The sequence below is a fragment of the Giraffa tippelskirchi genome, chromosome 7, assembly GCF_054371585.1.
Source record: "Giraffa tippelskirchi isolate mGirTip1 chromosome 7, T2T-mGirTip1v1.2.pri, whole genome shotgun sequence".
Lineage (NCBI taxonomy): Eukaryota > Metazoa > Chordata > Mammalia > Artiodactyla > Giraffidae > Giraffa > Giraffa tippelskirchi.
In genome coordinates this window covers 87578696-87645735 of record NC_137281.1, presented here as the reverse complement: position 1 = coordinate 87645735, position 67040 = coordinate 87578696, and the positions used below count along the sequence as shown (strand labels likewise).

At 54.6% G+C, this 67040-nt stretch overlaps 4 protein-coding genes across 12 annotated transcripts; 1 reads left to right on the top strand and 3 right to left on the bottom strand.

Annotated features, from left to right (window-relative positions):
* Positions 1 to 9010: 9010 nt before the first annotated feature.
* On the bottom strand, positions 9011 to 42371 carry ZFHX2 (zinc finger homeobox 2). Of its 2 annotated transcripts, XM_081506486.1 has the most exons (11): positions 36131 to 36595; positions 23984 to 24390; positions 22301 to 23437; positions 21591 to 22108; positions 20783 to 21026; positions 19270 to 19344; positions 18773 to 18831; positions 17046 to 17246; positions 16553 to 16679; positions 12689 to 16159; positions 9011 to 12442 (listed from the first exon to the last, which is right to left on the bottom strand). In XM_081506486.1, the coding sequence occupies exons 2-11, from the start codon at positions 24339 to 24341 to the stop codon at positions 11466 to 11468; spliced, it is 7167 nt and encodes a 2388-aa protein (XP_081362612.1). In that variant the 5' UTR covers positions 24342 to 24390; positions 36131 to 36595; the 3' UTR covers positions 9011 to 11465. The 2 variants fall into 2 exon arrangements, with proteins under 2 accessions (XP_081362612.1, XP_081362611.1); XM_081506485.1 differs by lacking the exon at positions 36131 to 36595 and adding an exon at positions 41952 to 42371 and having other exon boundaries at positions 21591 to 22018; positions 22301 to 24390.
* A 547-nt stretch (positions 42372 to 42918) lies between these two features.
* THTPA (thiamine triphosphatase) lies at positions 42919 to 47140 on the top strand. 2 transcript variants are annotated; one of them, XM_081506495.1, is made up of 3 exons: positions 42919 to 43200; positions 43590 to 44141; positions 45243 to 47140. In XM_081506495.1, the coding sequence occupies exons 2-3, from the start codon at positions 43595 to 43597 to the stop codon at positions 45353 to 45355; spliced, it is 660 nt and encodes a 219-aa protein (XP_081362621.1). In that variant the 5' UTR covers positions 42919 to 43200; positions 43590 to 43594; the 3' UTR covers positions 45356 to 47140. The 2 variants fall into 2 exon arrangements, with proteins under 2 accessions (XP_081362621.1, XP_081362622.1); XM_081506496.1 differs by lacking the exon at positions 45243 to 47140 and adding an exon at positions 44314 to 44406.
* On the bottom strand, positions 46087 to 54546 carry AP1G2 (adaptor related protein complex 1 subunit gamma 2). Of its 7 annotated transcripts, XM_081506487.1 has the most exons (22): positions 54497 to 54546; positions 53893 to 54097; positions 53357 to 53481; positions 53072 to 53213; positions 52855 to 52951; positions 52609 to 52685; positions 52396 to 52491; positions 51925 to 52005; positions 51543 to 51641; positions 51318 to 51373; positions 51035 to 51148; positions 50726 to 50866; positions 50586 to 50640; positions 50383 to 50505; positions 48843 to 48932; positions 48619 to 48746; positions 48249 to 48353; positions 47830 to 47953; positions 47613 to 47748; positions 46780 to 46943; positions 46461 to 46559; positions 46087 to 46373 (listed from the first exon to the last, which is right to left on the bottom strand). In XM_081506487.1, exons 2-22 carry the CDS (start codon positions 54094 to 54096, stop codon positions 46272 to 46274), a joined length of 2358 nt encoding a protein of 785 aa, XP_081362613.1. In that variant the 5' UTR covers position 54097; positions 54497 to 54546; the 3' UTR covers positions 46087 to 46271. The 7 variants fall into 7 exon arrangements, with proteins under 7 accessions (XP_081362613.1, XP_081362614.1, XP_081362616.1 ...); XM_081506488.1 differs by lacking the exon at positions 53357 to 53481 and having other exon boundaries at positions 53837 to 54097; XM_081506490.1 differs by lacking the exon at positions 52609 to 52685.
* A 303-nt stretch (positions 54547 to 54849) lies between these two features.
* JPH4 (junctophilin 4) lies at positions 54850 to 63775 on the bottom strand. Its single transcript, XM_081506494.1, has 5 exons — positions 63397 to 63775; positions 61887 to 62658; positions 58305 to 58423; positions 57425 to 57957; positions 54850 to 56519 (listed from the first exon to the last, which is right to left on the bottom strand). The coding sequence occupies exons 1-5, from the start codon at positions 63773 to 63775 to the stop codon at positions 56436 to 56438; spliced, it is 1887 nt and encodes a 628-aa protein (XP_081362620.1). The 3' UTR covers positions 54850 to 56435.
* Between the last annotated feature and the right edge of the window lie 3265 nt (positions 63776 to 67040).

Here is a 67040-nt window from a genome sequence, read left to right as displayed (position 1 = left end):
CCTGCAGGTTGAAGACAGCCCATCCTCCTAAGGACTGATGGCAAGGCCAAGCGACCTTGGGGACTGCAGGTGCCAAAATGAGAAGGACAGGAAGAGGGAAAGTTGTTAGGAATATAGCAGGAGGTGTCCTGGAGACATCTGGGATTTCCTGACCAGGATAGGGTGGAGTCTGTGATGGGAGTAGAAGCTTTGGGTCGATACCAGTGATACATAGTGGGGTTGGGGTGTCCTGGAAGGGAGGGCAGAGATGGCTCAGAGCTGATGTTGTGAACCCAGGGTATCAGGAACACTTGGAGAGAGTCTGTAAAATTCGAACTCCTGCTGCCCATCCACACTCCCAAGGGAATACACTCTCTGGAGGCAGGTGGATGCTGTGGGTTCTGGCAAGCGGGCGGGGGCGGGGGGAGGTTTAGAAGAAGGAGTGGTGAGGGCCAAGGCAGGGTGGAAAAGACAGGCCCAGGCCTTAGTCACAGAGGAATAAGAGGGTCTGGGTGAAACTTTTAGATATACGTTTGTGATAAAACCTGTGCTGGCCTTGCCTGAAATTTTAACAGCAGAAAATAGAGGAACAGAGCTAGAGGTCAGAAAATCCCAGTCCTAACATCAATGCTATCAGTGACCTTGGACAGGCTCTGTTACCTTGGACAAATCACTTCACCTCTCTGAGTCTGGTTCCTCTTACTCTAAAGTGAAAGGATTAGGCTTAATGGTTGCTAAGGTGTCTTTCCAGCTCTGAAGATACAGGTCTGTGATTCTAAGAGTGATATCGTTTCTCTGCCGTGAGCTGGTTTGGTACCTTGCTGCACTGCTCTTGGAAGACTGGAGCCTGGGTGCTGTGCTTTCTTTCTGGAATGCCACACCCAGGGCCAGCTTGTCCAGCTGCCAGCTTCCAGGCCAGGACCACCCCTGAGCACTTGATAGAGCTTTCTCCAAAGTGGGACACTGCTTCTATGGAAGTAAATACATTACATTAGAAAAATTTTAAATCAGAGTTCCAGGTCCTAGTGAGTTCGAGAATCGGAGTTAAAAGCATTCAACACTTTCTTTTTTTTTTTTTTTTACAGAATTTCTCAGAGCCTGTAACACACCACTATACATTTTGAATCTCTTAAGAGGAAGAATATAGAGTATTTCCCAAATAATTTGATCGTGAGACCCATTTTTCTGAGGAACATCTCATCAGATTCACATGTCATAGAGCACCCTCAGAAGTTTTGCTATACTGGCATCTCTTTTTCTTTAAAAACAACAACTCAAAATTACCCTTACTCTCTTTTCCCCAAATTCTTGGTCTTCAAGGTGGGTAGGAGTGTCCACTTTTCCTCCTATGGAATCTTAAAGGGACTGTCTTTGTCACAGTCTTCCTAGGGCAGCCTTGCAGGCAGTATCATTTATCTTCAGCGAACTGCCGTTGACTCCTGTGAAATTGACACCCCTCATGGGTCCCCATAAACTGCTGCATGTCTCCCAGCAGCAGAAGCTCACAGGTTGCCCCCCACCTTGACAAGGGGTAGGGAAGGCCAAGTCAAGAAGGCTCCTGTGAGCCCAGAGTCTGGTCTTGGTGACCTAATCTGAGGGTCATTGTGGTTGGATGGACAAGTAGTAGCTGTTGACTGGTTTGGAGTTGGTTTTCTCTAAGAAACAGGAAAAAAGCTGCCAGAGTCTCCCACCCTAGGAATATATACTGATCCTTCTCCAGGCTGGATGGGGACGAGGAATCAGCTGTGTCTCATTTGGGCAGGAAAGCCTGGGGCGCTCTCACTTGGACTCAGTTTTTACGTGCCATTTTCCATGCCCCTGTCTCATCACTCTGTCCTCTTTCTCCTTCCTCCTTCTTTTGGGTTCTTTCCATCTGCCCCCCTGTACTCCTAAGCAGACAAGCTCTCTTTCCTCCTCCCCCATCCCAGTCTCCTCTTCACACCCATTCTGTCCCCCCAGCCTGGCAGCCTGCCCTTTAGGAATGTTAATTAGCATTCATGGTTTAATTAATTCAGTAGCTAATTAATGATTGGGGGCTGGGAGTGGAGAGCTGGGGTGCAGGGGAGTTGGGGGCTGGAGGTGGCAGGGAGGAAAAGCGGAGGCTGCAGAAGGCATCACAGATGGCTGTGTGGTGGCTGGCACGGTGCCCACCGCCATGGATGCAAACACTCACGCGCACACACACGCACACACTCATACACAAAAAAGGAAAGGGTGATCGAGGAATAAAATCAAAAGCAAGGAGAGAAGGGCACAGGGGCCCTGGGAACTGGGGGTGGGGAAGGCTCTAGATCTATTTGAATCTGCTCCGGAAGTGGAAGAGGAGAAAAAAAAAAGAAACCACCACAGGCGCAGAGAGAAGAGAGCTCTCCCGGTACCCCACCCCGCCCCCACCCCACCCCAGCCACCCCTCCTCCCTGGCATGGGATTCATGGGCACCAGCTGAGGACAGGGTTCCCTCCCTCTGTCTGCCATAAACATTGGCACCGAGGACCCAGACTCAGAAGGACACGACATTCCCAAAGAAAATAGTTTGCCTTTTAAGTTGCTTTGTAAAATATACATATGTATCTATTTTTTAAAAACATTGCACCCGTCTTGGTGTGAGGGCGAAGGCGAAGGAAAGAAGGTGACCGAGCCAGAAGGAGACAGCACAGATGGCTTGGTGGTGGTGTAGTGTGGTGAGTTGTGGGAGGACGAGAGGGGTCCGGCAGAGGTTGGGGGTGGGCGGAATGAGGACCCTGTTTTCCTCTCTTCGTTTTGCTGTGGATGAAGGAGAAAGAGAGAGAAAGAGAGAGAAAGGGGGTGGGGGGAGAAGCGAGACAGATGGCAGAGTGGAGAGGCAGCAGCCAGTGCCGGCACTGCCCAGCCTGGGCGGACCCAGCTCCCCCCCTCTGCCAGCCTCCAAATGCCACCCTTCCCCCATCTTCCCTCTCCCCATCCCCCCAGCTTGGCACTGATCTCGGAGAGAGAGGGAGGGAGGCTGGGCAAAGAGCATCTGTTCCCTCCATTCTCCCAGCTCCATCGGCTGCCAACCTAGGGCCATCGCCTGCCTCCATCACCCCTCCGCCCGCCTGCCTGCCCGCCTACCCACCCAAGCCCAAATGGGTGCTGGATCAGGTGCCGAATCTGGCTGCCTCCTCGGGTATACCAGTCACTATGCATTGCTGTGTGTCTGCCACCGCCGCCTGGCACTCAAGGGGCCGTGTGTGTGTGTGTGTGTGCGCGCGCGCGTGTGCGTATGTGTACGCAGAAGTGAGTGTTATATGTGAGCCTCCTGGGCATGGGTGGGGGTTGGCACTGCGGTTGCCAGTCTAGTGTCCCACTCGAAGGACAGAGGGATGGGGTGGAAGGAGGGAAGAGGTTTGGGGCCTGGGCGAACAGAAGCAGGTGCCTGAGTTGCTTCACGCTGCCTGCTTACAGGCATGGCACTGCAGCTGCCACCCTTGTGCCTGTGGAGATGGAAGGAGGCAAATGGGGAGGGGGCGGTGGCGGGAGTCCTGGTGCTCTGGGAGGAAGGCTCGGTACCCAAGAGCCATTGGCATCACATCCGTCAGGCTGGCGCTCTGAGCGGGTGCTGCGGGAATGGGCCCCAGGAGGCAGAGAGGAGGGGCAGGGATGTTTCTGATGTCGCTGTCCGTCTAGAGCTCAGCTCTGGGAACTGGTCGGACCGTGAGGTGGTTAGTCCTCTTCCAGCCTGGGAACGTGAAGTGGTGGAGGGAGAGGCCAGGCCAGTGCCCAGAGAGCTTCTAAGAGCCAAGAGGAGAGGTTGTGCCACCGCTCCCCAGGGAGACTCTTTGGGCTGGCAGGCCGGCCTTTTGTTGGAGCACCGAAGAGGCAAGGGGACCCGGCAGGAGGCGGGCGGGTGCTGGCAATGCCCAGGGAGCCTGGCATAGGCTCTGGTGTTGTGTGGAGTGGGGGAGGGTGGCAGTGCCTCTTGCCAATCTGGTTGAGAGGCTTGTTGTGCCAGGAGTGAGAAGGGAAGAGGAAAGATGTTGGGTGTGAGAGTGTGTGTGTGTGTGTGTGTGTGTGTGTGAGAGAGAGAGAGAGAGAGAGAGAGAGAAAGAGTTGTTTGGGAACATAGACTTTTTTCTGCCAGGACCTCCTTCCCGTTCCCTCCTAGGCATGGGGAGTAGAGCGACAGACGGAGAGAGGCGTGAGGACACAAAGGAGAAAGCACGCCATTGCCAAGACCCCAAGGAAGGAGGATGGAGAGGCTGGCAGTCCTGCCTGGCCCCCAGCCAGTTTCCTGCTAATGATGGCCAGATCCTCTCGCCTGGTCTGTATATGTTATTCTGCGGGCGTGGCGGGGGAGGGAAGGGCTCGCTTGCTAGCTGGGATCTGGAATGAGAAGGGCACCTTTCTGCGGATCCCATTTGGACTCTCCACTCTAACAAGTGAGATGTCTGGTCTTCTCCCTAGTGCCCTCTGCCCCTCCCCCTCCCTCCCTCCACCCCAGCCCTGTTTCATCTCCATCACCACCTGGGTCCTACCGCTTGGCACCCAACCAACTAGATGCCGCCACACTTGGCAGCGCTGCACTGGCACGTGAACGGCATCCCAGACCCTGGCACTGCGGCAAACCCAAAGCTGCTGAACATGCTCACGACCGCCACTTGGCGGCAGGGAGAGGGGCACACACAGGCGTGCCAGGTACTGGGTGGAGCCCTGCTGTGGGGCAGCACAAGGGTGTCCTCCACAGAGGGGCTGAATCCGAGCCCTCTAGTCAGCCCCGGCTCCACCTTTCCCCCAGCCAGAGCCCCCTGCCTTCTACCCCCACCACCTCCAAGAAAAGGATTGAGATGGTGCCACTATCCATATTTGAGCAGAATTCCAAGGGAAGCTAGAGCATGGAGGGACCAGGGCATGTTCAAGAGTCACAGCCAAGGCTCCAGGCTGGTGGACTCCACTGCTGTCTGGGGAGCAAGGACAGAAGAAAAAAAATCCTAAGAGGGCAAAATGAGATCCTAGAGAGAGGTCAGCCAGCTCTGTTGTCACAAAGATGGTGCCAGAAGAGACTTGAAGGGAAAGACAAGAAAGAAGGAGCGGCCCTCAGGCCTTGCTGTTGGATCGTGGGGTGGTGATGCCTGTGTGGATTTCATTCTGCCCTCTGTATGTGATTGGCTGATCTGTAGTTGAGTTGAACTGGTTCTTTCTCCCTTGTGATAAGGCCCATATTCAATAACAGTCCTAGGAAGATGGAGAGGTGATCAAGGCTGAGAGAGGTGGAAAGGTGTAGAGAAGACAAAAGCACCTTGAATTTATCCTTCCAGAAAGACCACTCAGGGAGATTTTGTATTTACAAATTTCTCCTTGGTGGACAGATTTTTCTATTTTTGAAGTCCACTCTTGGAAGAGAGACCACAGATCAGCAATGAGCCCTCCAGGTAGAACAGAAAGCTCTTAGGAGCAGAACTCCAGCATCTGTGGCAACAGACTGTCCCTACACTTCCAGGTGCAGTGCCATCAGCAGTCCTGCTGAATTGGACTGTGGGCCTCCATGTAGCAGGTTGGTCTTTCCTTGCTTCCCAGGTAGTCAGTGACTAGGAAGGTCTTCGAGTAGAAGAACTGGTGGCTCTGGATGATGTCAGGGGAGCTTGGGTGGCTCTGATGAGGGTAGGACCTACCCAGAGGCGAGTAAAGCCATTGCCTGGGCTGGGGGTATTCTGATTTCAGCACTTCTGGAAGTAGACGCAGCTTCAGAAGGTAGTTTCCACAGCAGAGGAGAAAAGAGGGAAGACTCAGCCAAGGGGGTGAGTGGGTGATGCTTGTAACTTTTTTTCCTGTTCAAGAACAGCCACTATGAGCAAAAGACACAGTCAGACTTCCAAATGTCAGGGTAATGAGGAAGACAATCTGAGGTGATGCTAGCCCCCTGTGGCAGCCCTGCGTGTAGCAGGGTTGAAGCCTTGGATGCTGGAGAGTGGTGGCAGATCACAGATGTGTGCGGGGCTGAGCAATCTACATCAGTGGCTCTCAGACTTCAGAAAGCACAGAATCACTTCAAGCCTGCAGAGAGGATATGCTGCAGGCTGATTTAGTTGGTCTGAGGTGTGGTCTAGAAATGTGCAATTTAAGACATGCTCTCAGGTGACTGTGATGCAGATGGACAAAACTCTTGAGAACACTCTCCTAAGAAATGGCAGTCACCTTAGAGGACAGTTAATCAGGTCTGGATTTCCCACGTCTTTTGCGTCTTCCTTCATCCTCCCCAACCGTGTTTGTGTCCTTATGTGGTCATTGTGGTGGGATATACGTATTGTGGGTTGTGGGGATGTGTGTTTTAGGTGGGGGCAGCAGGAGGAAAAGGAGAGATTATGAGGTCAAATCAGGTAGATTTAACTTGTGAGAACTAGGTTTCTCACTGGCAGGCATTATTGCAGAAGAAGCCCTCATGGGACGCTTTCAACCCCCAGGTTTGATGGTTGGCTGCTCTGTTTCTGCAACCTCACCACTGAGAACCCCTTAGTTTAGGAGTGTTGTCGGGAGATGGCTGTCTGCAGCACAGGCAATTGGGTGTGGACCGTGCAGCTCAGTACGGGCTGGGTCCTAGTTATGATTCTTTCTGGAGGCAGGTCAGGGTCCCTGGAAGCGGAAGCAGGGCTCGGCAGAGGCCAGTGCTTAGTGAGTTGCAGCCGGTGCTGCTGTTTGAGCACTTGGCGGGGCTCTCCTGGTTCAAGCACAGTGGAGGGCAAGCTGGCAGAGAGGATATGCTACAGGCTGGAATATCAGGGAGGGACTATGGATGTGGGCAGCGCTGAGCTCCTGCTGATTACTTGTTCCAGGCTTTTAGCCACTGTCTGTATAAGAGCCTGTGTATGGCCAGGGTGGGTATGAGTCAATGCTGGTCACCTTTCCCCCTCACTGTCTTTCTGGTCCACTGATAATCCACCTGCTTCCCTGCTAGCCTCTATCAGACACCTCTCTGCGGCTGGGAGCTGCAGGAAGCATGAGGCTCAGACTGCTGCCGTTGACCCTTTGTCTCTCCTTTGTCTGAAGGCTGTGGGGATTCTCTACACGAAGGAGAATGGTGGGGTGGATCCTCACTCAATTTAATGTTCTTCTCAGAGTTTATGTCTTTCCCTGGGAGGCTTCCCCTGAGGATCACTTCCCATCTTGCTCTAAATTTAATGAGTGGTGGCCTGGGTCTTCTGCAGACATCCTCTCTGGGTTTTCTTTCATTTGATCTTTTCACAGTGTAGCCACACTGTAATGCTCTAACCCCTTGAGGCTGGGCCTCTCGACTTTCTTATTGGAGCCAGAGCTTCATTGGAATCAGGGCATTTCTTCCTTACTCAATCCTCTAGGAATGACATCCTGAGGGCTTACAAGTTTCTTACTAGTTGCTCCCCAATACCTGGCCCTTCCTGTAACACAGGCTCCCAGCCCAGTTTATCCCTGTGTTTTCCCCAGAGTTTCTCTCTGGTTTCTCTTCTACCTCCCTCTCCCCAGCATCACACTGAAGAGGAGTTTAAGGTCCTTTCCATGGATTAATGGTCAACATTTGGTCACCCCTCCTGATACTGGTTACATTTCTCTGTTTATAAGCTTTTCTGAGTTAGTGTTGTGTGAAGAAAATGACTGTGTTTTGGAGGGTGTTTCTACTTAATGGGAGAGCAGTTGATGACTCTGGGGCATGGCCCCTGTGCCTATAAGCCCGTGTAGCCTCTCCTTGCTGGCATCTGTGTGTATCCATGCAGCTCTCTACATGGTTCTGATGCTGTTTCTGAAGGTGTGCTTACTTGTTCTGTTGGTGCAGTTGCATTCGCAGCATGCTGTATTTCAGGTGTGTATATCTATACAGGGGTGAATGATTAGGTGATCGAGTGATCAGAGTGGCCAAGATTTGGGGAATCAGTGATGTGGTCTAAAAGCCCTGAATATGGTGAAGGAACAAATAGAAGGAGTTAAACAGGTGGGTGCCACTGTGCCAGGAGTAACTGGCTTTCTTGGTTCTTGTGTGTGCTTCTGTAAGTCTGTGCCAGGGGCCAGAGGGCCGGGGAAGAACAGGTCTCTTTCTGTGGTCCTCTTGCAGACTTTGACCCATTTGGCCAATAAGTCTTCAGATTTTCTCATATTCTTCTACAGACTTTGATTTTTGCTCCTAGTTGAGAATTGGGTACCTTAAGCCATCCCCACATAGGCTCTAGCTTAGAGCAAAGACAGCTAAGATCACAATAAGTAGGATGGACCAGCATTTGGGTGCTTTAGGGCTTATGTATGTCAAAAACCCTAGGCCTTTGCACCAAGACCAATCTTATGAGCCCTTGATTTAGGCTCACTTTAGAGCTGGAGGGAAGGGCGGGGGTGGGTACTACAAGATGTAGTGGATGAACTATATCCACTACAGGAGTGGATGTACTGCGCACGCAAGTTGGTTTACTGCTTCACAGAAGCTACACATTTTAATCTGGGCAACTTGGTGTTCACCTGTAGCATTCTTCACGGGGCCATGCCGACTCAGCCTCTCTCCACAGACCTACCCACTCATGTAATCTCCAGAGCAGAAGTGCTCTGCTGAGGACTTGTCTCAGGAAGGGGTTGGGGAAGAATGCTTCCTGCCACTGGGAACGCAGAATGGCACCTTCCAGAGAGAAGCATGTTGACTGACTTCAGTCAGCAGTTGGCCAGGCTCTCGTGTCCCCCAGATTACAGGATTCCTGGTAAGGACAGCTCCGTAGTCAGCTCCAGTTCACAACTGTGAATGTACATGGTATCTCCGCACCAGGGAATCTGGGTGTAAGAGATTGTGTTGAAGAGCAAGAGGCTGATGAATCTGTGGCTATATTAACTCCTGGAGAAAATATTCATAGTTCAAACTAAAGCCAACCTACTCTGGCTATAAATCCCTAAAACGCATGATACCACACTTCTAATCATCCCACACCAGGTGTTTGCCAGTGTGTTTTTAAAAATATTGCCTCTTTTCCTCCTGTTTTTTTTTTTCTTCTAATTTTTGTCTGTAACTTTTATACACAAATCACATTCCCAGAAAGCACAGAGTGAAAAAGCTTCTTCCTTATACACATGCTGCTAAGAAAATAATTTTATACACAGAATTTCAACGGGAGAGAGCAAAGGATGGGGGGTGTGCATGAGAGATGCTGCGGTGGGGCAAGGTGGGGGCCGCAAGAGCGAGCCCACGGTTGGGCAGTTTCACGCCTCTTGCCTGCATTTGTAACTGGCGTGTTTAGCATCATCAGGATAACTAATCCACCCCACCCCTGATTTGCTAGAGTTGGAGCTTTTAATTTTAGAAATGAGTGGGCCCGGAAGTGAGATTTACAGAACATATGGGGACTAGGGACCGAGCAGTTTTCCCTCCCCCTCTCCCCTCCTATCTTTTCTGCACATGAGCCACTGCTTCAGCATGAATATGTTTGAGGAGTGACTGACAGACCACGAAATCTCAGTCCCAGGGCTGGCTGGATGAGCGTGTGTGTATGTATGAAATAGCAGAAGCAGCCTGAAAGGAGCATGTGGAAGGAAACCACCTAGAAAGGGGAGGTCTTAGGGGCAAGGGTTGGAGGAGAAGCCATCTGGAGGACTGGAAAGTTTCTGCAGGCTTTTCTCTGCTAAAACACCTGCTTATCCACCCAGTGCCACTGCAGGTAGGCTTTGGGGTTGCCACAGTTACCACTTGATTCTTACAGAAAAATGAGGTTAAAGGTTAAATCCTTCTTATAGCCAATTCCTCATCTGTTGGTTTCCTGGGGGATCTCACCCTATCAAAGATTGACCTTGGGCTTCAGTCATCTCCTTGCCCACCCAGCCCCTTGGATGTCATCAGCTCTAGGCCCTATGAGCCTAATAGGGAGCACCTACTTTGGGGGAGTACCTCCAGAAGCTGCTGGTTCCTGAAGGAGGTAGATGTGGCTGGAGGAAGCTGGAAGCCAGGGCAGAGTATAGGGTTGGGGGGGAAAGAACACAGATGGGGAGGAAGGTCCCCACAAAGGCAAAAAAATTCAAGAAGTGCCAGAAATGTGAAGGGAGCACTAGGAAGGGAACAGAAGAGGTTTGTGCAAGAAGCGAATGAGAGTAAATGGAGGCAACTACACGAAAGATTCAGAAACCAAACTGCCCAGTCCAGTCCACCCCTTTCCTCCTGAGATGGCCAAGCCACTTTTCAGTGACACTGACTTTTCTAACCCACAGCTGAGAATGAGGGGATGTTACCTGTCCTGAGAAAATACTCAGTTCAGGGGGCAAGGATGGGTCTCTCCCAGCCTCCAGGCTCTTCTCCCCATTACCAGATTGTGGCTGGGCACAGCCAGGGCAGGGCTGTACCGCTGGCAGTCTCCAGGACCGCTGTACCCAAGCAAGGACTAACGCCATTGATCTTGCAGAGGGTTCAAAGAAACCCTTAAAATGCGGTGGGGTGGGGAGTGACACAAACAGGAAAAAAAAAAAAAAAACACTTGTTTGATGGGAGAGTTTTCAGGCTTTTTTTTTTTTTTTCTGTGTTTCCCAAGTTTGTCATTAGTTCATTCCTCTGGTCTGGTCACTCCATCTCTCCCACACGAGAGTTCATGCTCTCTCTTTTTTTTTGGTTGTGTGTGTGTTTCAGTTTTTTTTCAAAAGAACTTTGGATTTGCCGTTGGTGGGCAGCGCCGGTCCCGGAGGCTGGACCTGTGGCAGGGCTGGGACAAGGGGCAGGCCCACGGCTGCTGAGAGGATCTCTGTGTTTAAAGCCTTTGAGAATAAGTTAACTGCAGTTCCCAGGGTGTAGGGTGGGGGTTGGCAGAGGGGTTCCTGGTGGCGGCTTCGCCTAGAGTCCAGGCCGCAGGGGCTCCCCTGTCAGGTGAGGAGAGGGAGGAGGAAGGGCTGTGAGGAGAGTAAGCCGGAGCACCTCTCCCTGCCCACCTCCAGTTTGGTTAGTTTCGTGGGCTCCCTGCCCATCCCAGGCTTCAGCCTTAGGAGCCAGCTGAGTATTTGGGAAGAGTTTGTGAGCCGTATGGTACTCTAGCCGAGGGGTTAGGAAGAAGAAGGGGAAGTGGCAAAGTTTATTTTCCTTCCCCCTTCTTTGTCTTGGGTTTTCTTGTTTTCCTTTCTTCCTTTTTTTTTTTTCTTTTGGCGTTTTCTCAGTCAGTGGAACAGCATGAGATAACATGTATTTGCATGGTTATAGGAGTCGGAGGGGTGACTGGGAATTCAGTAGGAAAGAGGCTGTAGAAAGATGAAACTAAGAGATTTTGTGCCTGGTGGGCAGGCAGATGTGAATGGATAATAAAGATGGGAAGATGTATGTGTGCACCCATGGAGACCAAGGGGCAAGAATTTTCAAAGGATCAGTATGTCAGTGGGGGTGGGGGAGGAGGCAGGATTCTGCTAGAGGTGAGGTGTGAAGCCCACCGAGGGTGGGAACTGAGATTCCCGTGAGGTGGGCGGGGCCGAGGGACGTGAAGGATTTGAGCTCCCCACACACCCCTTGGAGTAAGAGAAGGAGACCTAAGGCCCTCCCTTCCCCCACATCTTGGTTTATCTGTTTATAAAGCTAGAAGTGTAGAGGTAGTAGTCGTTTTGGGGTTGGAGTCCGTGTGAGGTAATCTTGCTTCCTCTTTGGCAAAAGCCACCGCAGCCGTGGCGGCAGTGGCAGCGTTGGTGGCCGTGCCAGGTGGGCCCCCCGGGGGCGGCGCCGCCTTGCGCCTGTGGGCCGAGGAGCGCAGGTGCGAGGCTAGGGCCTCTCGCCCACTCAGCAGCACCTCACATGCCAGGCAGTGGTAGGTACAGACGGGCACCCGCAGTGGGGGGGGAACGGAGCCCCCAGAGCCCCGCCCAAAGAAGCAGAAGGATCTCTGGTGAGCAGTGGCCGGGGCCTCCCCGTCAAACGCCATCTTGCACTGGCGGCACAGGTAGCGGTGGGTCACATCCACGGTGGAGATGCCAGGGCTGCCCGTCAGCAGCTCGTCGGCCTCCCCAGCCTCCCCATCCCTGGGAGCAGGCAGTTCAGGTGGCTTCAGAGGCGCTGTGGCTGTGGGCTCGGGGGCCTGGGGCGGTGGCTGGAGGAGGGCGTTGGGGAGCAGTCCGATGAGGGTCTGAGGTATCACCGGGTTCATGGGGAACAGCCCCTTCTTCATGCCATAGAGCTGTTGGAAGTAGGCCCCTGGTAGCTGGGGGCCAAAGACCGCTGGCGGTGTGGCACCCCCTGCAGGAGGCAATGGGAAGGGCAGGAACTGGCCCCCCAACAGGGCTGGGACAGTGGCCTTCAATGCTTTCAGGTTCTTGAGGGCGTCAGCGGAAGAGTTGGTGGGGGCTGCAACCGGCTTTCGCTCACCAGAGACCTTGTCCCCAGAGGGTTCAGGGGGTGGGCCCGGGGCAGAGTCAGTGGTGCCTGCTGGAGAGGGCTTGGTTTGGTCGGGAACTGGTCTCTGAGGTAAAGGGCAGCCTGGGCCAGCAGTCTGGACTACTGTGGTAGCAGGTAGGACCGAAGTGGCGAGGCCAAGGAGGCCTGAGGCTGCAGGGCCTAGGAAGATTAAGAGTGATGATCAGCCACCTCCCAGCGCCACCATCCTGCCTGCTGGAGATGACCTCCTGCACACTCACGCCTCCCACCACCTAGCCTCCATGCTCCCTTCCCTCCTGCACCAGTAAGAAACACAGGGAGGCCCAGGAGGAGATTGGAGGCAGAGGAATCAGGAAGGAAAAGGAAGGACACCCTATTAGAGGGAGATGCCCTCTGAAGCCCAGCTCCTCCCAAGCTCTCACTCACCTGAACTGAAAGGAGCTAGGCTGCCCAGTGGGGGCTGGGCCAGAGCTGGGCCAGACAGGAGGACCGGGGCCAGGCGAGGCAGGGCCGGGGCGGCCCCGAGGGGCACAGAGGCAGGTGTGGTGGTGGGTGGAGCCTTGGGAGCTGGGGGTGCCTCGGGTGCTGGCGCCAGGTCGTAACACTTGCTTTCACTCTTCAGCTGGGCTCGGACTGCCTCCTTGAGCTTGGCCAGGTGCTGGCGGGAAAAGAGATGGCCTCGGCAGGAGACATAGAAGTCATATTTGACATCACAGTAGGGGCAGTCAGTGCGCTGGGCTGCCAAGGGGCCCTCACTGCTGCCCCCAGCCCCACCAACTGCTGCCCCCTGGAGCTTGGCCTTCTTCTCCTTGGCGCGAGCATTCTGGAACCAGACCTGGATGACTCTCTTGGGCAGCCCGATCTCCTCACCCAGCACCTCACACTCCTGCATGGTTGGGGTGCGGTAGGCTTCATAGCAGGCTTTCATGATCTTCAGCTGCAGGCTGCTCATCTGGGTCCTGTAGCGCCGCTGCCCCATCCCATCTGGAACCCCACCCCCACCTCCTGGGCCCCCACTGGTCCCTCCAGCCCCAGGGGACTCTGGTTCGGCCAGACTGGAAGCTGACGAATCACTTAAATCCCCCGCTGATGGACTGCAAGCCTCACTCTCTGGAGAAGCTTTTGACGGCTCCTCTGGGCCCTCGTCCTCAGAGGGTGGAGGGGGAGCTGGGAGAGGTAGAGGTGGCTCTGGTGTCAGAGCGGGGGCCTCTTTCCCAGGTGGCAGGAAAGGCAGGGGCCCGGCAGCTGGGGTGACCGTGGGGTAGGGAAGAGCAGGTGCATCCCTCTTAGGAGCCTCCCTCCCAGCCCCGTCATCTGCCTTGCCCAGCAAGAGGTTGAACTTGGGGAAGGGTGCAGGGCTGGGTGTAACGGGGGGCTTGACTGCCGGACTGGACACTCCCCCAGGGGTGCTTCGAAACTGGCCCTTCCGCTCCCGGGCCCTGGTGTTCTGGAACCAGACCTGCACCACTCGCTTCTTGAGCCCCACCTCCTCGGAGATGCAGTCGAGCATCTTGCGTGTGGGATTGGAGTCCTGCATGTACCAGCGGTACAGGATCTCCAGCTGCTCGGGCAGGATGGTGGTGCGCAGGCGCTTATCCCTGGGAGGCTCGCCTTCCCCACCCACCCCCGCTTCACTGCCCGTGGGGGACAGGCTACCGTCCTCGTGCTTCCGTTTGAGGGGTGGCCCTGGCACTGGCGGAGTGCCTGCCACCAGGGGGTTTCGCTCCCCAAAAACCAGCATTGGCAGGTCTAGGACGTGGGGGGCAGTGCTGGGCTGCACAGGTGGCAGGAAGTGGAGCTGGTGGTGGCTGGTCAGGAGGTCCTGGCTGGGGAAAGACAGGGCACATTGGTCACAGGTGTGGACGGGGGAAGGCGAGGGAGGGGCCCTGCCTTCGGGCTCTTTGCCTTCTGGCTTTGTGGCCTCCGCCTGGCTCAGCTCCTCCCTGTCTGGGGGTTCTGGTGGTGGGTCCTCAGGCCCTGCTGGGGGCTCCGGGCCCTGTTCCTCCTCCGCGTCATCCTCTGCCTCTTCCTCCTCTTCCCCTCTCTCTGCCTCTTCCTCCTCCTCGTCAGCAGGCTGGTCGTCATAGCATTTCTTGAGGTGCCGCACCAAGTCAAAAACACAGGAGAAGGTGGCGTGGCAGCGCCTGCAGCCGGAGGCTCCCCCAGTGCCTCCTCCACTGGGTGCAGGCCCACCATCGCTGGCATTTTTACGAGCTTTCTGGCGGGCGTTCTGGAACCACACCACCACCACACGGCTAGCCAGGCCCAAGAGGCTTGCGAGCCGCTCCACCTCGCCGTCCTTGGGGTAGGCGCTGGTCTCAAAGAAAGACTGCAGGGCTTGGGTCTGAAACTCTGTGAACTTGGTTCTGGAGAAGCGGCGGCCTGCAGGCACCAGAGGAGGAAGATTCCCTCTGGCACTTTCATCCTCCTCTGGGGGCCAGCGTCCTCCTGCCCGACCTCGCTCCTCAGGGGGACGGGCCCCCCCTGCCTCAGGCTCTGGGACCAGGAAAGGTGGGCCCAGTTGGGGAACAGGGGAATCCAGAGGCCCGTCGGGCGGTTTGGGGGACTCTGCAGGGGGCGGGTAGAGGCTATCATAGCTCTTTCGAAACTGAGCAGCGTATCGGCTCAGGGCCTCGAAGGGCAGAAAGCGGCGGTGCACGTGCTCCTCATGTGTCTTGAGGATAAGCATATTGGAGAAGAGTTTCCCACAGGCCCTGCAGGCCAGCTTGTCCCCGCCCCCCAGAGCCTCGGGTGGGGGCGGGGTCGGGGGTGGGGGCACAGCCTGCTTTCCTTCGTTGTACTGGATCACCAGCTCAAACCCGAAGTTTTCTAGAAGGGCTTTCGCTGCAGTGCGGGCTGCCTCGTTGGGCGTTGGGTGCAGGGGTGAGGGGGGCCCTGCCTCACCCCCCTCTTCTGTCGTAGGGAGCCGCTCCCACTCTTGCTCGGCCAGCTCGGCCTTCGGAGGTGGGGGTGGAGGAGGAGGGGCGGCTGCCGGGAGGGGCAGCAGGGGTGCAGGCCCAGCCAGTGCTAGCTTGGGCCCTACCTTGAGGTCGTGGAGGTAGAAGGGCAGGAGCAGCTGCTGCTGCTGGAGCTTAAGCAGTGACTCGGGCATGAGAGGGAAGGGGGGCAGGACTGGGGGGGTGAAGAGCGGGGCTGGGAATCGGTGCAGGTCCAAGGGAGGCGGGGGAGGGGACAGGAAGGGCAGTCCAGATAGGAAGCCGCCGGGCTCGGGGCCTTTCTTCTCAGGGCCTGCCTCCCCATCAGTCTCGCCTTCCTTGGGCTCTTCTGGGCCTCGCTCTGGCCCCTCGGCCTTGGCATCGGTCTTGGCTCCCCTGGAGCGAGTCTGGTGCAGGACGGAGCGCATGTGGATCTCCAGGGTGGAGCTCTGGTTGTAGGAGACCCGGCAGACCGTGCACTTGAAGGGCTTGTCTGTGGCAGCAGCAGTGGCAGGCGTGGTGCCAGCTTCTCGTGCTGGGCCGGAGGGGTCGATAGCGGCCTTCTTCATCTTGTGCAGGTGGGAGACCGAGTTATAATGGACCAGGAGAATGTTCTTCTGCGTGAAGGACTCCTTACACACAGTGCACTTGTAGGGCCGAGCAGGGTCGAGGAACTTGTCCAGGGCGAAGTTGGTGGTCTTCCGATAGGTCAGAGGGTGCCGAGAGTCAGCCGGAGCGGGCTCTGCAGGGCGGGGCTCCCCACCAGCCCCCTCTTCCTCCTCAGCCATGGCAGGTGGAGGCACTGCTTCCTCAGCTTGGGCATCAGGACGAGGGGCTGGAGACTGGGCTGGAGATGGAGGCTGGTCAGGGCTTCCCGTGAGCTTGTCTGGGGCCTCGACTAAGGGTGGGGGAGGCTCAGGAAGAGGATCGGGACTGGCTTCTGGGGTCAGGTGAGGGCCTTCTAGGGGAGAGAGAAGGGAGCGTAGTGAGAAGGGAACCATTTCTGAGTCAGACCCCACCCACTTAACATCTAGGGTAACTCCTCCTGGCTTCGGGCTTCCCAGGCGGCACCAGTGGTAAAGAACTCGCCTGCTGGTGCAGGAGACATAAAGATCCCTGGGTTGGGAAGATCCTCTGGAGGAGGGCATGGCAACCCACTCCAGTATTCTTGCCTGGAGAATTCCCATGGACAGAGGAGCACGGCAGGCTACAGTCCATGGGGTCACAGAGTCGGACACGACTGAAGGGACTTAGCACACATGGTCCTTGCCTCAGTTGTCTTCAGATCTGCTTCGATCACGGAACTCAGGTCCCCTTTCCTGCCACCTTGGGAGGTCTGCCATCTAATCCTTACCTGTGGCTTGGGCTCTGCTGGGCACAGGCTCTGGTGCAGGAGAGGGGGGCTCTGGGCCATCCCCCAGAGGGCTTAGAGCAGGCCCGGGCAGCACTTTGGTCGTCAAGGTCATCTCTACAGTTGTGGCCTGCAATGGAAGAGAGGTCAGTGACTTCCCCGCACTGGCCCTCTACTTCAGACCCTCTGGCTCCACACCTGGTCGTGCCCAGCCTAGCTCCAGGCTCCTCTAACTTCCCACCTCACTCCTGCCTTCCCAACAGGGGAGGGCCTGGCTGCCGCCGCTGCTGTCCTACAGCCTCAGCCGTGTCTGCAGTGGAAGCCAGTTCCTCACACGCCTCAGTGGTGCTTCCTCACCAGCGAGCAGAGGCTGCCGGAGAGGTTCAGCCCCCAGGTTCCCTCCAGCTCTCAAATCCTGTCAGATCCCCACAGAGCCACGTCCTTCAGCACACACTCCCGGCCACACAGCTGCTGGCCGCCGCCCCCCTGGACTCACCACGAGCAGCAGCCTCTCCACACACTCGGGCACCACGTTGTGGAGGTGGCTGAGGTGGAAGTGCAGGGCAGGCCGGCCCACCAGCTGCTCCTGGCATAGCGGGCACCGGAACGTGGGCTGCACCGCGTGCTGGGAGAGCGCGTGAGCCCTCACCTGCTCGGACTCCGGGCTCAGGAAACTGCAGTATGGACAGCAGAATACCTGGGGGCACACGGGCAAGGTGTCAGGGATGGGGGGGACCCACCATCTCTGGGCCCTGGGGTTTGTGGACATGGCCCGGTCCCCCCACTCCTGATGGAGGAGGAGCCCCAGTCCTGAAAGCTGACTCCGCCCTCGCTTCCCTCCGGGAACAAAGGCCCAGGCTGAATTGCCCTCGCCTGCCTGCCTCAGCCTGCCCTCTGCTCGTGTCTCCATCCCCGTCCCTCTCTCTCCCTGTCTCTGCTGCCTACTCAGTTCTCCAGCTGACACAGGGCCCTGTCCCTACCCCTCTGGTTTAGTTTTCTTTTCTTACCTGCTCCCACCCTGCCTGTATCTCCTCTGTGAAATGGCCCCCCTCCCCTCTGGCACTTCCTGGACCCCACAGGCTCCCTGCCCACACTGCCTCTTCAAGGAGCAAGGAGCGGGTGCTCCCTACCTGTCTGCTCAGAAGCCGCCTCATTCTCCCTCAGACTCAGCAGCTCCCACTTTTTCCGCCTGCCTTTTTTTCCCCTTCCCTTTTTAATGTAAACAAACACCACAGCTCCCCCAGTGGCCCAGGAGAATTCTGGCCTGGCTTGGCTGGCACATTCCTGTCCACACCTCCAGAGGGTGGGGCGGGGAGGCCCCTCTGCTTCCGCCTTAGTCACCTGACTGCCTGACCTCCAGCCTGCATTTCTGTCTTCCCGGCTCATTTCCTCCTGTTGCCAGTGCCATTGGTCCAGGACTGCACATCAGGGAGGGAATGGCCAGAAGGGAAGGGTATCCAGATGCTCAGCTTAATGCACTCAGGCCTGGGAGCAGACATCTTGAAGTCAGGACACAGGGGAGCTGAGGACATATGCTGTTACTGCAGTGTCTGCAGTCATAACACACACGGTGTGTGCGGTCCAGTGTGGAAAGCTGGGAGGCAGGGAGTGGCACCTCAAGACCAGAGGCTGGGGATCCCCATAGAGTCAACCTAAATTACCCTTGGGTCCTGCCTAGGTCAGGCATCCAGACTGGCAGAGCTTGCTGTCCGGATCACCTGGGTCAGTGGGTCAGTTCCTCTGCCCCAGGGAGGTGCCAGGGCAGTGCCACCCAGGGCTCTCTAAGAGGTGAACTTCACGTCTCATCTTTCTGCTCCCAACAGAAATAAAGAGCTGGGCAGCAGCTAATGTTTTATTTTTGCCTTTCTCTTTTCATTTCTTTACTTCTTTCCTCCCTCCATCTACTTCCAGTCTTTCCTCCCCTCAATACAGTTTCTTTCGTCACCTTTCCCTCAAATTCCCACCATCGCTTCCTGTTTGTTATCTCCGTTGTGCTCCACCCCTCAGGGTCAACTGTGCTCACATCTGTAACCAGACCTAGGTGCAATTTCAGAATTGTTGTGTTCAGAGTGACATGAGTCACAAGCATGACAAATTAAGTCTACCTTTGGTCTGAAATCCCTTGTCTGTAAAGATCTACTAATAAGTTCAGCCTTTAGAGTGTGAGCAGATCTCAGTAAAATCGGAGCCCCCCCAGCTCTTCCCCGTTACCCCAGTTCTGACCGTGGTCTGGTTGGCACTGTCTCCAGGAGGGCCAGTCTTGTTCTCTGCCTCTTCAGAAACTGAAGATGAAAAGAAAGATTCAGAGACTCTGACAGCCCTCCCTCTTCCTTTCACAGATCCCGGGCCCTTAAGATGGCCTGATTTGTAGCACAGGGCTTGCAAGGTAGAGGGTGGGCCCTGGGGAAAGGGAGAAAGAGTAGGAAACTACAGAACTGCACTCATGCAGGGAGCAGGGCTTGGCAGGGCTGACCCAGGCTGGCAGGGTGGCCAGAGGACGGAAGCACCAAGCTCTGTGGCTCCGCCTCCCTCCCTCTGATGAGCCATTTCTTTTGATCATGGTAGCTCCTTCTGCACAGGAGGCCTTGCTGGGTGTCTGGATTACCGAGAGGTTCCACGAGCACCTCAGAATGTATGAGAATTGCGGGGCGGGTGTGCGGGGGTGGGGGGGTGAGGAGGACAAGGGATGGAGGGAAAAATGGGCCAGATGAGCAACTCACCCAACTGTTCTGTCTTATTCTGGGCATCTTTCTCAGGGGTGGGTGGCCCAGCTAATAGGGTGACAGGAGTCTTCCCTGTGTAGGATGAAGGGAGAGTCAATTTAAAAGGATGAAGCACTACAGAAGGGAAGAAAAAGGGCAGAGAAAGCAGTACAAGCAGCCAGGCAATGAAGGAGAAGATGGGTAGATAAATCAGTAGGCAGGAGAAGACAAAAAAGCTGCCAAAAAGAAACAGAGAATGAGAGGCAAAATTACAGTGTTAAGATCGGTTACTGTTGTTTTAGTCGCTAAGTTGTAGCCTATTTTGTGACCCCTTGAACTGTTGCTTGCCAGACTCCTCTGTCCATGGGATTTCCCAGGCAAGAATACTGGAGTGGATTGCCATTTCCTTCTGCAGGGCCCAAGAAATCTTTGTGAGTCTAGCCCCAACACTTAAAGATGAGGGAACAAGCCCAGCAGTAGACAAAAACAAGACCAAACCCAGCTCCTTGTCTTGACTGATCCTGGAAGCAAGGGAGCCCAGAAATGTAGAGTGAGAGGCAGTGAAGTGGGAAGGTGAGGTTGAAGGGAAGCAGCTGCGGTGAGTAGGAGGCGGCAGGTCTGGCTGGGAAAGGAGATTACCACTCAAGCAAGAATTGACAGATGTGTAGGAATTTATTTTCGGTGGCGGCCTAATTAAAGTGTTAAAGTTCCTTAACTCCATTCAGCCCTGCGCCAGAATCGTTAGCTATTGATCTGGGCCCCTCCGGCACTTAACTCCAGCCAGCGTATTGGCAATTCAATTAGCACCAGTCAATGCTGCCTGTTCCTGGTTCTTGCTGCCTGTGCCCTCACCCTCACCCACCACCGGCCTTTGCAAAGCCCAGACGCCTGTGCCCACGTCTCATAGTCCCTTTTGGGCTCTTCTGCACTCCCTGGATCAGTGGTACCTGGCAGGCTGTTCCCAGTCTCTCTGGTACAACCTCAGCTGCTTAAGGGGGACCCTAAGCTCAGCCTTGGGGCTGAAGAGCTCCTCGGAGACAGGAAGAGGCTGGGGAGCTCATCAAGAGCGTCCCATCCTGCTGCCTTTGGGCCACGCCCCCAGCTCCCACCTCCCACCTCCTCCTGACCAGTCCTGGCCCAGCACAAAGCTATTGTTTTTCTGTTCTTCTCCCTTCTCCTTCCTAACCAGCTCCTGCCACGCACTGCCCCCCCCACTTCCCCCAGCACTGCCAGCACACCTGGTCACTACTCAGACTCACTGGGTGGTTCCTTCTCACCTCCCTCCCTGCTCTATTTCTCCACCCTGCAAAATCTCTGCTCTTCTCTTCCTTCTCCTCCAATAGCCTCTTGACCCCACTTCCCTTGGCTGCCCCAGTGTTCCTGAAAGCCAGTTTCAACACCCTTCATGGCACCTTTCTACTTGCTCTGGACTGCGCACAGACCCATTTCGCATCCCTGCGCCACTCTCTCTTGGGCCCCCTGCTCCCGCCCGGGCCGCCCTTCCCTTCCTCTCCTGTCCCCTCCTCCTCACCGTGAGGCCGGAGCTGCCCATGGCTGAAGCTCAGGATGCTCTGAAGAGCCGGGAGCCCCTCGTCAGCCATGGGGCCGCTCTGTAGCAGCTGCAGGCGCCGCTGGGCCTGGGCGTCACGGTGGGCAGGTGCCCGCAGGTGCTGCAGCACCGCCAGGCGGGAGGGCGTCTCCCAGGTGCACAGCAGGCAGCGGAACAGCCCCAGTTCTGGCCCTGCTGTCGCGGTCCCCTCCATCTCCAGCAGAAACTGAAAGCACGGAAAGAGGCTGCTCAGGCCCAGAAGGACGGACGCCCCTGGTTCCAGGGGGCTCCTTAGCTTCCCCCAGGGGAGCCTGCCCAGCAGCAGCACCCCCATGTCCCCTCCTCCCTTTTGAGCCCTTCTTTTCTTTCCTTTGGCCGCCTTAGTGTGACTGCTTTTGCTCCCCCGCCTCCCTTTCGTCCTCCCACCAATCCTGGATTCCCTCCTAGTGTACGAGTATCGGTTCTATCCTCTTGAACTCCTGGTGATGAGATGGACTGAGAAGACACGAGAACCCTCCCCCCTAGTCCCAAACACCAGAAAAGCTGAATAAAGGACTCGAGTCACCTGGGCAGAGTCCACTATCCTTTGTTCTCTTTCTCCACATCTGACTCCTAATAGCTATTACCCTGGTGCCCTTGCTTTTTTTCTCCAATTCTGCTCCCTTGGGTTTTTGCATCCCTTTCTCACTCTGCATCTCCTCACTCCATCCCAGTCCCCTTTTCCTCCTCTCTCTCCCCCAGGCTCTGCGCAGTGAACTTCAGATTCCAGACCTTCCTGCCCCACTCTCACCTTATAGATCTGGCTGTTCTCTTCATGGACCGCCCCCCGGGCATGTAGCTGCATCTTCTCCTTGCTGTTGGACTCAAAGTCACAGATGTTGCAGCGCAGGTGCAAGGTGGGGACAGAGCCATAAGGAGCCCCATCTCCCAGGGAAACTGGGGAGGGGGTGCCCATGGCCCCACCCCCCTCCCTCAGGTGGGCTGCCAGCTGGTACTTCTGAGCATGTTTGTCGGTCTTGAGGTGGAGTTGGAAGTTGGCCTTGAGCTGGGTGCCGTAGCAGCAGAGCTTGCAGCGGTGGGTATCACCGGCCACCTCCTTCCACTCGGCCTCTGGGAGGCTCCGGCCCATGCTGCAGTGGTAGAGCAGCAGCTCCAGACTGTCTGTGCTGAAGGCCTGGCACACCAGGCAGCGGAACACCTTCAGCGATGGGCTGTCGTCTGGGGGCGGCGAGGTGGGTAGCCCATCAGACAAGGCTCCCAGGAGCTGACTTTGAGGCAGGTGAGTGTCTGGGGAAGGGCTTCCAGGGGCTAGGGAACAGAGACAGGTTAGTGACCCCGGGAAGGAATGGGGCAGGATGGGCTTGCTGTGTGGCAATGGGAGGGGTGGGTGCTGAGGGAGCTGGCATTATCTAAGGGCGGGGGTGCTGGCCCTCAGAAGAAAGCAGGGAACCAAGTTTGGCCCTGGGGAAGGGAAAAGAGGAGAGCACCCAGGGAGCTTACCAGGTGCGGGGAACTTGCGGGCAGGCGCTCCAAGGTGGTGGAAGCCATTGAGAAGCAGCTGGGCTTCCAGGGGCTTGTCTGGCCTCAGCCCGGGGCCAGGCAACGGAGCCTGAGGCTGCCCTAGGGCCTGCTGTCCAAAGTACTGAAAGAGGTCAGGGGGGGTGGCAGGGGCAGCCCCTGCCTGGGGAGGGGGGCTGGGCCCCACCAGCCCGGGCGGCAGGCCCAGGGGCAGCCCCTGGTGGAGCATGAGGACGTTCTGCAGGTGCTTCTCAGAGGTCATGTGGATGCGCAGGTTGCGGGAGATGTTGGTCTCGTAGCTGCACACCTTGCACTGCCAGGACGACTTGGTCTTGGGCTCCTTGTCCCCTGCAGGGGGCGGGACCGCGGCTTCCTGGGGGCTCCCCTGGCCCCCGGGCCCGGCCTGGAAGCCCTGCAGGTTGGCCAGGTGCTTGTCAGACTGCATGTGGATGCTGAGGTTGCCCTTGGTGGTGGTGGAGTAGTTGCAGACCTCGCAGCGGTAGGGCTTGTAGCCGCAGTTGTAGCTCTCTCCCCGGGCGAGGCGGGGGTGGGCGCCCCCTGCACTACAGTAGCTGCAGTGACTGTTGCTCTCGGGGTGCTTCTCTCGCATGTGCACGTCCAGGGTCTGCTGGTACTTGTAGTGCCAGTTGCACTTGGGACACTTGAGCGTCTTACAAGAGTTGCGTGAGTGCAGCAGAGACATGTGGCTGGACAGGCTGAGGCCCTGGAAGGCTGCCGGGGCCAGGCTGTAGTCATCGGCCAGGCGATAGGGCTGGGCTGGGTCGCTGGGGTCTTCAGGGGAGCCCCCCAGGGCAGGGAGAGTGCCCCCCTCCTTCGAGGTGGGTGAGCTTTGGTTGAGTGGGGGGCAGAGCCCGCCATCCTCCTCGTGCCCCTCAGGGAACCAATCTGGCCCTGCCTCGCCTGCCAATGTTGGCGACTCTTTGGCTTGGGTTGGGCTGGGGTCCCAGGTGGCTGGAGTGGTCTGGGGGAAGGGTGGGCTGAGGGCCATGACTTCTTCCACGGGCAGGACGGGGGCCTGGGCTTCTGCCGCAGGGGGGCCGTTCTCGGTCTGGGCGGCGTTGGCGTCCGTGTTGGTGCTGCTGTGGTCAAGGGGTCTCTCTAAAGGGCGAGCAGGCGGTTTTGGTTCCAGGAAGCTCAGGAGGGCCATGCAGGCCTTGTCCCCTTCCTGGAGCACGGCTGGGTTGCCCAGCAGGCCCTGATGTTGAGCAGCGGTCAGCTTCACCCCATGAGACCGTGTATGACCCACAAAGGCCTGGAGCCTGCTGAAACCCAGGCGGCACAGGAGGCAGAGCCAGAAGAGCGCCCTGGGGTCTCCTCCCCTGCTCCCTATGGGGCCATCTTTGGGATCTCCGGGTGGGTTTGGAGCCAGCTGGTAGCTCCAGAAGGCTCCGTCCCTTCCCTCACAGGTGGCCGGAGATGGCGCTGAGGTATCGTGGGACAGAATTTGGTCAGAAGAGCTAAAGCCTTGGATTGGGTCAAAGCCATGTTGGATGTGAAGGGCAGTGAGGTGTACAGGGGGTGGGTGGGCAAGGAGGGGCAGGCTGGACTCTTCCTTGATGCCTGCCTCACCCCGGGGGAAGCCCTTTGGTAATGGGAGTTCACTGTCACCTGGCAGGAACAGCTTGGCCACTAGGCAGGCCTCACCTCCAGTTGTGAAGAATAAGTGGTCACTGAGGTCCACAGGAGGGAGCCCTCCCTCCTCCTCCTCCTGCTCCTTGTCCTCTTCCACCCTCAGGTCCTTTGGTGGGAAGCCACCACGGCCAGGCTCCTCTTGGGGCTCCCCTCTCTCCTTTGGTGGGATGAGGCCACAGCCTGACTCCAGGGGCTGCCCCCCTGCCTCTGAGGACCTCATGCTCTCAGAGGTGGAGGGGGCATCAGGGGGATCTTTGGTGACAGGATCAGAAGGGGTGCTAGGGGAGGAGGTGTCCGGAGGCAGGGACGGGGCATCATGCCCAGGGGAGGGGGTGGTGCCAGTGACAGAGGACAGGTTAAGGGTGGCCATGGCAGACGGAGGAGAGCTGGGGGTTCATTTCAGCGTGACAGCCAGGACCCTGTGGGGGAGACATGGAGAGAGAGGAGTAGTGAGGTGGCAGGGGAGACACCCAGCCAGGCAGCTGATTCTCCCAATATACTCCAGGCCCACCCTCTTCCCTTGGCACCATTCAAGTACCCATTTGCCAACTTGAAGCTTCATTAGTGTCTAATAGACTTCAGACTGAACATGTCCAAAATCAGAACTCTACTTCTGCCCAGAACTTGTTCCTCTCCATCTCTCCCATCTCAAAAATTGGTACCACCATTTATCTGGTTGCTTATGCTAAAAACCCAAAGTTTCCTCTCACCCCACCCACAGGCAGACAATTCAACAGTAACTTCTCAAGTGAGCATCTCAGTCCTCCATTCATCCTCCCCACGAGCACCACCTTGGCCAAAGCCACAGCTGTCTCTTTCCTGAACTAGTGCAAGAGACTCCACGTTGGCCTCCATTTCCACTACAGCCCCTCCTTCCACTCAGAATGACCTTTCATTTAATTATTTAATTCTCAACTATGACAAATGCCAAACATAGATAAAGATAGACCAAATATAAAGAATCCCTTCATTTTTACTGATCACCCAGCTTCAACAGTCTCCAAACTCGGGCCAATGTGGGTTTTTAAAAATTAATTAATTTATTTATTTGGCTGCACCAGCTCTTAGCTGCTGCATGCAGGATCTAGTTCCCTGACCAGGGATCGAAGCTGGGCCCCCTCCATTGGCAGCATGCAATCTTAGCCACTGGACCACCAGGGAAGTCCCTGTTTTGTTTTTTAACTGAAGTATAGTTGATTTACAATGTTGAGTCAGTCTCTGCTGTACAGTAAAGTTACTCAGCTATATATATATATACATTCTTTTTTTATATTCTCTTCCATTATGGTTTATCACAGGATACTGAATATAGTTCCCTGTGCTATACATTAGGATCTTGTTTACTCAGGGCCAATCTTGTTTCATCTGTATCATCAGGCAGTTCCCCTTTCCCTGTATTGTTTAAAAGCAAAATTCAGACATTATAATCACCTTTCAAAATGTAAATCATACTATATTTTGCTTACAACCCATCAGTGATTTCTCACTGCACTGAGAATAAAACCCAAACTCCACTCCCTGATCTACAAAAAGGCCTATTTGGTCTGGCACCTGCCTACTTCTGGCACATCTTTAATACTCTCCACCCCACCTGGCTGGTCAACACAAGCCCACTGACGTTCTTCGTTCCTCAGACACACCAAGTTCATTCCCACCTTAGCGGCTGGCCGGAGCTGTTGACTGCCTGCAGTGCTCTTCCCTCAGTCTCTGCCCAGTGGCTCCTTGTCATGTCTGCTTAAATAGCACCTCTTCCGACAGGCCTCCCCTCTCTACAGAAGCTAACACAGCCTGGGGGGTGTATTTTCTCCAGAGATCTATCACTACCTGATATTTCCTGGTTTCCTTATTTCTCCCTTCTAGAAACTAAGTTCCAGGAGAGCAGAAACTCTGCTTTATTGATTGTTCCATCATTGGTACCAAGAAAGATGCCTGCCACATAGCCATACATATCTGTTGAGGAGATAAACTCTAGAAAACACCCTCAGATTTTCTACACCCTGAAGAGGTAATTTCCCTAAGTCAAGATCCTCTTGCCAGAGAGGCCACAGTGAATTTCCTCTGGCCTGCAGACACCATGCTACCCTCAGATGCCTTCCAGTTCCATCTCTGGTCACAGGTGGGAGATTCTTGGCCAGTTGAAAGACAAAGGCTTGTATGAGATCATCCTCCTCCTCCTCCCCAGAGATTAAAAAAAAAGTAACAGTAATAATATTAAGCTGTCAAGGTACATATACTGTTAAATACTTTAATCAATTATCTCATTTAACTTCACAACAACTTTATTTTATGCGTGAGGCAACCAAGAAAGAGAGGCTGAATGAGCTGCTGACTGTCACGAAGTTCCAAGGTGAAACTAGAAAAGGACTGGTGGGGCGCAGAGCTAAACCCCAAAGCTGTGGCCTGGGCTCCACCCTCTACCGGGACTGGCCCTCAGACACAGTACTGGCAAAATGAGCCTCCAAATCTAGAAAGCAGGATTCCTGAGCTCCCTCCAGCTGACTAAAACTACCCAGCCCTGCACGCTACTCCCAACCTTTTTAATCTTGGTTCCCCTCCTCTAACTCACCAGTTTCCCACGCCTTACCATCCCATACCTCTCCCAGTGTCCCACGCGTCCTAACTCCTCTTTAGTTTGTAATATCAGCAGGTCCCTAATGATTAAACCTTTAGTGCTCAGGCCAGAGTGTTTCCAGGAAGTGGTGGGGCTGGTGGGGCTTCTCCCTGCTTGGACCTTACTCTCACCTTCAGATTCCTTGATTTGGAATGGGTCCTCCATCTGGCCCCAGTTAGCCTGGAAGCCTCCATTCCCACTTTACTCCTCCTCCTGGGGGACCAGCCAGGCGTGAAGTCAGAGTAGGAGCCATTAAGGAGCTCCACATGGGGCTGGCTCCGCATGCTAATGAAAATGCAAATCAGCACCTGGGCCAAGGATGGGGGGTTGGGGGGGTTGGAGAACTAACAGGGAAGTAAAGGAATTGGAAGGGGTGGGGGGGGTTGTTATCTTAGATAACCAGAAAGCAGAAGCCCTGAAGTTGTGGGGTAAAGGCATTCCTCCTATGGAATCCTTGGGGGGCAGGGAGAAGTGGGGGGATACATGTGCTGGACTGGAGGGCCTGATATTCCACTGTCACCCCCATAATGGGGGCTCACCTGCTAGGAAGGACCCAGACTTGGCAAAAGACGCTGAGGGCTGAACCTGGTGGGTGCCGTGTCCCTGCTGGCCCACCTCACATCCATCAGCAAATTCTCCCTAGCCCCAGACTCACAACTCTATATCACACTGAAGAGGAGGGCTAGGAAGGCCTAAGCCCCAAATCCTCTCTCCAAGCTTCTACTTCCAAGGACAGAATAAAGACACAGCTCATTCCTAGCTAGAAACCAAAGGAGCCTAGCTTTGGGCTAGCTAGTGGGTGAGACCTGGATCAGCGGAGGGAGGGTAGGTCTGCAGCTGTTTAAAATTGCAAATCTCTCCCCCACCTCCCCCTCCTCCTCAACAGGAAAGAATTTCAATTGCAAATTTATCTCTGCCTCAGTGCATCTCCGCCCCCCCATCTCCCCCTTTCTTCTCTGTGCTTCTCCCATCACCCACTATTTATTACAAATCTTTAACTGCAGCAATTATTTTTTTCACTTCTTTCCCTCCTTCCATTTTCCTCCGCCTCAATCTTTTCTTCTGCCTTTCTCTGAATCTGTGTCCCTTTCTTTGCCCTTCCTATCTTGACCTCAGTTCTCACTTCCTTCTGGAGATGTTGTTCAGTCTCTAAGTCATGTCTGACTCTTTGCCACCCCATGGACTGTAGCATGGAACCAGATAACAGGTCCCCACTCACCACCCCCAGGACCAGAGTCTTGTTCTCCTTCAGACCATGGCCATCCCTGCTGTGGTACCAGGCTTTCCTTAAGGGCATCTCCTCTCCCTCAGGGTCCATCTTAGCTGTGGGGCAAGGGAGAAGGCAAGCCCTCAAAGGTCTTGGCATTCCTGTGTATGGAGGACGGAAGGAGGAAGAGGGCAAATCAGGTGTAGGGTGGAGGTGGGGACAGTCAAAAGGAAGGACCTGGGTAGAGGCGAGGGCCTGTAAGGAGAGGGGTTAGGGGAGACAGAGCAGGCAGTGGCGGCGGTGTGATTAGAGCAGAGATTGATGTGAAGGGGCGCCACAGACGGCAGAGAGAGTCAATAAAACGAGAGGATCACATTAGAGGCGACAGAGAGAGCTTTAAATTACAAGGCTGCTGCCACCGAGGGGGATGGGAGGAGGCAGGCCTGGAGCCAAGGGAGGGTGGAGAGTTCTGAGGGTGTAGTCATCCCCGGAGATGAATCTTGCAGCTCCAAAATGCCCCTCAGTCTCCAGAGCTCCCTCGCTGCCCCTCCATCCCATCTCCTTCCCTAACGCTTCCTTCCCTCACAGGGTGGGGAGAGAGGGGAAGATGGAGAGGAAGCTATGGGAAACAGAAGAGACTGTTTTTGGTATTGCCTCTCTCTTCCTCTGTGCAGACCCCGGTCCCTGGCTGTTCCTCAAGGTGAGAAGGAAAGGATGGAGTGCTGCTTTCAAAGTTCGGGGCGGGGGCGCTAGCTGCCCTATCATGAGAATCTCTGAACAGATATTCCTCAATGGGAGGAGGGCACAGAAGCACCCTGTAAAGAGCTGGACAAGAATTCCTACTTCTTGATATGCCCTCACTGTTCAAGGGGGGCAGATACACTGTACTTAGAATGGGAAGAAGCCAGGGAACTTCCAGGAACCTTCAGTACAGCCTGTAGGACCTGAGAGCTACTGAAGAAGATGTTATGAGAGTGACAGAAAGCCTTGGATGTGAAGCGGAAAACTGCGAAGGGGGGCTCTGAGACCACACGAGGCAGAACAGACTTCAGAATCTGAGAATTACAGGAGCCAAAGGGACGAGGGCAAAGGAAGGACCAAAGAAGTGAGGCCTGAGGAAAGAATGTGCCCCTCACCAAGGGGCACTCCCTCTGGAGCTGAAGCCCCAGCAAGACCAGGACTCCCCTGGGCTGGAGCCCCCTCCCATCTCGTGCAGAGCTGGAGCGGAAAAGCAACAGGACTGCTCCCTAGTGGTTACAAAGGGAACATCACTAAGGAGGGGACAGGCCTGCCTGGTGATAGATGGGCTTTCTCCTCCCAGCTCCCCTCCTTTAAAAAACAAAGCCTCCTCTCCTTACTTTTCTTCAAATCCACTGGCAGGGCAAAGTCTTTCCCAGCAAAGTCAGCCAGAGGGCACCAGACACATTTGCTTACAATTTGCATACAGTGATTTCCAGTCAGAGCCCTCTAGACTTGTTTGCCTTTAACTTTTCAATTGTTCCATCTATTCTCTTTCCTTGGAGCCCATTTTGGGGAACTTTCCTTTCCTTTCTCTGAAACCCCTGACTCCTGGCTGCCCCCTCCACACTCACTTTGCCCCGCCTTTCTCTCCTTTTGGTTTCAACCTGTTGCTTTCAAGAGGCAGCCACAGAGGGAAGGGGAAGATGGGAGTCTGTGTGCCCACATTAGGGGGATCAGTTGGTAGCAACAGCAAATAAACTCTAACCAGATGAGATTTCTTTTCTAAGGCAGTGGAAGAACATGGGCTAAGGATTCATGCAGACCCAGGTTCAGTCCTGGCTGCTCCCACTCACCAGCTGTGCAACCTTGGTAAGTTACTTATCTAGTCTGTCTCCTCACCTGGAAACTCCCTGGCCCTCACTCTAAAGTGCTCACACAGAAGAAGTGTTCAGAGCTGGCTTCGTGTGGTTTGCTAAGCCTGAGTCTCTCCAGTGCATCTGTAGGATCACACAGTTGCACACACTGCTGTCCTTATCCGGCTTTTGTGAAGACTAGTGCAGGTAACATGGAAAAGTACCTGTACTGGTGTTCATCAGGTCAGTTCCTTTCCTTCTCTCTGGCTCTCCCTGCACTGCCCCCCATCCGACCCCACCTCTCCCCGAAGAGCTGGGCAAAGTGTATGCAGCTAGGCCGATGCTTTCCTTTGGCCTTGCCCCTTCTTGATCTGGCCTCTTCTTCTCATCTGTGCCCTTTAACCGAGGGCAGATTCTTTGGTGAGTCGGATTGCAGTCTAGTCTGCCCAGCAGCAGAGTTATTTCTCACAGGCCCTCTTGATTGCTGGGTCTAGATACACCGCATTATCCTGAACCAGAGACTGGAAGCTCTGCCCAGGTTCACACTTGGATCAAAACTCTTGTGGCTTCTCCCTGCATTAAAATTATCACTGCCTCTATCTCTAAAGCTCACCTTCTATGTTTAAAAAGAAAACAAACCAAAAAAAGGTATTCCTATTCCTCCATTTAAATTCTACCTATATCTTTTAGATCTCTCCCCAGCACCCCAACATTTAGGGAGTGCTTACTTTGTGCAAGAGAAGTTTTGTCCAAAAGAGAGAAAATAAGAACCGGCAGGGATTGGGGCAGGCAGGGAAAGGAGTATCAGAGAGAGTGAAGAAAGGGACAGCCAAGGCAGAGAAGAGGAGGGAGGGAAAAGAGAGGGAGAAGTAGGGAAGGGGCAGGGAGTTGGGTCTTGATCTGCACAGGTTAATACTGCAATCCGAGTCTCCTCAAGACCTCCCAGCTTTGGCATCATATTGGGCAGGGGCCTGTCCCCAGTGAGAAGGATGGGGCAAGGAGGTTATCTCTTACACTTTGCAAGATGCTGAAGGTGGGCAGAAGGGAACTGGGTAGGGTGTGAGGAGAAAGGAGAGGCTGAGAAGAAGAAGATGGGGGAGGGAGGGAGGAGACGGGGCTAAAAGGGAAGCTTACGCATTAAAACCACAAGCAGAGAGGGACATCCATGCACATTTGTATCACTTTGCTGAGATGTGCCGCAGCATGCCGGCTGCTGGAGTTGAGGATGTCCCAGAGAGAACACTGTGTCTCCCTCAGTGATGCTGCAAGTGTTAGGACAGCAGTGCGGAGCTGTGTGATCCTCAGGTGCACTGGAGAGACCCAGGTTTAGATAACTGCACCAAGTCAGCTCTGAACTCTTCTTCTGTATCAGCACTCCCCAGTGAGAGAACAGGGAACTGTACCCTTGAATTCAGATTCCGGATCCTGTCTGATCCTGGCATGGGGAACCTCTGTGAAAGATCTTTGATCTCCCTGAGCCTGAAAAGAATTACATGCAATTCTTCTAGAATTATTTGGAAGGATACCATTGTAAATGGCTGTGTATATAAAATCCTTCTCGTTCTTTGATTCTGCATGAACCCTTGTGATGGTAATGACTATTTAAATACTATTAAAACAACAACAACAAATAATATCTTTAAATGTTTATCATGTGTCAGGCACTGTGCTAAGCCCTCTGAAAGCATCACATCACCTAATCCGCCACTGCTGCTGCTGCTAAGTCGCTTCAGTTGTGTCCAACTCTGTGCGACTCCACAGACGGCAGCCCACCAGGCTCCCCTGTCCCTGGGATTCTCCAGGCAAGAACACTGGAGCGGGCAGCCACCACACTGTGGGACCGGAGAAGGCAATGGCACCCCACTCCAGTACTCTTGCCTGGAAAATCCCATGGACAGAGGAGCCTGGTAGACTGCAGTCCATGGGGTCGCTAAGAGTCAGACACGACTGAGCGACTTCACTTTCACTTTCAATACAGCTAGACATTCCCACTTACAAACATGGCAGCCGACTTAGATGGGTTATGTAATTTTCAAGGTCTCTTACTTGGAAAATAGAGTTGAGATTGGCCTCAGGTAGCCTGACTCCAGCACTCTGCTCTCGAGTTGATTTGTAAGCTTCTAAGCTTGGGCTGGTAAGTATTTTGAATGAGAGTCTGAATGTGCTACTCTGCCCTTGTGTGTGTTGCCTTGAGCATACGTGCTGTCACGCTCTTCTGTGAGCTTGTCACGACCTTCTCCTAGTTGTTACAGTAAGATGGGCCAGAACAGGCTGCTGCTTCGTGCACCTCCAGGAAGTGCTGTTCACACTGCTGTCTGTGCAGGGGCCCTGGCCATCCTGGGTCCATGTCTGTGTCTGTCTGGCTACTGGAGGTGAAATGGAGATAGCTACCAGATTTGTGATAAATTCTGAAAGTTTACACATGTGTATTCATAACAGTATATGAACTTCAGGGAAAAAAAAAAAACAACGGTATGGTATTATTTTAAAACAGCATCTAACATCAGACAGACCTGGAATCAAATTCTAGTTCTGTTCCCTATGATGTAAATGTCCTCAGGGTGGGTTGCTTGAAGCTTGTTTCTTCATAAATAGAATGGGGAATAGTTCCTTATAGAGTTGTGCCCATTGAGATGATCATTATTGAGACTGGCACTTTGTATGTGATCAATAAATGGGAACGACAATTGCTCATCCACCTAATTCCCTGAGTTGGGGTGTGTGTGTGTTTACTGCTTTCTGATCTTATGTGTGGCTGACGGCCTGGCTATAGTCCTGGCCGGGCACCTCTTCGGGGCTAGCGAAGGGGCTCCCCAGGCTCTCGGTTACACCCCCTGGGGCCCTGGGTTTCCCGTTCAAAGGTGCGGATGTCCTGTGCGGGTGTGCTGCCGCGTGCCTGTTTGTGCGCGGTGGCCCGGCTGGCGCGGGCGTGTTTGGGGTGGTGGTAATTACTGGGATGGCCCAGCCCTAATGAGTGTGATCTCGTTACACTCTCACCGCCTCTAATGGAGCTAACCTCATTTCACAGCCATTAGAGATGGAGATGAGGCCCCGCCCCCAGCCCCGCCAGCTGCAGCTCCCACAGCCCCGGCCACGTTCTTCCCCTCCGGCTCGCCATTTCCCCTCGCCACCGCTCCTCTCCCTCCCGGGCCTCTGCTCCTCCTTCCAGGCTTCCCTCTCCCTTTCCCCATTGTTCTTTTCCCTTCCCATCTTTCCGCGCTTCTCTCCCCTGCCCTCCGCTCCTCATTGCTGGCTTCCTTTACCCCTCCCTCTGCCTGCCCCCGGTCTGTCTGTCCTCGGCGTCTCCATCTCCCCGTCCCCTTCTCCGCTCCCCTTCCCCGCCCTTCCCTGCTTGCTGGCCCTCCCCTCCCCCACGGTGCCCGTCTGGCCAAAGGACAAATCTCAAGGGGAAACCAGCAAAGACAAACAAGGAGCAGTGACTTCATTATCGTCGTTAATTTGCCACTTCAGTTCCTCCCACAAGGGTCAAAGCCGGCACGGCTTGAACTCAGGACTGAGGCGGAGGCCCAGCCGGCCGCCTGCCTTTTCCGCCTTAAGCCTCTCCCACAGCCACTCGGCCTCCCTCCTCCTCTTGGCCTTCCATTTCTCTGCAGGGGGTCAGGCTCCGCGTTTTTCACTTCCGTTTCTCAGTCCTCGCAGCCTCAGCCTACCTCCCTCCTTCCTTTTTCATTTAAATTGTGGCCTTCCCTCCGGCTCTCCAGGCTCCAAGTCAGATGGTTTTTACCTTTCCTGTCCTATTCTGCCGGTTTCCCCTTTTCCCACTCTTCCCTGTCCTGCCTCCCTGTCTTGGCCTTCCTCAGTCTTCCCTTTTCCTAACCTCAAGCATACTCCTGTCCCTAAAGCACTGGGATTTATCTCTAGGTGTGAAGACCACATGGCCTGATGACCCTGGGAATGGGAGGAGGGAGGAGTCTGGTACAAGCAAGACAAGTGATACTGAAGGTGGAAATGGCTGGATTGAAAGGAAGACAACCGTAATGGGGGGATGACAGGCACCTGAGTCAAGGCAGGCGGCAGAATCTAGACTCAGAGACTCAAGACACACTAGGTCCCAGAGAAACCACCTTACCAAGACCGGAGAAAGAGGATGGGCCAGAGGGCTTTGGGGTAGGGGGTGGGAGGGTGTCACTGACCAAACAGGGAATGAAAAATCTAAGGATGGAAATGGTGTTCACCCCACCAGTTCCTCAGGGAAACAGTCTTAACACTCCCCTCCCACCCTCTGCCCTCCTCCACCCAGAAGCCAAATGACTGACAATTGACTCTTGACCTTTAGCCCAATCCCAGCCCCAAAGGGAGAAACTGAAGGTAGTTGGCTGTGACGGGAGGAGGCATGGCGGAAATGTCTACACATGAAGTAAACATTTCTTCACCCACCCCTGCCCTTCCAACTGCGCACTTCAACACGCTACACAGACATTGCATACGAATGCCCTCTTCTCCGGAGAAGGCGATGGCACCCCACTCCAGTACTCTTGCCTGGAAAATCCCATGGACGGAGGGGCCTGGTAGGCTACAGTCCATGGGGTCGCTAAGAGTCGGACATGACTGAGCGACTTCACTTTCACTTTTCCCTTTCATGCACTGGAGAAGGAAATGGCAACCCACTCCAGTATTCTTGCCTGGAGAATCCCAGGGATGGCGGAGCCTGGTGGGCTGCCGTCTATGGGGTCGCACAGAGTCGGACACGACTGAAGCGACTTAGCAGCAGCAGCAGCAGCCCTCTTCTCTCTGCAGAAACCACTCGCTACTTATGCCTTCTAATTACTCAGGCCCCAGTGCCATCATTGCTCCAGTGGGTGGCCCTGCTGTGATTCCCAACCTGGAACCTTGACCTCAGTGTAATCATGTATTCCTGCCCCAATACAGAGGCAGCTTCTATTCTCTCATTTGACTTTGAAAGAGATATTTTGAGGGGTGCCATGCTGTTTTGGGAGGGATTAGGAAAAGGTGTCTTCTTCCAAGTATGTACAGTGTGATGACAGGAGGACAGGTGGGTCTCAGCACTGTCACCTCTTAGCTGGGTACCCTAGCCAACTGGACACAGAGGCCCTGGTCTGCAAGTGTGCCTATAGGAGGGGGGCAGTGAGAGCCAATGGGATTACCTCAGGGTGCTGAAAGGCACCTCTAAATCCTTCACCCTATCTCACTGGCCTAGGGTGGAGGAGGGGTGGGCAGGCAGTCCCCTGGGGCTTTCCACAGAGAGGCAAGGGGCTCTGGAAAAGTGAGTGGTGGGATGACTGAGAAGCCAGAGAAGAAAGATGGAAAAATCAATGAAATGAGTTTCTAACGGTGAGGTAAAGGACCGCCGTGTCGACAGCCTGTCGCCTGCTGCAAAATATGAGCTGCCCAAGTCCATGGCAGCGGCTGACAGTGCATCCAGCCGCCACCGTCCTCGCTGAAGGCCCCCGCCCGCCAGACCCTTCTCCAGCTGCCCTGGCCATTCTTATTATAGACAGACTCTCCCTCAGGGCTCCCAGCTTGCGACCTCTCTTCCAGGGCTTCTTTCCTAGATTCCTTTGATCCATTCAGAGCATTTTTGACTCTTCACCATAGGCACAGGTTAAGTTATAATTCCTGATTGGGTGCATTCTTTCCCTCTACGGCTTCTGTGTTTAGCAGCCTGCTCACAGATCTCAGAGTTGTGATGAGCTGTGCATCTCTTGCCATCTCCTGTTTTACTCGATACCTCTAGACTCCAACAAGGCAATGCATAGTCAGACGTCAAGGCCATATCCCTCACAGGGCTTCTTACATCTAAGTCTGTGCCTCTTTCTGCCTTTTGGCCCACTTTGCCAACGCTGACTTCCTTGTAATTGCCTAAATTTGGACACGATTTTAGGTCTGTATTGATTTATGAACTCTATGGCTAGCATGTTTGTGTGCACACATGCATCTGTATTTATGTATTTACATATGCAGATTCCATTGTGGTTTCATGGACTGGGAATGGGGTGGGGTAAGGATGCTACTTCCACTTCAAATCTCCAACTCTGTCTTTAGAAACAACTCTCAACCTTTTCCGGAAACCACCTCCTTTCTCTAGCCTCATTTTCCTCCTGGGCTCCTAAGACTGTTCATTCATGTTTTCTCCCATGATCTCTGCAGACTCCCCAGATGAGCCCCTAGAATCAGCCCTGAATTCTTCTGAGTGTGCCCCTAACCCAGTGTCTCCTCTCTCCGCCTCAGGTTTCACAGGCACTTCTGGTAACTGCCCTCCAGTCCTTTCCTCCAGTGTCTGCTTTCTCAACTCACCCATTTATGCAGACTTAGGCCTGAGAGCTGGGGTGAAAGGAAGGTGGGCACCTCTTCCTTAGCCTCCTCTTATTTATTCACTCTCTTGATCAATAGATATTAAGCATCCCCTGTGTGACAAACATTGTGCTAGGTACTAGAAAACAATCAGAAACTAGACACAGGCAGCGCCTGCTCATATGGCTATCAGGACTAACCCTGGGTCTCTCACTGACAGCTTCTTTCAGAGTCCCCTCCAGCCCCCCTTTTACCTTCACAGCCAAGTTCCATTCAGGATCCTTCCTTTTTCTGTATCCCTGCTTCACACAGCTCTCACACGGCTCCTATCCCCTCTAATCTGCATTTTCAGCTTCGTGTCCATTCTTAAACCCAAAGCCCAAATCAAGCTTCATCTTACATTTTTAGTAACTCTCCTTCCTGCTCACAAAGCCCTTCTCCTTTCACATTCTGTAACTGCCAATTTCCACTCTCTTCCTTCTTTGCTTGTTTTTCAGTCCTACCATCCTGTCGTCAATGCTCCTGTCTCCTGAGATCCTTGCCTCTTGCTCCTGCAGGCTCTAGTGAACCTCAGGTGCCCACAAACAAGACTTCATTTAGAGCTAAGAATAGCTGCAGGGAGGCAAGGTCAAGCTACCAACCTAGGAATCCTACAGATTTGACTCTAGCCCTGGCCAATACGTGTACAGCTCCCTAGCAAAGCAGCAAGTTGTTCCTCTGTGGGTCTTAAGGTAACACCCGCTGCTCTGACATCATGGAGGGAGGAACCCTGTCAGGTTGCCAAGGCAACACCAGCAATTTATGACATCAGAGGCTGTAGGTCTTTGGTGCTCAGGGGCTAGAAAGATTCCAGTTCCTATCAGTTAAAGTAAATGGGAATTTCTAGGTTTTTTAAATCTCTGTGCTCACGTTGCCCTGGCTTGGGAATGAAATGCAAAGGCCTCCAAAGGTTAGTGAGGGATTTGGCCAACGGAATGAGCCAAATCTCTCCTTCTCTTCACCAGATATCTCTGCATTTCCTCTCTTCTCCTTTGGCATCTCTCTCTTTTGGGGATTCGCCCAGTGGTATTTCTGCTCTGCCTTTTTTCCAAATTGCCCCTCCTGCGGCGCTCTCTTTGCATCCATCATGCTGTGTCCTTCTCACACCAGAGGCATTTGTTTCCTTTGATACCTCATCCTCTCCTCTTCGCCTACCAAGCTCTGTGCAGCTCTGATCTGCTCCAGCAGTCCTCTTTTTGCCTTCCATTCCCCTTCTTTGTACCATACTCTTTTCCCACCTCATCTTATTCTTCAGTTCCTCCCTTCCCCCATCTTAACACTGTATTTATTCATTTCATATTGCTTTTTCTGTTGACCTTCCTCTTGAGAAATAGTCTATCCTTTCTCTCCCTGTCTCTTTCTGTAACATTATTAACTCATATTTTATTTCATTCTTCCAATTTTTCCTGAATCACCCCTTGATTCCTCCCCTGCCCCCAATCTGCATGAATTTTCTTCTCTTCCTTTGCGTGTTCCTCACATCATGCATTTCTCTACTCTGTGCATTTATTTCTCTCTTCTTCCTTTCTGTCGCTGTTCACCTATGAAATCTTCCATCTTCTGCCCATATCTACCTCCTCCTTTTACCCTTCAAGACCCTGAAGTCAAAAATAAAAAATAAAATAAATAAATAAATAAATAAAGACCCTGAAGTCTGGAAAAACAATGAGGAGCTTAAAACAAGGTAAACTCTCCCGACTCTTTATTCACCTTCCCCATTCTTTAGGCTGAATGAACTTGGCCCTTTGCATAAGATAGCTTCTGTCACACGGATGAAAACTGCCTCCTGAAGAATCACACTGAATCCAAATATGATAAGATCAAGGACCCAGGAAGAAGACAAATTAGAAAGTAGAGAAAAAGCCACCAGGGTCTAGAATGAACTGAAGGACAAGGGGCAACCAACCAGGGTGGTTGAGTCGCAGAGAACATCCCCTTACAAAATCAAAGTTGACAGTGAATGAACATAATGGCTCTGACTGATGAAGGGGTTATATGCCCCTGGAAGCCCATTAAATTGATTTCTTGGCCTGTTTATGTGCCTTCACAAACCATACTCCCCAACTCTCCCAGCCCCTTTGCTCCCTGGTACCTTCTGCTGCTGCAGTTAAAATGGTGAGTGAGAGGGTAAGAAATACAAGAAACTTAGGGTGACCAAAGAGAAAAGGTAGGAAGAGGGCAGATTACAGGAACAAAGGTGAAGAATAGGCAAAGGAGATCATGGGAGATGGGGATGGGGAAAAATGGGGGTGAAACGAAATGGGGAAAAGAAAAAAATATACAATGGTAAAGTGAGGGAAGGGAGGAAAATCAAGTCAGTGATGAAGAGGTATGTGGTGGGAAGCTCCTGGAGAGGCAGGTGGCACGCAGGAGACCAGCGGTGAGGTCCTGATGGGGGACACAAGCACATGGCAAAGGGGACAGTTAACGATGCTGGGAAGTTCCCAAGTTCCCTGGGTGAAGCTGGAAGACGAGGCCGTCCTGGCTACGCGGAAAGGGCACTTGAATCCTTGGGGGAGATACATCCATCCCTCCACTCTTCCAGGCCCCTGACCAGTGACTACCACAATCATCAATCATGACTGATAAGCAAACTCCAAGGCAGCCTGAAAAGGCCAGAGATATCCATTCAGACCCTGAAGGAAAGGGCACGGAGTCCTAGATGGGTAGACCAGTTAGGCAGCCAAGGTGTGACACATAGTGACAAGAACACACAGCGAGAGGATTGCCCGGATAGGAAGTCACATCCGGAGACAGTGACACACAGACAGACCCAGACGCAGAGATGGATGGGTGGGGAGGATGAGTGAGAATGGCAAAATCCAGAGGTAGGGACACATGGACAGAGATCGGCAGGGCAACAGGCGCAGCGTGGTCAAGTGCTCAATGATAGAGCTATTCAGAGAGAGGGACAGACAAGAGCGGATGAAGAGTTGGGGGGCCAGGAGAGGCACACTTCACCTTGAATAGGAGCAGTGGCCTCCCCTCACCTACTAGTCGCACCTTTCAAAAACCAAAAAGCAACAAACAACTCAACTTCAGGCAAAACCTAAAAATCAAAGATTAAGGGTATCCACCTCCCCTCCCACCCTCCCACCCGTGGCGAGCTTGCCCATCCATCAGCCCGCCTGCCTGCTAGCCGCCGTTCCTCGCCCATCCTGAGGCCGGCGGGGGGCCGCCGAGACCCCGGCCCCTCCAGACTGACAGCTCCGAGCCCCCACAGTCACCCGGCCTCCTCTTCCCTCCGGGATCTCCGCTCCCCGTACTGCTCGGCGCGACCCGTCTAGCCTCTCGTTACCCTCCGCCCGTCCGGCTGGCTCCTAGTCCAGCTTCGATGCCTTTCCGTTCCCCGCTTCTGCATCCACCCCAGCATCTCTCTCTTTGCCCTCTCCTTCCCTCCCACAACCCTGTCTCTCCTTCTCCTCAGGCTCTCGGTCTGTCCGTCTGTCGGTCTGGGTCCCCTCCCCCAGTCCCTTTCCGTCCCTCTCCGTGCCCTCCAGCGGCAGTCTCCGGGCGCCTCCTCTCCCCTCCGTCTCAAGCTTCCAAAGAGCAAGGAAGGGAAGAAGAGAGGGAGAGGAGAAAAAAAAAACACAACCAACCAACCAACCCAGGAGCATCGGAAATCGATGCACTTACTCCTCAGCTGGAAGCAGGGACGGGAGTCGAACCGCGGCCGCCGAGCAGCGCGAGGCGGGGAGGGGAGGGGGTGGCTCTTGGAAGGGACTTCTCCGCTGTGTTGATTCCTTTTTTCCCCTCCTCCTCCCTCCCTCCAGCGCTCACTCCGGGGCGTCGGGGACGGAGGTGGAAAAAATAAATAAATAAATTCACGGCGGTGAGGGAAGTGAAGGAAAATAATCAATGCTATTTGGCTGCGGCTGAAGTGTTTTCCCGGCTTCGTGAGGGGGTTTCCATTGATTCACCCTGGGCACTCGCTCGCTCCCTGCCTCCTCCTCCTTCTCGCCCTCCTCCTCCTCCTCCTCCTCCTCCTCCTCCTCCTCGCCCTCACTCCTCCGCCTCATTCAGTGGCTGGAGCCGAGGCGTCCCACACAATGGAATAATCAATACCCAGGCGCCCGGGGCGGCCCCACTGAGCAGGTGCAGCGGCCCGCCCGCCGCGGAGTACGCCGGGAGTTGTAGTCCGGCTGCCCCCGCCCCCGCCCGCCGGCCCTAGAGCTTGGTGTCGGCCTGCTTCACCAGACTGTAGGCGGGACCTATGACAGGCGGACTGCGGTGCCGGCCACCTGCTTGACTGTGGAGCCAGGTCCAAGCTGGTGCCTGCAAAGAGCATTTTAAACACCTTCCCGAGTTCTCCTCCTCTTTCTTCTGTCTATAGAAATATACATGTGTTTTGTTATTACTATTTTTTTTAATGGAGAAGGCAATGGCACCCCACTCCAGTACTCTTGCCTGGAAAATCCCATGGACGGAGGAGCCGGGTAGGCTACAGCCCATGGGGTCGCTAAGAGTCAGACACAACTGAGCGACTTCACTTTCACTTTTCCCTTTCATGCACTGGAGAAGGAAATGGCAACCCACTCCAGTATTCTTGCCTGGAGAATCCCAGGGACGGCAGAGGTGGTGGGCTGCCGTCTATGGGGTCGCACAGAGTCGGACACGACTGAAGCGACTTAGCAGCAGTAGCAGCAGCAGCATTTTTTTAAAAAAAAATCAGCTCTAGAGCAAGCCATGGCTTCTGCGAGCTTTCCAGAACCACCAGCGACCTCACTCTCTCTCTCTTTTTTTCCTCTCACTTTCACTCCCTTCTTCTTGCCTTATTAATTCCCCTCCCTTCCAGTTGGGCACTACAGAACTTTGTCTGCCGCAGCAATCACTCTGAGGCACCGGAGCTTCTGGCTCCTTCACGTGGTCACATAGTCCCCAGAGTTGGGTGCGGGTGGGGTGGGGAGAGGGGCTGGTTTTCAGTTTATCAGCTCACATAAACTCCGTTATATTCTAATAACTGCTGAAACTTACTGAGTGCTTAGGGACAGTACCAAGCACTTTTACATATATTAACTTATTTAATCTCCACAACTCGTCTCATTTTACAGTTAGGAAGGCCTGCATGTGTGCTCAGTCCTGTCTGATTCTTAGAGACTCCATGGACTACAGCCCACCAGGCTCCTCTGTCCATGGGATTTTCCAGGCAAGAATACTGGAGTGGGTTGCCATTTCCTCCTTCATGGGATCTTTCCAACCCAGGGATTGAACCTGTGTCTCTTGTGTCTCCTGCATCAGCAGGCACATTCTTTCCCCCTGGCACCAGAAACCAGGGCACAAACAATTAACTGGCCCAAGGTCACATGGCCAGTAAATGACCCAGCCAGGATTCAAATCCTGATGCTCAGACTCCAGAGCCCATACTAGCTGCTATAGCCTACTTCTATTAATAGAAAAAAAAAAAAAATCCTAGAGTTCACAAGAAAAAAGGAAGGAGAAAGAAACTAATATTTTCAATCTCTATGATATGACAGTTTGTCACTGAATCCTCACACTTACCTGTGAGGCAGCCCACATTTTATTAAAGACAAAACAGAGATTTCAGGAGGTGGAGTAGCTTTCCCAACGCCAAACACCAATAAAGTGAAGACCGGAGTTGACTCCGAGTCTGACTGACTTCGGAGTCTAATCTTTCTTTCTTCTTAAACTGCTGCCTCTGCCCTACTGGATTTGGACCCTATAACTCAAGGAAGAGATTAAGTCTTCTTCCTTTGGGCAACAAAACTTAAAAGCAAAGGACATACGAAAAGCAGGCCAGTGAAAGGAGTTAGGGGCTGGGGTCCCTCTCTTCTCTGCACACTGGTTCCTGTCATCGGGTGGTGGCGGGGGGCGGTGGAGATAAACATTCAAAACATGCCAGGTTCAATATGCCATGTCTGTAAACCAGTGTCCTCTGCACTGTACCTCCTATGAGTCACGTGTTTACAAAAACATACTGGGGAAAGGGTAAGTGTAAAGAACCTAGCCCTTCTCACCCATCATAGGAGGGAAGCCAGGAGTTGACAAGAACCACTGTTTCTGAGCAAGCTACCTTACCCCAAAAACCAGACGTACAGTAGATGCCTCCAGGTAATCATAATCCTGGGAGGGAGTAAGGAGAAGCAGCCTTCTCTATTTTGTCTCCCAAAGTAGTCAAAGGGCCATTCTCATGTCTTCCTATATTTTAAATGAATGCAAGTATTTCTCCTATTCCTGACAAAGCCTGCGGAGGGGCCACAAGGAACAGACAAACTCCTCAGTTTGGCAGGCAAAGCCTTTTCCAATCTGCTCAGCGGTATTTCCAGCTTCATCTCTTTTCCCTTAAACACTGGCCAGGTGCTCTCCAGCTTCTGGGTCTTTGCTCATGCTGTTTCTCTGTCCCCAGTCGTTGAAATCCCATCATGTCTTTAGTTTTCATCCAAAATATCATTTCCTCCTCTTACAGAAAGTGGTTGGGGGAGGGGGCTTCCCTGATGACCTAGTAGTTAGAATTCTAGCTTTCACTGCGGGAGGCTGGTGTTCAATTCCTGGCCGGGAAGGGAACTCAGATCCCTCAAGCTCCACACACACAAAAACAAGTCTCCCATCCACCGTTATCCTGAACACTCTTGGGGATGTTTTAACTCCCCTCTAAAACTCCAGAGTCTAGAGTAACTAGATTGGTCTTAGCTATCTTTCTTCTTCCCCTAGCTCATTGCCATTGGCCTGCATTTAATGGGCCACCACAATAGTCAATAAAGTATCTGCTGGACAGGGTCTGAGTGAGTGGCTTGTATTCCAGGCCCATCTGCCAACGAAGTGAGAGGGTTGAAGGCGGGATTGGGGTCTGAGTTCCTTTTCCATCCGGCTTAACTTTAGATAGACTCCCACAGGCGTCAATCGCAGCTTTGCTGTCACCATAGCGACGAGTGGGGAAAGAAAGCAGTTTCCCTTCGGAACTACACCTCCCATCATGCACCCGGGCTCCAGGGTGCCGGGCTCCGCCTGCGGCCTGAGACCCGGGCCGCCCCCCCGGGAGCTGGGAGGGGTCTGGAATGAGGAGCAGAGAGGAGGGGGACATCCTCGCTCTCGGCCCACCGCGGAGGTTGCAGCACCTCATAACTTAGCAGGCTTCTCGGCCCGGGCCTGCCCTCGGCGTCGCTACATCGGGCCTAATATGGCCGCTTGTGCCGGGACCTTCCCCGTGCGCAGAGAACCGGGCCGAGGTCCGGAGCCAGGGACTGCTCCCGGCATTCCTCGCGGGCGTGGCGTGGGCTTCCTTCCCCTTACTCCAGGTCCCGCGAGAGGGAGACCCTAGGGCTTTCAGGTGAGACCCGAGGCTCCGTGGGTCGGTGCTCCGGGGGGATCGGGCGGGGTCATCTCCGGCAGTGAGTAGCCGTACTCCCGGGGTAGCATGTGTCGAGCGGGGGGCGTTGAAAGGACACCCGCTACACGCCTTGCTTTCTAGAGAGCCCCTTGGGTTTTCCAGGGAATCCTTTGGATTTAGGACATCAGCAGCAGAAGGGATCTAACTGGAGACCTGTGCCTGTTGCTGAGCCTTAAAAAACATCAGAGAGAGACAGGGCCATCCATCACAGAAGCAAGGAGGAAGGACCCCTGACAGACAGCCCTGCGAGGGTGTGTGCCCCTCACAAGTTCTTCCGGGGGTAGGGATCTTTGGGAGCTCATCAGTGTTTGTTGATTGACTGATTGCAGGTAGCATGGCCCAGGGCCTGATTGAAGTGGAGCGAAAGTTCTTTCCCGGGCCCGGCACAGAGGAGCGGCTGCAGGAGTTGGGGGCTACCCTGGAGCACCGAGTCACTTTCCGAGACAGCTACTATGACACCCCTGAGCTGAGCCTTATGCGAGCTGATTACTGGCTGCGACAGCGAGAAGGCAGTGGGTGGGAGCTCAAATGTCCCGGAGCGGCAAGTGTCTCAGGACCCCACACTGAGTACAGGGAACTCACAGCTGAGCCTTCAATTGTGGTCCAGCTCTGTGAGGTGCTGGGGGCTGAGGTCCCAGGGGCTGGGGGCGTGGTTGCTGTGCTGGGCCCTCTGGGGCTGCAGGAAGTAGCCAGTTTTGTGACCAAGCGCAGTGCCTGGAAACTGATGCTGTCTGGAGCTGACGGAGAGGAGCGGCTGCTCAGGGTGGACTTGGATACAGCTGACTTTGGCTACGCTGTGGGTGAGGTAGAAGCACTGGTACACGAGGAGGCTGAAGTCCCAGCTGCCCTGGAGAAGATCCACCACCTCAGCAGCCTGCTTGGTGAGGGAGACAGGCCCTACTGTACTTCCTTTGTTCCTCTTCTGAGCGTACCCACTGGTCCAGTTGTCGGGGACCATCTCGAGGCTATTTCTTTAAGAGGAATTATTTTAGCAGTTTTCTAGAGGACCCAGTTTGCTCAGGGCTCTATCAAATCCGGTTTCTTCTTTTGCAGTAGCTGTCTAACCTGCACCGAATCCTTCCATGTGTCTCTAATCCTTCCCAGCCATTGGCTCATGTCATTCTCATACCTCTAGCCACTCCAGGTGTTCTTCGATTCCATTTGTCAGTTCTCTTCAATTTTTCCATCCATCCTTTCTCCCCCCAACTCCTGTCCTCTGATTTTTATAATGAAATCCTCATTTGTCCTATTGGCTTGAGTAAAAGTCAAGAATGTTGTTCCCATGTGACAGCGGGGCAAACGTTAGCAGGTTAGTTCTTCTGTTCCCAGACTTAGCTCCCCTGTACACAGTTCATCCATGCAAGTACAGGGTTGTGCATCCCATGGGCCCTTAAGCCCTGGAATGTTGTTCTTGTCTCCTCAGCAAACCTACACTGAGTTCCCTGCTATCCGCCCAGCATGCTGCCAGGCACTAACAATCAGACACTGGCTAATTGTGGCTCCACACAGCAGAGGCTAGAATTCTCTGCAAATCGCACCTCATTCATGGCTGTAGCTGCTTTTCCTTTCTACATCCCTTGGTTTCTCTGTGTGTGCATCTCTGCATGTGCTTCATTACCAAGCTAATGAGCTTTGGCCTGCCTGGAGAGGCTTTAATCTTGATTGGGGGGCAGGAGCAGTAACTGAGTTGCTATTGAGGCACCCTCTGTCTTCCTGGCCCCTGAGTGCCCTTCACCACTTCTCCTTGCCAGAGGAGAGGCTCATGCTTGGCTTCCTAGGCCCACTTCTGCCTCAAGTGGCCCTCTTCAGCCCCGCTTCCCCAGGCCAATCAGGGAGTAGGCTGGTAGGTTAGATAAGCTGGTTGGACGGCGTTCAGAATCCCAGTGCTGCCTTGGAAACAACTTTGGGGTCCAGCTGCGTGGGCAGGGAGAGGCAAAGTATTTGCGGCTGCCTGGTTCTCCTCATTCTCCTTTTGCCTGTAGGTGTGCTGGCGCAGAAGACGGCACCTGCCAAGCTGATTGTGTACCTGCAGCACTTCCGGCCCCAGGACTATCAGCGCCTGCTAGAAGTGTACGGCTCCAAAGAGAAGCCTTAGGGGACTGGAGATCCGGACATGACACGGGGCTAGGGTGGCACTTCCCCGATGCAGAAGAGAGCTCTGGGGCTGAGGAGCTTCATTCCTGGGCTCACCGTGCCTCTTCCCTTCTGGCTCCCCTTCCTACAGTGACTCCTCTAGCTCCAGCTCCGCCTGTTCCTTCACCCTACCCTCCGCTATCCTTCCTGGAGCCTTCCCCGGCTGCCTCCTCTCCCTCATCCGTCAGATGCAATCTGTGGGCCGCCCCTCTCCCCTGGCCGCTAAGCAGCCTCCATTGATTTCCGCTCGTGTTTATAGGATTTCCACTTAGCCGTGATCACTAGTTAAGCACAGGAAAATCCCTTGCCACCCCCCTCCCTTGGTCAATGCCATTGATTCTGCCAGCGGCTCCTAACCTGCCTTACAGCTGAGTTAAGAGAGAAGGGGAGGCAGCAGGGATTTCCCTGCCCCGGGCTACAGGGAACAGCAGCAGCTTGGGGAAGCTGGTGAGGATTCCTGTTAGAGATCTAGAACTTCTGGTTTGACATTGCCCCTGTGCCCTGCTCTGGCCTAGAGGGTAGAGTGCCTCCTGTGGAGATTTAGGGGCACATCTGCTCCCCAGCTGGAAAGGGGGTAGAAGGAAAACCTTCGTTTGTTGAAACCAGTTCCAAAAGCTTAGGGCAAGATACCTACTTCCTGTGTAAGAAGGCTCTTCCCTGGCTGTTATTCACATACATTTTCTACCTCAAATATGGCTTTGCCCCCTTGGGCTTTATTGGGCTTTCATCATTTGTGGGGTTCCCCCCACCCCAGTTTCTGCAGCAGCAAGCACAGGACCAGAGTGCCACCTGCTGGTCATCCTCAGATATGGCTCCAAGTAGCTGGGGCTCCTGATTTGGGGACACAGGAAGATTTCAGGCTCTGAGTGGAGGCTGAGTTATTGCCATGTCTCCACAGGCAAGTTGTTCACCTCAAAGATTTCCTGTACCGACTGGCCAAAGTGGTTGTAGGTGAGGCGCAACTTCAGCCGCAAGGGGGCCTAGGAATAGGAGAGCGAAGGCCAGGGTAAGCACAGATGACTCCTCCCTGCCCTAGGTCTTAGCCTCGAGGGGCTCCTGGAGCTCACCTTGTTAGGATTGAGGATTCTGAGCAGCTGGGTCATTGGAAGGCCACCCTGGGCTGGAACAGTGTCTCCACTGGGGGCCTGTAGCTGCAGCTGGAAACTCTGAACACAGGAGGTTGGACAGAGCACACAGTAAGGCTGGTTCAGGCAACCATTCCATACCCAATAGTCTTAAACCCTCTTCCCGCGACTCCCCAAGTGCCTGTCTCTGCAGTCACTCCCTTCTCATCTCAGCTTCCCTCCACCCCTACCACCTCCTCTATTTAGTGGCTTTTTCTCCTGGAGTGTCCAGGCTACCTCTGAGTCCTGGTCTTCTACAAACCTTAGGCACAGCCGCCTGGCAGATGAAGTGGGTGACGTCACCCCCTGAGGTGTTGGTGGCAGTGACAGTGATTAACAGCAAAGTAGGGGTTCCAGGGGGTCGAACAAAAGAAAGATTCAGCTGAAGTCCTTCACGCTCAAATACTTTGAGATTTGGGATGGGAGCTACAGTAGGGAGAGAGAAGCGACTCAGTATATGGACTGAAGATAACAGTTCATTCATTCATGCAAGAAAAATTAAATGAGCACCCACTGGGTGCAGAGAACTGCTCCAGATGCTAATGACTGAGTGGACAAGAACATGAGGTCCCCAGTGGAGCTCACAGCTTAGGGGAGAGAAACAATAAATAAGAAAACAATCACAGTCTGTAACTGGTGCTCTGAAGGAAATAACCTGTGGGGGGAACTAACTTAAATGGGAGGGGGAGCATCTGACATTTTAGCTGAGGCTGCAGATGGAGAATGAGCCAGTTATTTTAATGTGCTGGGGAAAGAACATTCCATGTGAAAAGAATATGAACACCAAGGGCTTGAGGTGGGGGCCTGAGAGTCGAGAGGGGGCCAGTGGAGCGGGTAGTGGGAAAGCCTGTGAGGTGGGCGGGGAAGAAGCAGGACCCCAGGCCAGAATTAGGAAATCTGAACAAAGGGAAGACATTGGAGGGTGTCCAGGAGGTGAATGGGATGATCTAATGAATCCTTTTACTAAGATGGGGATGTGATGGGAGCACACACAGCAAGGAAGAGAGAATCCGAATCTCGGTCCTCAGCTTAGAAGGGGAAGCACCTATTTCCACCGCCCCATCTTTAAGACATCTCCCCTTGGCTGAGGCTTACCAGGGGGTAGAGGAGCACAGGGAAGGTCAAGGAGGTGTATCAATGTGTCTCCTGGGGTGGGATCCGGAGGGGGAAGGTGCTGGGCATTCTCAGAAGGGCCATCCAGGAGATCTAACAGATCCAAGAGCTTTGAGGCCTGGAGAGAGGGCAGAAGGGTCAGGGCTGGGTATGGAAGCTGGACCATGCTCTTCCCCCAGGGCTCCCCCGGCCCCCTCACCTGGGTCTCTGTGGGGACAGGGGCTGCTTCTGAAAGCTGGGCTACTTCTTTGTTTTCTTTTGTTTCCTCATCGACCTGAGGGCCACCCCGGTCCACAAGAGGCATCTTTTCCAGGATGGCAGCCCTGAGAGGAGGAAGGCAGGTGTATCCCTCCGGGTAGACCCTGGGCTTTTCACAAGAGATGTGTGGGAGGAGGGGTAAGAATACGAGAGTCCTGGGCTCATGGCGGGTCAGAAGTACCCCTCTGATTTCCTAAGACGGAACAGCCTTGCTGGCTTTCAGATGAACAAGGAGGGTGGGAAGCCCACTTACCGTCCATGAACTGTGGGGGGGGCACAGGTAAGGCTGAGACCCCTGCACCCAGAAAGGGACACTGGGGAGCGGGCTGGGGGTTGGGTCCCACACTGTCAGCGGCGCACCTCAAGTGGTCGTACTTCCGGAAGAGGGCGTTGTACTCCACCGCCCGCTGCTGCAGCTCCACGTCCTGGCAGCTCCCGTAGATGGACATCACCTGGCAGATGCGGCTGGGCCACAGGGTGGTCCGTGACTGGGACTGGCCAGCTGCCCTGCCCTTCACCTCTAGGATGCGGCAGGGAAGGAAGAGGCCCCCACAGAGCAGGGAGAGACCCACGATACTTGGCTCAAAAGGAAGGACCTAAGGACAGGGGGCTGGGGAGGGAGGTGCAGGCCTGGAGGGAAACGCAGAAACTGAGGGGCATGGTGAAGGGACATCTCTCCCTGGAGGTACCAAGAAGAGGCTCTGTGGGAGGGGCTGGGGCCCACTCTTACTTGTTGTCCCCATGGAGCCGGGTGCTGAGCTTCATGAGGGCTGTGAGGGCATATCCCCTGGTGGCTGGCAGGGACATTTGGGACTGCAGCACCCTTTCCAGCAGTGCTAACACCTCCTCTTCCTCCACCTTCGGCGGGGCGGGGCGGACAGAGAGAGTGACCCGGGGCCGGCCCTGCCTCCCCTCACATGTCCCTCCTCAGTGTACCCCCAACGCAGGGCCCACCTGCAGGGGCTCGGTTTCCTCACAGGTGCCCTCCAGCAGGAGGTCTCCATATTCCCCGATGCACCAGGCTGCCACCTGCACCAGTGGTTGCTGTGGGGGATGAGACACATGCTGGGCCGGCGTCTGGGTCCCTTCCTCACTTCCAGACCCCGTGACATCCCTTTAGGCAATGCAGAGATAGTGGAGTTTGCAGGGGTGGGGAAAGGGAGGGGCCTCGGCACAGTGAGCAGTTATGAGCAGTTTTGTTCGTTCCCCGCTCTGTCCTGGCTCCTGGGCTTCCTCTGCCCTCTAGTGGCCAAGTATAAGAACTACATGGCCCACAACAGATCTCATGATTATCATACTAAGTGAGGTTAAGCCAGAGAAAGACAAACAGTATGATATCATTTCTGTGAGGAATCTAAAAGATAGTACAAATGAATCCATACACAAAACAGAAACACTCACAGAAATAGAAAACAAACTTACGGTTACCAAAGGGGGAAGGGATGGGAAGGGTAAATTAGGAGTATGGAGATAAACAGATACAAACTACTATATATAAAATAAATATGCAAGGGTTTACTGTGTAGCACAGGGAACTACATTCAATATCCTGTAATAATCTATAATGGGAAGTAATCTTGGGACTTCCCTGTCAGTCCAGTCGTTAAGACTTTGCCTTCCAATGCAGAGGGTGTGTGTTTGATTCCTGGTTGGGGAACTAAGATCCCACAAACCTCGGGGCCAAAAAAACAAAAATATAAAACTCAAGCAATATTGTAACAAATTCAACAAAGATTTTTAAAAAATGATCCACATTAGAAAAATACTAATCTTAGATGTATAACTGGATCCCTTTGTTGTACACCTGAAACTAACACAGTATTGTAAGTCAATTGTTTCAGTTTTTAAAAGTACCGTAGATAAAATTCAAAAAGAAATACCAAAAACAAAACAACCCCGCCGCCCCCACAATGGCCTAACCACAAGGGGTGCAGTGAGGATGAAGTGATGGGGTCCTCCCTTGAGGAAGGGGTGGTTGGTTTCTGCTTAGCCTACTAAAGTAATATGGAAAGTGGTATTGGCATATTGGTAATTGGTTGGCATCTGTGAATTCACTCAGCATTCAACATAGTAATAAAAACTAATACATGCAAAAAGAGCTTTTATCTATATCCTGTTTGATAAAGACAGCTCTGGGAGGTAGGCAGGGTAGAATGCTGAGTAGACCCGGTATGAAGAAAGTTCAGTGAGTCATCTGTGGTTGCACAGACAGTAGGTAACAGAACCAGGACAGAAGTCCAGGTGTTCTAACTATAAGCAGGGCTCTGTGCTTCAGTGACTCCTCTACTAAGTAGAAAGCTGTGAGGGTAAAAAAGAGAGAGAGACAGAACTGTGACTCTAGGGGAAAAACAGTTGGGCATCTGGTGTATGGATCAGGTGGCCCAGGAAGGGATGAGAGGGGTGAAAAACAGTTGGGCATCTGGTGTATGGATCAGGTGGCCCAGGAAGGGATGAGAGGGGTGGGCACCCTTGGGCCTGGTGGTAGATGCGGTACCTGGGAGATGTCCTCAGCCAGGGCGCTGTAGAGGTGGCGCACGGAGTAGGCGTGGAGCTCCTGGGCACCCCCAATCAGCTGGGTCAGGTTGGCCACTGCATCATCACGCACGTAGGAGCCTGCCTGGAGGGGTGAATGTGGCTGGGTCAGCGTGGTAAACCCTGCCCGCTCCCACCCAGCTCTCAGCCCAGCCCCTGCCTCACCGTCGTCAGAACACGGAGGATGGTATCTATGTGCCACCGCTTGGTTGGGGCAAACCTAGGGGACATCATGGCTCTTCAGTCCTGGCGATGACCCTCCCTGGATGCCACCCTCTCTACCTCCTGGGCACCCATCCCTTTACCTCTCTGCTGCCAGTAGGATGCCGGAGGCACAGTCGGCCCGTAGATCAAGGGGGCAGGACTCCAGAAAGCCCTGCAGCTCCTGGGTCATGGCTCGCACATTGGAGCTATTCACCAGGGCCAGGCTCAGTTCCAGGGCCCGCCTGGAGAAGAAACTTGTGTTTAGACAAGGCTTCCCAGGTCACCCCATGACATTCCCTGAGGTCCCCCTTTCCCAGGCACCTGTCTCCTTAGTCCCCTTTCTCCAGCTGCTGAGGTGGCCCGGTGCTTGGGCCCTCTGCTCTTCGCTATGGTTCCTCTGCCCTGCTTACCGGCTGAGGGAGGCATCAGGTTCCCACAGACATCCCACCACGGTGGGCCGGTGCCGCTGCACGGCACTGTGATCAGACTGCGCCAGCTTCAGCAAGGACGTCAGCGCCACGTATCTGGTCAGAGCAGGAGGGTCCTTAGCATACCCTGACCGTCAGCCCTCTCCCCACCCGCCCTGCCCTGGTATGGAAATAAGAGGCTGGTGAATCCGGAGATTCTGGAAGAAGGAGAGCAAAGGGTCGAGGGCTCTGTGGCACAGCCCTGCCAGACACCTGGGCCTATTACCTGATGTTCCTGTCACTGTTGAGTAGGAAGCGGCCAAGAATGTTGACAGCTAGAACCTACAGGAGGCAGAGGTTGGGAGTCAGGGAAGGAGCAGCCTGCTCATTCAGGAGCGGGGACTGCGTGGCACAGGGTGCCCAGGGTGGGGAGGAGAAACGGGAGAACAGGACCTGTCTGCCCCGCGGAAGTGGGTGGAAGGGGCCGGGGGAGGGGCCTCGGGGAAGGTACCCTCAGGCCCGAGGCAGAGCGGATGTCCATGATCGTCAACACCGTCTCAAACAGAACTGCGTTGCCCGCATTTCTGCTGGTGTCTGTGTTTGTGGCTACCTGCGTGGATGGGAGAGAAGCTCTGAGGGGCTCCGTCCTTTCCTCATGTCATCCCTCAAAGAGCTTACAAAAGTCTATCCATCCCCTCCCCCACCCACCCCCAACTATGTGCCAGTAGCTACTGCACTGCAACAGACTGTGTCCCTGACCTCAGGAGAGATCACAGTCCAGAAAGAAATGGAGACACGATCATTTGGCCACCGCATGGGGAGTGGTCATGGGAGCGATGCCCAGGCCAGTGGGATCCCAGAGCAACACGCCTAACCCAGGCCCCCACCCCCACCTGGGCCAGCAAGTCATTCATGGTCTCACTGCTCTCCTCGTGGTTCCGGCCCAGAATCCGAAGCAGACGAAGTATCTGGACCTGAAATTGGGTTAAATAAAAGTTGGGGGTAAGGGGCTGAGGAGAGAATCCAATGTTGAGAGCATTGTGAGGGGTCTGGCTGGTTCCCAACAGCCTCCTTGCGCTCCCCTCTCCCAACCTCCTCTGGTCCCTTGGGCCCTGGGAGGGTTCAGAGGTGAGTGAGGCCAGGAGATCTGGGGACAGTCTTTTGAAAAAAAAAAAAATTGTTACCAAGTTGGATTTTCGTTTTCAGGGATTCCCCCTCCCCACACTGGACCTGGGATGACCTGGTGCCTGCCACCCTCCTGCCCAAGTTACTGATGAACCAAAGTGTTGTCTGGGAGGGGACCACTGGCCATAGGCTGCCTAAGCTTTTTGTTCCAGGGATACAGCAGGGAAGGATCGGCCCACCTGCAGGAATGGGTCGCTGACTCCAGACACACTGTGTTCTGTGGAGCATCCTGTCATCACCAGAGTCCGGAGGGTATGCACCAGCTGGGGTACCACCTGGAGGGAGGGCAGAGCCTGACCTGGGCATTCTTCCTAATCCTCTCTCCCTTCAGCCCCCTCCAACCCCACTGCCCTTCTCCTCCTGGCCCAGGGCCCACTCCTTCACCAGCCCACCTTTCGAAAGTGCTTGAGGGCTGCAGGGTTTCGTTCGCAGAGCTCGGTGATCAGCGTGACGGTGCCCAGCAGGATGCCTGGGTCAGGGTGAGGGAGTGAATGGTGGACAGGGCACAGGGGAGTCTACTGTGTGTGTGTTTGCATGCACGTGCTGCCCTTCACCTGGGAGCTACTGTTCCTGTCGTAGGGCTCTCTTCTGCCCACAGCCAGAGCTGAGGCAGCGGACGAGGAGCCCCGTGGCCTTACCATGGTGGCGTTCATGAAGCAGCTGGGCACAGGGTGGGAGGAAGATGTCAGAGAGTTCAGGGACCTTCCGGATCATATGCACTGCAGTCAGAACAGCCTGCAGAGGTCAGGGGGCTCAGAGAGGGCGAGGGTCTGCCAGGATGGAATCCCCCACCTCCACCACATGGCAGACAGGACAGCTTCTGTAGGAGCAAGAGCCTAGAACCTGCCGTCTCACCTTCTTGCGCACATAGGGGCTGGGCTGCAGGAGCAGCTTCTCCACCTCCGGGGCCAAGTCCCGGCACATCTCGGCAGAGCCCATGGCGCTCAGTGTGCACAAGGCTAGGCCTTGGACAGCCTCAATCCCCTGGCTCAGGTCACTGCAGAGTTTGGGGAGGACAGTCAGTCAAGCCTCTGAGAAGTCCAGTCCTTCCCAGTACCTACAGCAGGCAAACCCCTGGGATTTCCCAGTTCCCCACTCTCCCATCTCCCTGATTTCAAGTGCTTCCCAGAACCCTCTCACTTCTTGATGCTGTTGGTAATGAGCAGGTGGGCATCCTGCCTCTCATCCAGTAGAAGCATGGCCCCCAGGTAGCCCACCCTCTTGTCTGTGAACCTGGGGGAGGCGATCAGTTTCAGGCACTCCATCTACAGGGAAGGGGGCAGACCAGGAAGGGGTAGGGGTGAAACCGGAGGCACTAACGTGGCTTTTCTATCTTCCTCCTTTACACCAGATTAACCTGTGTGGGCAGCATACCCCAGGACCGCCCCCTTCAACAAGGATAGAGGTGTAGGAGATTCAGTTAGTTTCAAGGAAACAGAAGCATGGGAGGAGGAGAGGAGGGGCCTTGAATGGCGCTGGACAGAGAATGAGGGGTTCAGTTCATCTGATGACCGGTTGGGGTTGTAAAGGGCAAGATCTGCGGTACACACTGTGAGGGCCCAGAAACTCCGTAGAATAAAGAAAATCGAGAAACAAGTGAGTGAGGGGGGTGTTCGATACCGTGCCCCACTAGCTTCTCTCATCAAGCTCGGACGGGAGGCGTCCACGCCCGGTACCTGTCCAAAGTGGGCGGGGTAGCCTAACATGTGGACGTAGAGCAGTTTGGCCAGCTGGCGGTGGCTGTGCAGAGGGTCCCCATCGCGGAAGGAGGCCCGGATGAGGGCGCACTCTTTCTGGATCACCTCCCGCTCCTGGGCCTGGGTCTTGGCCTCACGAATCTCCTGGATTAGATCCTGAAGCTTCAGCGAGGACGCCACCATCCTGGCGGGCAGAGCCCGGAAACGGAGAGGGCCTTAACCCTCTGGAAGTAAGCATCCGGCCTTTTTCTGCACAGGCTTGCAATAAACCAAATCCCTGAGGGCCTGGGTCCCAAGACACCCTAAAACTGATCCCTGTCCGCAGATGCCGCCGGGTCCTCGCCGCCCGAGACCTCCAGTACGCATGCGTCCCCGCCCCACGCCGCATCCGTCGCTACCGAGCCTGCGCTGGAACCCCGCCTATTTCCCCCCCCCCCCCCACCAACGGCGGGTCTCCACCTGGCTTCCCATCCCTAGTTCAGTTATTCCCTTCCTTCTAGAGCCCGGCGCTGTTTCTTTCGCACAGACCCCCGTCCCCTGCTCAGGCGGTGTCAGCTTCCCCACACCAGGACGCCAGCCTCACCTGGCTTCAGTCTCAACTCCGCTCCTCTCCCCCCAGCGCTTCCTGGTCCTAGCCCAGAGGAGGGCTGGGGCTTGGTCTGATCCTTCCCTCTCCCCGCCCCTATCGCGGGACCCCGCCCCTCCTGGGCCGCCCTGCAGAGCAATCTTGAATCCTCTGACCTCAGGCCTTTCTGATTTGGAGTTGAAAGGAAGGATCTCTTTAACTACTTAGGGGCGGCGAGACTGTCTAACAGGCCTGGGACTTCCCAAGAGGGTTCGTTCACCGGAGAGCTGCTAAGAGCTTGGGTTTGAATCCATCGCACCCAAAGGAGAGGACAATTCCCCCCCCTTTTTTTGAACTTTTTTATTAATATATTTTTGTTGTTGTTGTTAAATTTCTTTGTATTTTTTTTTTTTCCTGCAAGACTTGGTGTTGGCGGCACTGTTGTAGTTTAACGTCAATCCCAAATTCCATGAAATAGAAATCAGAAGTAAAGGTTGAGAGGGGAGGAAGGAGGGAGGCAGGCCAAGGAGTGAACAGAGTTTGACTAGAAAAAAAAGAAGAGTTTGTGTGTGGTGGGCATTCCCAGGCAAGGCCATTCCTTGAGGGAGGGGGTTGGCAGGCAGCTTGCCTCTGCCTCATGCAGGGGAAGGAGGAAAGATCCCCTGGGGACCCTCGAGCCCCCTCTTCCTAGGGCTTCCTGTCCCCAGGGGAAAAGCTAGTACCAGGGATCAGCCACAACCTCCAACAGGGCTCTCTACCCACCTCTCACCCCGGTTTGACTCTCACCTCGGCTCTGCCTGGAAAGTGTGTGAGAGATTGGCTTCCTTTGATCCCCTCCTTCGTGTTGTTTTCCCATTTCACAAGATTCTGATATGATGGGGGAAGGGATCTAACCCACTTAGAGACTACTGACCAGCTTCTCCTGCCCTGTGAGTTCCTGTTGTCTTGTGTGGTTCATTTTCCAGAACTGCCTCCCCCCGCCACTACTGCCAGAGTTGGGGAGTGGGGTCCTTGCTCAGGTGCCCCTAACCCTCTGCAGTAGAAATGTCTTCTTCAGGTCCCTTAGGAATTTAATCAAAGGCCACACGTGAGTCCAGACCAACCAAATAAACTTTTAGGGGGAGAGAGAAAGGTGGGAGAGGTCAGCGGGTGGGCTTGGCTGCAGGGGACGTTATCTTTCCTTTACACATTGCTCTCGACATGGCATGCCACCCTAGGGGGTTGGGTGAGGGGCTGGCTGTTGGGGAAAGAAAGGGGGAGAAGATGCTCGGGAGCTGTTCTACTTTCCTTTCCCTTATCTCCTTCAGGGAATGATGGAGTTTGGCAAGAACCTAGCTCAGTGCTTGGAGGTGAGATAGGCTCCTCCTAGGTCAGAGATGGAGGCCGCACCCCTTCCAGATTTGTCACTAGGCCTCAGAGGGACACCAGGTTCCTTGGGTCGGGGAGTCCCAGAAGCACGGCCAGCGCCTTGCCCAGTCGACGGTCTTCTCCAGTATCAAGTATACCCCTTCCCCATGTTCTTCCTTTCCACTCAGCTTCCAGGAGGCTCCTCAGGACACCAAACCCCCACCCTCATCCAAGTTCAGGTCTAAAGAAAAGGCAGGGAGGGTGTGGGGGCAATGGTCTGACTTAGAATTGTGTGTCTCAGAGAAGAGACTCTGAGCGAGAAAAGCCCTTCGTATGTAAACAATCTAGAGAGAGAAGGGAAGAGAACAATCTAGAGAGGGAAGGGAGCGGGAAAGACAGAGACAGAGCCAGAGGGAATGAGAGGATCTAAAAGGAGAGAGGGAAAGAAAAAGCGAGAGATAAAACCAGAGAGGGACAGAAAAGAAAGGGAAGGGAGAAGAGAAAGAAAGACAGGAGAAAAAAACAACCGGGGGGAAGAAAAAGAGAAAAAAGGCAGGTCAGAGGAGTGAAGAGGCAGCAACCAAAGCCGGAACTAGGCCAGGCAGGTGCCTCAGGTGAGGAGCTGGGAGAACAGGAATGCCAGGCTGAGGTCCAGGAGGGCCACGGCTCCCACCACCAGTGGGTTGGCAGCTCCCTAGAGAGATGGGGAAAAGGCAGTCTCAGTGCCTGAGGACCAGGTGCAGCTATGAGTCCCACCTCCTGCCCTGGCTGAGGTGGCAAAGCAGAAGGATCCCAGACACCTCAGAGGCCAGAGCAGGGATATCTCCAACTTTTGCTTTGGATTGCAAAACAGCCCTCTACTTCCAGGCAGAGCCCTGCCTTCCCTCTGGCTCCCTCAAGTGAGCCCATCCCCTGCTCCTCTCCCCTCCCTGCAGCACGTGGCCCAGGCAGAAGGTGCCTGGCCTTAGTAGCAGACGTTGGCAGCAGCCGCCTTTACTGCAGTGAAGCAGAGAGGGATGAAGGGGTGAGGATGTGGTTGCTAGGAAACAAGAGAAGGCCTGGAGTCCAATCAGAGTAGAGGGTTCTAGGGAAACTCCACCCCTCCCAGTTTTCTGCCTTCTTCCCTATTTCCCTTCTTCCCTGGAGAGGGAGGGAGAGTCAGGGTAGGGAGGGAACAAGCTTTTCCTTTTTTATTCCTGGGCACCAAAGAGAGAAAGTGTGGAGGTGGGGGTGGGGGTGGAAATGATATGAAAGGAGAGCATGGGAAGATGTTCTGGCTCTACTGATAATTGTTCATTTGTAACCTTGGTGAGTTACTGTAAGTGCTCTGGGCCTCAGTTTCTCCATGTGTCAAGTGAAGGAGTTGGATGTGAAGGTCTTGGAGGTTCCTCCCAGCTTGAAAATTCTCTATGTCTTTTTTTTTGAGGCAGGATATAGTCCAAGACTGGGTAGGCAAAAAGAAAGCTAAGTGCAAATCAAAGCCCCACAGGGGATCAGAGAGAGGTCTGGAAGTGATGATAGGCCAAATTTTGAGGGGTAGCAGGGCCAGAAAGGATGGGAAACTCAGAAGGCACGAGGTGCGGTGGGAGAGTTTCTTACCGGCTGGGCGGGCCTCTCCGTTGCAGCAGCCTCCTCAGCTTCTTCCACCAGGCACCCAGCTTCAGGACCCCTCGAGGACAGGCCCCTCAAGACTGGCAAGGCTGCAGGCTCTGGCTCTGAGCCCCCTGGGGTGCTCAGCTGGGGAAAGGGCTCTTCATCCTCCCCCTCCTCCTCTCGAAGACTTCCAGAACTGTCGCTGCAGCCTCCAAGGAGTGGGGAGCCATCTCTGGGCTCTGGCCCTTGCATCCCAGCCTCATCCTCAGCCTCATAGCCAGCTAGTTCCTCTGCCTGCTCACCCAGGCCCCCCCACTCCTCAGGCCAAGCTTTGGGGCTGGAGAAGGGACCCCGGTCCCCTCCAGAAGGCAGTGGGCTCCGGCAGGTAGGGGGTCTCCAGGGTTGGTGGGAGGAGGCAGGACTGCTGGGCAGTTCAGGGGAGCCCTCTGAGGGGGTCAGTCCATTCTCGTACACCCCAAGGCTGTCCTCATCCAGGGGCTCGGTGTCGGAACCTTCTGAGTCCTGTCTGGGTCTGCGGCCTGGGGTAGGGACAGCTACAAATCAGACGGGCTGAACTGGCCTTGGGCTGCCAAAGCTACAATTTTATCTCTGTCTGGTCACCTCCCAGGACTCTGGTACCCCAACTTTGCAGTTTCTCAATGCCAGGTCCCAATCCCCAGTCCTTATTACCCTATTTCTCAAATGCCTACTTTAGTCCTCAAACAAATGGGCTGGTCCCCACCCTCTGTCCCCTTAGACTCTCATACCCTGGCTTTTCCCATCCCCAGCCCCCTGCAGGGATTCACTGCCCCCTTTTCCAAGCCTAGGTCCCTCCAGCTCCCAGGAAGCCAACCCCCTACCCCGCCTCAGGCTACCCACATCTTACCTGGGGCTTCCAACATTGGCTGCAGATCTTGGGCTATCAGTTTGGCCATTCGAGCTGCCTCCACAGCCTTCTCGGCAACGCTGCTGGCTGCCACTGCCTTGAGAAGGGCGTCTGCTGCCCTGTCGGGTTCCGGGGACAGGGTCTTAATAGACCTACTCCAGTCCCTTGACCCATGTCCCTCCCAACTCACCACACCCCCCATGTCACAGCCCCCAGATCTGACATCACCTCTGGCAGCCTCACCCTCGTTCACCCTCTGCCAGCTGCTCCCCTTCCACGGCCTGGCAGGGCAGCTGGCCTTTGGTTTCCTCTCCGATACCTGGGCTATGTTTGCTGTCATCACACCTTCCCATTCTTCTCGCACCCCTCCACCATTTCAAGCAATAGTAACACTTCCCTTCCTCCAGCTGCTGGGGCCAGGCCCTCCCTGCTGCCCGCAGCCCTGTTATTCCATTCCTGTCCTGCTCCCTCCCAATGACAAATGAGGCCTCACTTTCTTAGCACCTCTCTGCAGCTCACCTGCTTGGTGCTCAGAAGCTATGCCACTTTGCTGTGTTGGTACCTCCTGTGTTATGAGAATTTAACATCTTCTTTTCTTCAGCCACTTCTGTTATCACATCCTTCTCCCTGCCCCTGATCACTGTCACTGCCCCTCACCCCATCTCCTCCTTTCTGAGCTCTGGAACTGGGTGGGTCTCCCCTTTCTGCCACTACCTATTCCCTCTCCCTGCTAACATGTGTGCTTTCTCACCACTGTGATCATACCTTCTGGGTGAGCGCTTAATCTCCCTTTCACAACCAGCCTTCAACACTGCCCTGCTCCTTGTGTGTTAGTTGTTCAGTTGTGTCCAACTCTGTGCGACCCCATGGACTGTGGCCCGCGGGATTTCCCAGGCAAGAATACTGGGTTGGGTAGCCATTTCCTCCTCCTGGGAGTCTTCCCAACCCAGGGATTGAACCCAGGTCTCCTGCATTGCAGGCAGATTCTTTACTATCTGAGTCACCAGGGAAGCCCAGCCTTGCTCCTTAGTTACAGGTAACCTTGAAGCATTATTGATCCTTTCCTCTGTTGTTTCTCAGTTTTCCACCTGATGTCAGATGTTTCCTCACTTTTCTTCTCCCTTTTACCCTCTGCTGTTAATCATAGATGACTTATTAATTAATGTATTAGTTCTGTAATCTTGGCTGAAGATGGGGTGTAGGACCAGAGGCAGATGTAATCTTGACTGAAGGACCAGAGGTAAATGTAATCAGATATACTTGCCATGGGCTTGAATGTATCAAGACCCATGACTCCCTCTGGCCCCGGGCTTGTTTTATCTGGCCTAGGAAAGTGGTCTGGGTATCAGGGTATGGAGAGGGTCATGGTGTCCCCTGTCATCTTAGGTCTACTTCCTCTTTATATACCTTGGGAGATGTGGTCAGCTTTCTCCCCTCAGACCTGTTCGGTCAAGGACCACTAGAACCTGTTTGGAGGGATCTCAGATAACCCTGTTCTTCTGTCTTACCTGCTTTCAGGATTTATATGCTTAGCCCTGTTCTGAAACTGAGCTGGTCTCAGAGTTTAAGACAGGGGATTAGGATCACAGTTTGGGGTTGCATTGTGTTCTGTTGGTGGCCAAGAAACTGCAACATTGACAAGGGCCTGTGCTTTTCACTTTTGAGGGTATGGTTGGTCAGACCCTAGCCAGTAAACCCAGTCTGTGCTCAGGAGTCAGGCCAGACTCAGGCTACCTGAATGATGTACTCTATGTGCACCTGCTGCTGAGGCTCTGCTGTTTCCATGGCAACCAGCAGCCAATCAAGTTTGCTAGGCCTGTTGCTGGGGAGATCAACCAGCTTCCTCCTACTGCCTGATCTTTCTGGCTACTGAGACCAGTTTTTCCTTCACATGCCCACTCCCTATCCAGCCTAAAGTGCTCCCTGGTGCTCTGCCCTCCCCCTTCCCTGGCTCAAGGCCCTGGACTCTAACCATCCAGAAACTCAGATATATCCACACATAGACATAGACATTCTCTGGTTCAGGCCTCTACTCTGGATATGACCTATTCATTCACACACACACACACTTTACACCCAAGCATATTTGGACATATCTTGACTTTCATCCTCTGAAATACTCTCAAATTTCAAACAAGATCCTTCAACTGTGCCCTCCCCTTTCAAGAAAAAACAGTATCTAAAAATTCCTATGTGTAAGTTGTATAACTAGGAGCTTATGAACTCATTACAAATAGATTTTTGGCTTTCTTCAGTCACAAGCCATTAAGCACTTAAAATTAAGCACTTAAAATGAGGCTAGTCCAAATTGAATGATGTACTCTAAGTGCAAAATATATATTAGATTTCAAAGATTTAGGGAAAAAAGAGGAGGTGAGGTGATATAAAATCCTTAATTATTTCATACTTATTTTAGGTTGAAACGATAATATTTTGGATACATTGGTTTAAATAAGATATATTATTTAAATTCATTTCATCTGTTTCTTCCTATTTTTTTTAATATGGCTACTAGAAGATTCAAAATTATGTATTAGGCTTACATTATATTCCTACTGGACTGCACTGCTTGAGATAATGAGGTTCTTGATGCATGAAATGTAATCTGATTTACAGAAAGAAAATTTCATTTACAGGCAAGACTGCTTCCCTCCAACCTTTATCAGTTGGGTTAAGGGAGGCCGAGGAGTCAGGGCTGAGAGGGACTATTTTTTCAGGTGGGTAGATCAGCTGTGGGCTTGCCTGATAGCTCAGTTGGTAAAGAATCCGCCTGCAATGCAGGAAACCCGGGTTCGATTCCTGGGTTGGGAAGATGCTCTAGACGAGGGATAAGCTACCCACTCCAGTATTCTTGGGCTTCCCTTGTGGCCCAGCTGGTAAAGAATCTGCCAGCAATGTGGAAGACCTGGGTTCAATCCCTGGGTTGGGAAGATCCCCTGGAGAAAGGAAAGGCTACCCACTCCAGTATTCTGGCCTGGAGAATTCCATAGACTGTATAGTCATGGGGTCGCAAAGAGTCGGACCCGACTGAGCGACTTTCACTTTCACTTTCCAGATCAGCTGTACAAACCAGACCTTCCCCAGGCCTAAGGCTGAAATGGTATCAGACTGTGGGCTGGCTTGGATGTGGTTAGGAATGTACACCTCTTGTGTCTCTGCCTGGGGCTGTTGCTCCCAGCAGCAGAGTCCTGGAGGCTGTATCAGCTTGGATCAGCTACAAGACGAGAAAGGCTAGGAACATGTCTGAGTTCCGAGAGGTTTCCTGGGCCGGCACAAGGCAGCGCTCATTGCTACTCCCACACACAATGACACACTCCCCACAAAAGACACTGAGACACACTTATAGTCTAACAGGGCTTCCCTCAAATACCCAGCCACCCACAGTTACACCTAAGTCCACCTGTAGCCTCAGATACAAACACAACAAATACCCAGGGCTACAACTGCCAGGTCCTAGGCCTCCTCTTCCCCACCAGCCCTAGGCCTTGGGTCTTGGTCCCCCTTTAAGCAACGCCCCCCTTTCGTATCCACGGGGTACATTCTCCCCTTAACCCAGCTTCGGGCTCTGTACTGGGTGCCCACCTGGCAGCGGCGATCTCCTGGCGCTGGCGGGCAGCGCTCACGGCTCGACGAGCGCCCTCGACCGCCCTGTCCACCTTCTCCTTGACTTTGCCCCGGCGAAGGGCCAGAGGGAGGAGGCTGCGCACACGCCCCCCGTGCACCAGCCGGTTGCGCTTGTACTTGCCCTCCTCGCGAGAGCCGTCGGGGCGGGTAGTGCGCCCGTAGCCGTGCCGCCGGTTGCCCAGCCACTCGCCCTCGTAGCGTAGCCCGTTGGAGCGCTGGCTCACGCCGTAGCCGCTGCGCCGGTCGGCGCGCCATTCGCCCGCATACACCTCAGTGGCCGAGCCCTCGATGAGGGCGGGCGGCGCCGGGGCCGGGGGCCCGCTGGCCTCGGAACCCGGGGGTCCCGTGCTGCCCACCTCGCTGCTCACCTCGCTGCGCAGGGAGCCCCGCTTGCTGCCCAAGGAACTTCGGCGCCCGCCCGCCCGGAGCCCGCTGAGCAGTAGCGAGCGGCGGAAGAACCCGCCGGCCGCGGGGGTGCGCTTTCGGGAGGACGCGCCGTCACCGTCCCCGGGCCCGGCCAACACGAAGCCTCCCCGGGAGCCAGAGGCCGGGCTGCCTCCTTCGTCGCCGGGCAGGGGCAGGGGCGGGGGCGGCGTCGGGGGGTCACTGTGGCCGGAGTCCAGGGAGGTGCGGCGGGGCGAGCGCAGCAGCGCCGCCTGATGGTAGGGCACACTCTGGCGCACCCCGTAGCCGTGGCGCTTCCCCGCCTGCCACTGGCCCTGGTAGGTGCCTGCGGGGGGCGAGGTAGGAGGGGGAGAAAGAGTCAGGACCCGTCGTTCCTTGCACTCCCAGCCCCATGCGCCCCTGGAAGCCTCAGAGTCGGGTGGGAGAGGTGGGGGCAGTTGGCGTGGAGGTCGGGGATGGGCACTAGGAACTGGGGACTGGCCAGGTTGGGTCGCAAAGGTGTGGAAGAGCCAAGTGAAGACTGGCAGGTAGCAGGAGATGCATGGATTAGGGGCGTGCAAGTAGACAGGGGAAAGGGGAAGGGACCGGCAGGCTGGGGTGTGTGAAGGACAGGCAGTCCAGAGGGTGTGAGGGGCAGGGTGACGGGGCTGTATAGATGACAGGCAAAGAGAACTATCAGCGGCAAGCTGGCCGAGGAATTGTGAGGGGACAGGCAGAGCAGAGGTGTTAGGGACAGGCAGGTGGAGGGGTGTGTGGGGGGGACTGGCAGATGGGGTGGTGAGGGTCGGAGAGGCGGGATGTGAGGCTCAGGCATACAAGGAAGGGGTGAGGGCAGGCAGATGGGGGAGAGGGGAAAACAGGCAGGGAACAGGCAAATGAGGAAGGCGTGTGTGATGATGCGGGGAGAGGGCAGAAAGATGGGTGCAGGGGCTCTTATCGATGGGGAAGGAGTGTAGGACAACAGTGGAGCACAGGGGCGTCTGGCTGGGGAAAGCATAAGCAGGGCAGGCCAGCGGGGAGGCGCACGCGGACGAGCAGACAGACAGTGGGCAGGGCCCCGCACCTCCGTCGGAGTAGGTTTCCGTGCCGTAGCCGTCCTGGAAGCCGTCCTTCCAGAGCCCGGCGTAGCGCAGGCCGGACACGCTCTCCCACACGCCGCTGCGCCCCTTCAGCCCGCCCAGCCACTCGCCGCGGTACGTCCAGCGGCTCTTGCGCTCCACGCCCAGCCCTTCGCGCTTGCCCTGCTGCCAGTGGCCCTGGTAGCTGTGTCCGCCGGGCCCCGTGAAGACGCCCAGTGACTCGAAGCCGTGCGCCCAGCAGCCGCTGTACTCGCCCTGGGCGCCGGGCCCCGTGCACACGCCGTAGCCATGTGCCCGCCCCGCCTCCCAGCCCCCCACGTAGCAGCCCCCGTCGTCAAAGTCGAACTTGCCCCCGGGGGACATGCATGTAGTTGGCGCGGCCTCAGCCCCCCGGTGGCTCAGCGCATCCTGGGGCTGGAGAAGCCGGCTGGGGGCCTGGGAGCCGGGCGAGGCCTGGGGGCGGGGGCAGTTAGACCGGGGCCGGGCGGGGGGGCCCCAGCGCGGGCTGGCAGGGCCGGACCCTCATCCTGAGTGGCTGCGGAGAAAGAGGGGGGAAGTGGCGAGGGAGGCCCCTCCTCTTTGCCCGCCGCTCCCTGGCCCAGTGGCTCCGGGGCATCAGCGCCGCCCCCCAACCCCCCACCGTTCGGCAGCATCTTCCAGCAGCTCCTAAGCTTTGGAGGCACAGAACTCCCCCACCCCTCTTTTCTTATACAGGGCCGCTCTCAGGGCTTGGGATCCTCACCCCTAGCGGGAGTCCCACTTTTCCAACCTGGAACCCCAAAATATCGAGTGTGGATGGCAGTAGGCGGGGGTCCTTAGAGGGGGGCTGGGCAGAATCGTAGACCACCCGCTTTCCTGCCTGCTGTCAGGACCTCTCTGCCCCGGTTCTTTGGCTTCCCTGGCAAGGGTGGGGGTTGGTTGGAGATGTACGGGGGAGATCGGAGCAAGGTGGGCAGAGGGTTTGGTGAGGGAGAGGATGGGGCTGGGGGAGGCTCTGCAGGGGAAAGGCGAGGGTGGGGATGGTAGACAGGCAGAAGGGAGGAGGCAGGTTACTCACCATGTGGGCTTGGGCTCAGGCTGCCTCCCAGGCACAGCATCCATGGCAGGAGACCTCCACTCCCACCTCGCCCAGACAAGACAAGCCCCCTCCCCTTCCGGAGAGACTGCTCCAACCCAAAGAGCCAAGGTGGAGGAGCCGCAGGAGAGAGTCCCCTCTCTCCCCAGCTGGAGGAGCAGGCGGTGGAGGGAGGGGGCGCGAGGTAGTGGCAGGGGTAGGGGGAGATGAGAACAGTGTAGGGAAAAAAAAAATCTGCCTTGGATGGAGATAAGGAAGAGGAGCTGGGAGCTGGATGGGAAGAGAGAGGGGGCTATCAAGAGGGGGTGTTTTTATTATTTTCTTCTTATGGTTGGGAGAGGGGAAAAAAAATCAAAATTCTGATTCCATCCCAGCACAAATCAATGTTTGCTCCCTCCCAGCATCGCGGGGGAGGCTGGGCCAGGCAGATTTAAAGGGGCAGAGAGAAGAGAGGAGAGGGTGGGGAGAGAAGGAGACGGGGATGAAGAGACAGTCGGCGGGGTTAGCGTTGGGGGCGGGGCAGGAAAGGATGGGTGCCAGCTCTACCTGCGCTGAGGGAGGAGGCCCGTAGAGTGGAGGATGAGAGGCACCGAGCCCCCCAGGGTGAAAAGAAACCCTGGGGTGCAGGCCGGGAATGGGGTGAGGCTTAGGGGAGGGGAGAGGAGCCGGGGGAGGAGACTGAGCTGAAGATGGGGAGGCTGGGGGAGGCCGAAGCCAGCCGGGGGAGGAGAGATGCTGGCGGGGCCGGGAGAGGGCGAGAGGAATACAAAGAAAGAGGTGCAGGGATGAGACCTAAGGCGGGGGGAGATTCTGTCGGAGAGGGAGAAAGGGAGGGAGACCCATTCTGGGGCTGGTGAGGGATGGCAAGGAGAAGAGAGGCAGGGGAGGAGGAGAAGGAGGGAGAAGAAATAGATATGGAGACTGAGAGAGTGAAATAAGGGTTGTGAGGGAGGGAGAAAGCTCTGCACTGGGAGGGCGGGCTTGGGGAGACATCTAGGCAGGCGGAGCTCAAGCAGGGGCTGGAGGGCCGGAAGTGGTGTTTGTGGGGCCCTGGAGAGAAGGATGAACCTGCCAGCTGCTTGGACTGAAGCCAGGAAGCTTTTGGGCCTGGACGCCTGTGTCCACCAAATCCACTGTCCTCCCTAAGAAACCGCTGCAGTGGACCGAGAGGCTCCGCACCTGCGCTTTCTGAGCAAGCTTGAAATGGGGCCCTGCCAGGAGGCCTGACTGCACCATCCTCCACCCACTCCAACTATTTCTCCCTGGGTTGTTCCCAGGGAGGGGAAGGGCAGGCATGAGGGGGTGCATTGTTTTTGAATAGGGAACCGGGGTCTTGCTTGGGCGGTGCCCCGAAGATCTGGGTCTTCTCTTTTGCAAACCTAGAGGCAAAGACGTGTTTTTTGGGCGGTGCTTTATTGTGGCAAGGTCCCCTTCAGCCTTCCGCTGCTCCCTGAGGCTCCCTGACCCGAGGGGCCACACAACCTGGGTCTTCCTGTTTACAGACAGAAGTAGGCACATATGTCTTTCCTCTCAGCTTACTCAGACACTGAATGTACCCTGCCCCTAAGCATTAGGAAGGAGAACACTGTCCAGTTACTCACAACAGGGTAGAGAGTCAACTGCAAATGAGTGCTTTTCTTCTTTTTTTCTTTTTGGCTGCTTTCAGGATCTTAGATCCTGGACCAGGGATTGAACCCAGGGCTCCAGCAGTGAGAGCACTAAGTCCTAACTACTGGACTGCCAGGGAATTCTCTCAAGTGCTTTCATTTTCATACAAGTTCTGGTCTACCCTATCATTTTGCAGAGAAGAGAACAAGGCCCAGCCAGGGTTTGAGGGGAGATCACTCACCCAAGGTCACACAGCAGAGGTGGCAGAACTAGGATTAGGACAGACTTGAGACACCTTTTGAGCCCTATAATTCCTCCCAGGAATCCCTTGTACTTGGAAACTGCCCTTAAACTCAGGAGATCCATTTTGAGTACTGAGGTAAAGAGCATGAAGTTTGGAATAAAAGGAAATTTCTCTTGCACTTTGTTTTTCTAAAGGTGGGTATGAGGTTGGAGAAACATGTTAAGCCTTCAGGGTTGGGACCACATCTAAGCACTTAGCACGGGATGGGGCAACTCTGGGTCTACTTGGGACAAGGCTGCTGATGGAGAGGTCCTCCCTCCCTCTCTCTCTCCTTTTCTTTCCCTTGCTGAATGGAGAGACATGTACATAGTTTATGATGTATCAGGAATGTTGCATGAGAGACAGATCCCGTGGTGAACAGCCTAGTGCCTGCCCTCATGGAGCTTATTATCTAGTAGAGAAGACAGACAACTAACAAGCAATTCTAGAGTAGTTTATGTTATGACGAGCTAGGGGTAGAAATAGAGAATAGCCTAACTTTCGCTGGCTCCCTAGGGAAAGATGAATCCAGAAGGGAGTTGTGGAATAGGCCCAACTGCCTTGCATCACTCACCTGTAGATATTCAGGCCTTCCTTCTCCACACAGCACACTGTACTATTCAGACCCTAAGATCCCCCTTTTCTCCAAAAAAAAAAAAAAA

Coding starts and splice junctions, on each gene's coding strand:
- ZFHX2 (XM_081506485.1), bottom strand. CDS start 24,341: ATGGCCACCCTTAACCTGTCCTCTGTCACTGGCACCACCCCCTCCCCT. Junction 17,247..18,772: donor ACAGTGCCAACCAGACCACG/GTCAGAACTGGG, acceptor GTGTGCCCCCAG/GTATTCTGCTGTCCATACTG. Junction 16,680..17,045: donor TGGAGAGGCTGCTGCTCGTG/GTGAGTCCAGGG, acceptor CTTCCATTGCAG/GCCACAACTGTAGAGATGAC.
- THTPA (XM_081506495.1), top strand. CDS start 43,595: ATGGCCCAGGGCCTGATTGAAGTGGAGCGAAAGTTCTTTCCCGGGCCC. Junction 44,142..45,242: donor CCACCTCAGCAGCCTGCTTG/GTGAGGGAGACA, acceptor TTTTGCCTGTAG/GTGTGCTGGCGCAGAAGACG.
- AP1G2 (XM_081506487.1), bottom strand. CDS start 54,096: ATGGTGGCGTCCTCGCTGAAGCTTCAGGATCTAATCCAGGAGATTCGT. Junction 53,482..53,892: donor ACCCCGCCCACTTTGGACAG/GTACCGGGCGTG, acceptor CCTTCCCTGTAG/ATGGAGTGCCTGAAACTGAT. Junction 52,686..52,854: donor GCTTCATGAACGCCACCATG/GTAAGGCCACGG, acceptor ACCCTGACCCAG/GCATCCTGCTGGGCACCGTC.
- JPH4 (XM_081506494.1), bottom strand. CDS start 63,775: ATGTCCCCCGGGGGCAAGTTCGACTTTGACGACGGGGGCTGCTACGTG. Junction 58,424..61,886: donor CAGGAGATCGCCGCTGCCAG/GTGGGCACCCAG, acceptor GGAACCCGACAG/GGCAGCAGACGCCCTTCTCA. Junction 56,520..57,424: donor CGGAGAGGCCCGCCCAGCCG/GTAAGAAACTCT, acceptor CCATCTCTCTAG/GGAGCTGCCAACCCACTGGT.